The 72,089-nt window shown below is 45.6% G+C and overlaps 1 protein-coding gene and 1 long non-coding RNA gene across 2 annotated transcripts; both read left to right on the plus strand.

Annotated features, from left to right (window-relative positions):
* Positions 1-6,505: 6,505 nt before the first annotated feature.
* On the plus strand, positions 6,506-35,309 carry LOC118401762 (junctional cadherin 5-associated protein-like). Its single transcript, XM_035799351.2, has 4 exons — positions 6,506-6,642; positions 18,763-19,270; positions 30,052-34,493; positions 35,046-35,309. The coding sequence occupies exons 2-4, from the start codon at positions 18,879-18,881 to the stop codon at positions 35,051-35,053; spliced, it is 4,842 nt and encodes a 1,613-aa protein (XP_035655244.1). The 5' UTR covers positions 6,506-6,642; positions 18,763-18,878; the 3' UTR covers positions 35,054-35,309.
* Positions 35,310-44,478: 9,169 nt separating this feature from the next.
* On the plus strand, positions 44,479-45,243 carry LOC127910953 (uncharacterized). The gene is made up of 3 exons (XR_008076989.1): positions 44,479-44,555; positions 44,594-45,125; positions 45,164-45,243. It is a non-coding gene; the product is annotated as an uncharacterized LOC127910953 (long non-coding RNA).
* Positions 45,244-72,089: the final 26,846 nt, after the last annotated feature.

Here is a 72,089-nt window from a genome sequence, read left to right on the forward strand (position 1 = left end):
GCACAGCAGCACAGCAGCATGTAGCACAGCAGCACAGCAGCATGTAGCACAGCAGCATGCAGCACAGCAGCACAGCAGCACAGCAGCATGTAGCACAGCAGCACAGCAGCATGCAGCACAGCAGCACAGCAGCTTGTAGCACAGCAGCACAGCAGCATGCAGCACAGCAGCACAGCAGCATGCAGCACAGCAGCACAGCAGCATGAAGCACAGCAGCACAGCAGCACAGCAGAATGAAGCACAGCAGCACAGCAGAATGTAGCACAGCAGCACAGCAGAATGTAACACAGCAGCACAGCAGCACAGCAGCATGTAGCACAGCAGCATGTAGCACAGTAGCACAGCAGCACAGCAGCACAGCAGCATGTAGCACAGCAACATGCAGCACAGCAGCAGAGCAGCAGAGCAGCACAGCAGCACAGCAGCACAGCAGCATGTAGCACAGCAGCACAGCAGCATGTAGCACAGCAGCATGCAGCACAGCAGCACAGCAGCACAGCAGCACAGCAGCACAGCAGCATGTCGCACAGCAACATGCAGCACAGCAGCAGAGCAGCAGAGCAGCACAGCAGCACAGCAGCACAGCAGCATGTAGCACAGCAGCACAGCAGCATGTAGCACAGCAGCATGCAGCACAGCAGCACAGCAGCACAGCAGCATGTAGCACAGCAGCACAGCAGCATGCAGCACAGCAGCACAGCAGCTTGTAGCACAGCAGCACAGCAGCATGCAGCACAGCAGCACAGCAGCATGCAGCACAGCAGCACAGCAGCATGAAGCACAGCAGCACAGCAGCACAGCAGAATGAAGCACAGCAGCACAGCAGAAAGTAGCACAGCAGCACAGCAGAATGTAACACAGCAGCACAGCAGCACAGCAGCATGTAGCACAGCAGCATGTAGCACAGTAGCACAGCAGCACAGCAGCACAGCAGCATGTAGCAACAGCAGCACAGCAGCATGCAGCACAGCAGCACAGCAGCACAGCAGCATGTAGCACAGCAGCACAGCAGCATGCAGCACAGCAGCACAGCAGCATGTAGCACAGCAGCATGCAGCACAGCAGCAGAGCAGCAGAGCAGCACAGCAGCACAGCAGCACAGCAGCATGTAGCACAGCAGCACAGCAGCATGTAGCACAGCAGCATGCAGCACAGCAGCACAGCAGCACAGCAGCATGTAGCACAGCAGCACAGCAGCATGCAGCACAGCAGCACAGCAGCTTGTAGCACAGCAGCACAGCAGCATGCAGCACAGCAGCACAGCAGCATGCAGCACAGCAGCACAGCAGCATGAAGCACAGCAGCACAGCAGCACAGCAGAATGAAGCACAGCAGCACAGCAGAAAGTAGCACAGCAGCACAGCAGAATGTAACACAGCAGCACAGCAGCACAGCAGCATGTAGCACAGCAGCATGTAGCACAGTAGCACAGCAGCACAGCAGCATGTAGCAACAGCAGCACAGCAGCATGCAGCACAGCAGCACAGCAGCACAGCAGCATGTAGCACAGCAGCACAGCAGCATGCAGCACAGCAGCACAGCAGCATGTAGCACAGCAGCATGCAGCACAGCAGCATGTAGCACAGCAGCACAGCAACATGCACCACAGCAGCATATAGCACAGCAGCACAGCAGCACAGCAGCATGTAGCACAGCAGCATGCAGCACAGCAGCATGTAGCACAGCAGCATGTTCCCTCAGTCGCTGAAACTCGCCCTTGGTGGTGCCTTGCTAACGGCGATGACTTGTCAGTGAGTGTGTCCCTGTCCCATCCAGTGCCAAGACAGTTTGGTTAATTAAATGAACTCTTGCTCAGGCCTTCCTTCCCGTGCCAGCTGTAACATGCTGCGCTTAAAGGGAACCCGCGGGATGCCGTGACCACCACATCCTCACCGAGAAATGTGTTACAGACCACGTGTTAAAGGGGCTCATGTTCTGATGGCAGAGAGAAACAAGAGGTGGCATCCCAAATGGAAACCTATTCCCTTTTGTACAATTATTTTGTCCAGGTAGTCAAAAGTAGTGCATTATATAGGGAATTAGGGCCCCGTTCAAAATGTGTGCATTGTGTAGGGAATAAGGTGCTACGTGGGATGCTCCCTATGACAGCATAGGCCTACAGTGAATAGCAGAGGGAGGAGAACATAAACTAGTACAGTGATGTCAGAGCAGGGAGAGAATGAGCATACCTGCCTACTAAAGCAGGGGGAGAATGAACATACCTGCCTACTAAAGCAGGGGGAGAATGAGCATACCTGCCTACTAAAGCAGGGAGAGAATGAGCATACCTGCCTACTAAAGCAGGGGGAGAATGAGCATACCTGCCTACTAAAGCAGGGAGAGAATGAGCATACCTGCCTACTAAAGCAGGGGGAGATTGAGCATACCTGCCTACTAAAGCAGGGGGAGAATGAGCATACCTGCCTACTAAAGCAGGGAGAGAATGAGCATACCTGCCTACTAAAGCAGGGGAGAATGAGCATACCTGCCTACTAAAGCAGGGGAGAATGAGCATACCTGCCTACTAAAGCAGGGAGAGAATGAGCATACCTGCCTACTAAAGCAGGGGAGAATGAGCATACCTGCCTACTAAAGCAGGGGGAGAATGAGCATACCTGCCTACTAAAGCAGGGGAGAATGAGCATACCTGCCCACTAAAGCAGGGAGAGAATGAGCATACCTGCCTACTAAAGTAGGGGGAGAATGAGCATACCTGCCTACTAAAGCAGGGGAGAATGAGCATACCTGCCTACTAAAGCAGGGGGAGAATGAGCATACCTGCCTACTAAAGCAGGGGGAGAATGAGCATACCTGCCTACTAAAGCAGGGGGAGAATGAGCATACCTGCCTACTAAAGCAGGGAGAGAATGAGCATACCTGCCTACTAAAGCAGGGGGAGAATGAGCATACCTGCCTACTAAAGTAGGGGGAGAATGAGCATACCTGCCTACTAAAGTAGGGGGAGAATGAGCATACCTGCCTACTAAAGCTGGGAGAGAATGAGCATACCTGCCTACTAAAGCAGGGGGAGAATGAGCATACCTGCCTACTAAAGCAGGGAGAGAATGAGCATACCTGCCTACTAAAGCAGGGAGAGAATGAGCATACCTGCCTACTAAAGCAGGGAGAGAATGAGCATACCTGCCTACTAAAGCAGGGAGAGAATGAGCATACCTGCCTACTAAAGCAGGGAGAGAATGAGCATACCTGCCTACTAAAGCAGGGAGAGAATGAGCATACCTGCCTACTAAAGCAGGGAGAGAATGAGCATACCTGCCTACTAAAGCAGGGGGAGAATGAGCATACCTGCCTACTAAAGCAGGGGGAGAATGAGCATACCTGCCTACTAAAGCAGGGGGAGAATGAGCATACCTGCCTACTAAAGCAGGGGGAGAATGAGCATACCTGCCTACTAAAGCAGGGGGAGAATGAGCATACCTGCCTACTAAAGTAGGGGAAGAATGAGCATACCTGCCTACTAAAGCAGGGAGAGAATGAGCATACCTGCCTACTAAAGCAGGGAGAGAATGAGCATACCTGCCTACTAAAGCAGGGGGAGAATGAGCATACCTGCCTACTAAAGCAGGGAGAGAATGAGCATACCTGCCTACTAAAGCAGGGAGAGAATGAGCATACCTGCCTACTAAAGCAGGGGAGAATGAGCATAACTGCCTACTAAAGCAGGGGGAGAATGAGCATACCTGCCTACTAAAGCAGGGGGAGAATGAGCATACCTGCCTACTAAAGTAGGGGGAGAATGAGCATACCTGCCTACTAAAGCAGGGAGAGAATGAGCATACATGCCTACTAAAGCAGGGAGAGAATGAGCATACCTGCCTACTAAAGCAGGGGGAGAATGAGCATACCTGCCTACTAAAGCAGGGGGAGAATGAGCATACCTGCCTACTAAAGCAGGGGGAGAATGAGCATACCTGCCTACTAAAGCAGGGGGAGAATGAGCATACCTGCCTACTAAAGTAGGGGGAGAATGAGCATACCTGCCTACTAAAGCTGGGAGAGAATGAGCATACCTGCCTACTAAAGTAGGGGGAGAATGAGCATACCTGCCTACTAAAGCAGGGAGAGAATGAGCATACCTGCCTACTAAAGCAGGGAGAGAATGAGCATACCTGCCTACTAAAGCAGGGAGAGAATGAGCAGACCTGCCTACTAAAGCAGGGGGAGAATGAGCATACCTGCCTACTAAAGCAGGGGAGAATGAGCATACCTGCCTACTAAAGCAGGGGGAGAATGAGCATACCTGCCTACTAAAGCAGGGGAGAATGAGCATACCTGCCTACTAAAGCAGGGGAGAATGAGCATACCTGCCTACTAAAGCAGGGGGAGAATGAGCATACCTGCCTACTAAAGTAGGGGAAGAATGAGCATACCTGCCTACTAAAGCAGGGAGAGAATGAGCATACCTGCCTACTAAAGCAGGGAGAGAATGAGCATACCTGCCTACTAAAGCAGGGGGAGAATGAGCATACCTGCCTACTAAAGCAGGGAGAGAATGAGCATACCTGCCTACTAAAGCAGGGAGAGAATGAGCATACCTGCCTACTAAAGCAGGGGGAGAATGAGCATACCTGCCTACTAAAGCAGGGGGAGAATGAGCATACCTGCCTACTAAAGCAGGGGGAGAATGAGCATACCTGCCTACTAAAGTAGGGGGAGAATGAGCATACCTGCCTACTAAAGCAGCGAGAGAATGAGCATACATGCCTACTAAAGCAGGGAGAGAATGAGCATACCTGCCTACTAAAGCAGGGGGAGAATGAGCATACCTGCCTACTAAAGCAGGGGAGAATGAGCATACCTGCCTACTAAAGCAGGGGGAGAATGAGCATACCTGCCTACTAAAGCAGGGGAGAATGAGCATACCTGCCTACTAAAGTAGGGGGGAGAATGAGCATACCTGCCTACTAAAGCTGGGAGAGAATGAGCATACCTGCCTACTAAAGTAGGGGGAGAATGAGCATACCTGCCTACTAAAGCAGGGAGAGAATGAGCATACCTGCCTACTAAAGCAGGGAGAGAATGAGCATACCTGCCTACTAAAGCAGGGAGAGAATGAGCAGACCTGCCTACTAAAGCAGGGAGAGAATGAGCATACCTGCCTACTAAAGCAGGGAGAGAATGAGCATACCTGCCTACTAAAGCAGGGAGAGAATGAGCATACCTGCCTACTAAAGCAGGGAGAGAATGAGCATACCTGCCTACTAAAGCAGGGGAGAATGAGCATACCTGCCTACTAAAGCAGGGGGAGAATGAGCATACCTGCCTACTAAAGCAGGGGAGAATGAGCATACCTGCCTACTAAAGCAGGGGAGAATGAGCATACCTGCCTACTAAAGCAGGGGAGAATGAGCATACCTGCCTACTAAAGTAGGGGAAGAATGAGCATACCTGCCTACTAAAGCAGGGAGAGAATGAGCATACCTGCCTACTAAAGCAGGGAGAGAATGAGCATACCTGCCTACTAAAGCAGGGGATAATGAGCATACCTGCCTACTAAAGCAGGGAGAGAATGAGCATACCTGCCTACTAAAGCAGGGAGAGAATGAGCATACCTGCCTACTAAAGCAGGGGAGAATGAGCATACCTGCCTACTAAAGCAGGGGGAGAATGAGCATACCTGCCTACTAAAGCAGGGGGAGAATGAGCATACCTGCCTACTAAAGTAGGGGAGAATGAGCATACCTGCCTACTAAAGCAGGGAGAGAATGAGCATACATGCCTACTAAAGCAGGGAGAGAATGAGCATACCTGCCTACTAAAGCAGGGGGAGAATGAGCATACCTGCCTACTAAAGCAGGGGGAGAATGAGCATACCTGCCTACTAAAGCAGGGGGAGAATGAGCATACCTGCCTACTAAAGTAGGGGGAGAATGAGCATACCTGCATACTAAAGCAGGGAGAGAATGAGCATACCTGCCTATTAAAGCAGGGGGAAAAACTGATTCTGAGGCTGATGAGGTATTCAGAGTGGTCGTTCTGTCACTGTATGTGTGGTGTCTGTCCAAAGGGCTTGTGAATAAAATAAGAACGCAGAAAGAAGGAGTGCAGATGCTATGCTACATCGGCAACATGTGGCCTCATGTGGTTCTTTGTATGAGGGTCTCACCTTGTCAAACCAAGTCTAAGGGTATATAAGATGTATTGTGGGACGGGTGAGCTGCTTTCAGGTATTATAGAGTAATTACACACGTATTACACTGTCTCGAACATTGCGGGGAATTATGGTTTTAATGACGGAATATAATCATCGTGTGTGGTGTGTGTGTGTAGTACGTGTAAACCCATGAATACTCACGTATATATATGAATGTATTCAGAGACATATATTTATGGCATAATGGTATGTATGGATACATGCTTCCATTGAAACACAATCAATAATATGGAAAACATTTATTGACGCCTCTGTCAAGAAAAAAAAAACTTATTACACAGTTTGGAAGAAACCATTTTGAAATCCCTTTTAAAGGAACGACGAACGCACAGCACAGCACAGGCTGATGAGCTGGTGGAGGAAACTCCACTCCGTCCAGGCATGCTCAGCAGAAGGGCTGTGCAGTTCTCTCAGCGACTGAAGCTGGGCGCAGGGGAACTGCAACGGCCGCGCCAGGCATCTTCCAGGTAGGATGCGTATCTCTGTCATTTCGCGTTTCTAATGATCTCGCAAATATTTATGCATGTTTTATACTCTGATAATGCTTTGCCATGCAGATATAATTTTTCAGGGGAGGGGCTGTCTATTTTTGCTTCACGTACACGGTAGCGCAGGGTGGCTGTATGGGTCTTGGTAAACACACACAGTCAGCTAAGACGCATCTGCAAACCTTATAATTAACGGCGCTTTAAACTTGCACACACGGAACATGTTCCGCCTTCGATTGATCAACGTTAAACAGCGATTGATGGCGCGATGTGAATATGTATTTGATGACATGGTGGGGTGTATTTTTTAGGGAGACGTGTACAATTGCAATGGGGTTATAATTTGGCTAACGACCGTTGTTAATGCACTACCGTTCACTACATTTTTAACTTAGTGTGTGTGCACGTATATACCTTTTTTTTCATAGGCGCTCGTATATACCTGCAGTAACCTAGCCTGCTGCGTAAAGCAATGTTTTGTATTGTATGGGAGTGCAAAGCTGACTTGAGAAATCATTCTTAACAGTCAATTATATGTAGGCTGTACCATCTAACACTGCAGTATAGCAAGGCTCTATAGCTAACCATAATGTATCTATCTAGTCTACATAGTAACAGGAATAATCAGTTATTGATAGGCAGTAGCGGCTTCTCTGTTTCAGACGGTTATGCCTTTATAGAGGCAGGTTGAATCATATATGAAAATAAGCGTAATGCATATGATATTTGTTTTTATATATATCCAGGACAAGGTCCAAACGTGGTATTCAACTTATGGTTCAACTTAGATAGCAAAGTTCAGACACTAGCCTAAGTCATGGGTCAAAGTTCAGACACTAGCCTAAGTCATGGGTCAAAGTTCAGACACTAGCTTAAGTCATAGGTCCGAAATACAGGACATTTAAAAAACAACATAGGATAAAGTGTCTGTCTTACTTTCAGGTCTGCAATAAGATGGCATTTTAGATATCCATCATTAGCACAGAGGTAGGCTGCATGGTGTTGCAAAGCCTGCGTTCCTATTTGCATTGGTCAAAAGAAGTGTACTATATTGGGAAAAGGTGTCATTAGGGATGCAGGCTGGTGTTGGTTACATGGTTTTTCTGCATGGTGTTACTGCACGGTGTCACAGTGCACTACTTACTACCTGACTACTCAGGGGAGGGAGGGAGGGGATGGGGGGAGGGAGGGAAATGAAGGGAGGGGTAGAGGGGAAGGGAGGGAAGGATGGGAAGGAGGGAGGGATGGAGGGGGGGAGGGAGGGAGAAGAGAGGGAGAAGAAAGGGAGGGAGAAGAGAGGAGGGGTGGGAGAGGAAGGGAGGGAGGGGAAATTACGGGAGATGAGGGGAGAAGAGGGTAGGAAGAGGTGTGAGCCAGATCAACAGCAGACAGAATCTCTGATGTGGTTTCAACAACCTCAGCATTGCCATTTTTCCTTGCATGCATTGAATCAGGGTATTAGTCGGTGTGTGACTGTTTGTCATTGCAGTTGCTGCTGGAGCCTACAAGGAGGCACATGTGCACATTCCAAATGACACCCCATTCCCTATATAGTGCTCTACATTTGACCAGAGCCCTGTGGGAATAGGGTGCCATTTTGGATACAACCTGGAGACACATGTGCCCAAGTGCTTCTTCTATGGTTTCCACTGGTGACCTTGCTCAAAGATGAACCATATTGGCCCTAGTCAAAAGTGATACACTATATAGGGGATAGGGTGCCATTTCGGATACCGACACTGAATGGTTTCAGTAGCCACCTTCTTCATCTTCTCCAAACTATTTTTCTGTATGTACAGTTTGTTTGGTCTACGGGTTTTCTTCACCGTGGCAACAGAGAGAGTCATAGAGCACGTGCTTTTCATCTACTGTGTCAATTTTAGTTGCCATATTCACTAGCATCCTGTCCGAGGGGTGTGCCTGTACATCAAGCTGCCTCACTACTGGAACAGGAGAAGGGAGTTCTGCCCTTATGGACTATTCTACGCTCGGTCGAGGCTTAGGTTACCTATATTCAGACCTCTACAATGCTCCTGCATGGTGTGCTAGTTTCGAAATGAAACCCTTAAGGAAATATTTTGTAGGTTATTGTAGAGAGGCAGGCAGCAGGTGCTTCAACTGTTTGACACCACACACAAGGAGCCTGGAGTCATCAAAGGGGCTATGGGTTATTCTAGGCGTTACAGGTTCTAAACGTTATTATAAACTGGGTGGTTCGAGCCCTGAATGCTGATTGGCTGACAGCCGTGGTATATCAGACCATATACCACGGGTATGACAAAACATGTATTTTTACTGCTCTAATTACGTTGCTAATCAGTTTATAATAGCAATAAGGTACCTCGTGGGTTTGTGGTATATGTTCAATATACTACGGCTGAGGGCGCGTTGCGTTGTGCCTAAGAGCAGTCATGGCATATTGGCCATTTGCCACACCCCCTCGGGCCATATTGCTTAATTCTAGATGTTAGAAGTTCTACACGTTATTCTAGATGTTAGAGGTTCTAGAAAAATATTCTAGACATTAGAGATTATTTTAAGATGTTTTTTACTCAATGTTACTATCTCAAGTGCCACTTTTGGGTGTTTACTGAGGACTCATAAGGGGAGTGACAAATGCCTTTCTACTTACTATATAGTCCTCTATTGGCCCTGGTCAATGTAGTGCACTATAATAGGGAATGCGGTGCCATTTGTGATGTATACAAGGTTTTAAAATGATGTTTAATGTCCGAAGGTCAAATTGAGGTCAAGAGAATATGCTGGAATATAAATAGAAATTAAGAAAGTGTGAAATGATGTGGATGGACATTTATGTGAAGTATCATTATTCTCTTTACAGTACACTACTTTTGACCAGGGCCCATAGTGGTTAAAAGTAGTGCACCATATGGGGAATAGTGTGCTATTTGGGATGCATACACAGATGTATTCACATAATTGTAAGACCTACTATCAGGAACCGGCCCCCCATAGGCTTACCACAACATTTCAAGGTTAAATGTTTCTCCATACTATGACTATATTATCAAACATTAAACACACATGGCAATAGTAGAATTACCGAACCCTGACTACCCTTTCGCCCCACAAACTATGCCATTTACTTGACTTGTTTATAACGAGCAACTAGACTTTATCCGCGTCCCAAATAGCACCCTATTCCCTGGGGGAATAGTGTCCCTCAAGTACACTACTTTTGACCAGAGCCTCTATAGTACACTACTTTTGACCAGAGCCTCTATAGTACACTACTTTTGACCAGAGCCTCTATAGTACACTACTTTTGACCAGAGCCTCTATAGTACACTACTTTTGACCAGAGCCTCTATAGTACACTACTTTTGACCAGAGCCTCTATAGTACACTACTTTTGACCAGAGCCTCTATAGTACACTACTTTTGACCAGAGCCTCTATAGTACACTACTTTTGACCAGAGCCTCTATAGTACACTACTTTTGACCAGAGCCTCTATAGTACACTACTTTTGACCAGAGCCTCTATAGTACACTACTTTTGACCAGGGCCCATTAGCCTTTGTGTTGATGTTCTACTGAAAGTGCTAAAGTTTCCATGGACATCTGTTACTGACTACCCAACTACATTGAATTTGAAATTGTGTGCATTTGCGTAAGCGAATGAACGATGTACTGTATGTGTCAGCTAGTTTTATGGCAAAGGGACAGCTGTTTTGAACAAGCAGATTAAAGGAGACATCTGGGATTTATACATCCTGTTTTGGACTTTTAAATGAATGATATATAGCCATCGATTCTTTATGAATTTGAGAGGGGTTGCATTTTTTGTCAGCCTCATCCCTCAAGTGGCAGGGTTTCCATTTTGTTTTTGTTTGAATCCCAGATTGTCCCTTTAATGGGTTTGCATTGCAGTGTTGATCTTGTATTGGAACAGGTGTTCCTCAAGCCATTTCTGTGGACACTCATCCAGGGAGGGTTGTTTTTTTTGTTCCAGTCCTGCACTAACATACCTGATACAAGTCATCACCAAACCATATTAGTTGAATCGGCAGGGTAGCCTAGTGGTTAGAGCGTTGGACTAGTAACCGGAAGGTTGCAAGTTCAAACCCCCGAGCTGACAAGGTAGAAATCTGTCATTCTGCCCCTGAACAGGCAGTTAACCCACTGTTCCTAGGCCGTCATTGAAAATAAGAATTTGTGCTTAACTGACTTGCCTAGTTAAATAAAGGAAAAATAAAAAAATCAGGTGTGTTTGTACAAGGTTGGAAGGTAAATGTGCTCCCCTTAAAGGGTGAATGGGTTGAGGGACACAGTGAGAGAGCTACAGTAACCTGGTCCTGTGTCGGCCTGGTTAAGGAGGAGACTTGACGCATCATAAATAACTACTCATTGTTATTTGTAGAGTCAGTCACAATTTACCCATTGTACATCAAGGTTTTTGATTCTCCCAAACATGGCCTCTCTCTCTATAATATCTTATTGTTGTCGTTTTAAAGGGACCTTATTCTGTTAAAGGAATCTTAGTTATTTAATTCTTGGTAACACTTAAAAGGGGTAATCTGTAGTTGCTACATCAATTTGTTGACCTGTAAATAAATTATATGTACCCATGGATTCATATAGAATATAGCTTATAAATGAACTTAGTCTATTTGTTGTACCCCATCAGAACCCAAAACATACATTTTTTTATCTCCAGTGTTTGTAAACAAAGTAAATGTAAACAAACACTATCATTTTGATCATAGATGGTCAGGCCTTGCATCCATTGTCACGCCCTGGTCGAAGTATTTTGTGTTTATCTTTATGTATTGGGTCAGGCCAGGGTGTGGCATGGGGTTTTTGTATTGTGGTGTGTTTTGTCTTGGGGTTTTGGTATATAGTGGGATTGTAGCTAGTGGGGTGATCTAGCAGAGTCTATGGCTGTCTGGAGTGGTTCTCAATCAGAGTCAGGTGTTTATCGTTGTCTCTGATTGGGAACCATATTTAAGCAGCCATATTCTTTGGTTGTGTTGTGGGTGATTGTCCTTAGTGTCCTGATGTCCTTGTTCTGTGTTAGTTGACACAAGTATAGGCTGTTTTCGGTTTTCGTTTCGTTTCGTTTATTGTTTTTGTAGTGTTTTGTATTGATTTGTGTTTTACGTGTGTTTTTTCCATTAAACATGGATCGCAATCTACACGCTGCATTTTGGTCCGACTCTCCTTCACCACACCTAGAAAACCGTTACAGAATCACCCACCGTAAATGGACCAAGCAGCGTGTCAACAGGCAGGAGCAGCCCAAAGAGGAGAAGCGTAATAAGGATTTCTGGACATGGGAGGAAATTCTCGACGGGAGAGGACCCTGGGCTAAACCAGGGGAGTGTAGCCACCCAAAGGTGGAACAGGTGGAGGCAGCGAGGAGAGCAGAGTCAGCCGGAGAGAGGAGCCGGCGATATGAGGGAACACAGTTGGCAAGGAAGCCTGAGAGTCAGCCCCAAAAATGTCTTGGGGGGGGCTCAGGGAGAGTGTGGCAGAGTCAGGAGTCAGACCTGAGCCAACTCTCCCTGTTTATCGTGAGGAGCCAAGGAGGAGACCAGAACCAGAGCCGGTGTTGGAGGTGAGCGAAGCAGAGACCGTGAAGGAGTTAATGGGGAAATTGGAGGAGAGAGAAATGAGGGAGTTGCTGTGTTGGTGCTTTTTGCATGGAATTCGCCCGACGGAACGTGTCGGGGATTTGATGGCACCTGGGTCAGCGCTCCATACTCGTCCTGAGGTGCGTGTTAGTCGGCTGGTGAAGTTGGTGCCAGCCTCACGCATCAGGCCTCCTGTGCACATCCCTAGCCTTGCACGTCCTGTGCCAACACTGCTCTCAAGATCTCCAGTACGCCTTCACGGTCTAGCCCATCCTGTGCCACCTCCACACACCAGCCCTCCGGTAGCAGCTCCCCGCACCAGGCTTCCTGTGCGTGTCCTCGGCCCAGTACCACCAGTGCCAGCACCACGCATCAGGCCTACAGTGCGCCTCGCCTCTCCTGCGCTGCCGGAGCCTCCCACCTGTTCAGCGCTATCAGAGCCTTTCTCCTCTCCTGCGCTACCGGAGTCTCCCGCCTCTTCAGCGCAGCTAGAGCCTTCTTCCTCTACAGCGCTGCTGGAGTCTCCTGTCTGTTCAGCGCAGCCAGAGCTGTCAGTCTGCATGGAGCAGCCAGAGATGTCAGTCTGCATGGAGCAGCCAGAGATGTCAGTCTGCATGGAGCAGCCAGAGATGTCAGTCTGCATGGAGCAGCCAGAGATGTCAGTCTGCATGGAGCAGCCAGAGCTGTCAGTCTGCATGAAGCAGCCAGAGATGTCAGTCTGCATGAAGCAGCCAGAGATGTCAGTCTGCATGAAGCAGCCAGAGCTGTCAGTCTGCAAGGAGCTGTCAGTCTGCAAGGAGCTGCCAGTCTGCAAGGAGCTGCCAGTCTGTATGAAGCCGCCAGAGCTGTCAGCCCACATGGAGCAGCCAGAGATGTCAGTCTGCAAGGAGCTGCCAGTCTGCAAGGAGCTGTCAGTCTGCAAGGAGCTGCCAGTCTGCAAGGAGCTGCCAGTCTGCAAGGAGCTGCCAGTCTGCAAGGAGCTGTCAGTCTGCAAGGAGCTGCCAGTCTGCAAGGAGCTGTCAGTCTGCAAGGAGCTGTCAGTCTGCAAGGAGCTGTCAGTCTGCAAGGAGCTGCCAGTCTGTAAGAAGCCGCCAGAGATGTCAGTCTGCATGGATCAGCCAGAGATGTCAGTCTGCATGGATCAGCCAGAGATGTCAGTCTGCATGGATCAGCCAGAGCTGTCAGTCTGCATGGAGCAGCCAGAGCTGTCAGTCTGCATGAAGCAGCCAGAGCTGTCAGTCTGCATGAAGCAGCCAGAGATGTCAGTCTGCAAGGAGCTGTCAGTCTGCAAGGAGCTGCCAGTCTGTAAGAAGCCGCCAGAGCTGTCAGTCAGCGTGGAGCAGCCAGAGCCGCCAGTCAGCGTGGAGCAGCCAGAGCCGACAGTCAGCATGGAGCAGCCAGATCTTTCAGTCTGCCCAGCGCCGCCAGTCTGCCCAGCGCTGCCAGTCTGCCCAGCACCGCCAGTCTGCCCAGCGCCGCCAGTATGCCCAGCGCTGCCAGTCTGTCCAGCGCCACCAGTGCCGCCAGTCTGCCCAGCGCCGCCAGTCTGCCCAGCACCGCCCGCGCCGCCAGTCTGCCCTGCGCCGCCAGCGCCGCCAGTCTGCCCTGCGCCGCCAGTCTGCACAGCGCCGTCAGTGCCGCCAGTCTGACCAGCTCCGCCTGAACTGCCAGTCGGCCAGGATCTGCCAGTTGGCCAGGATCTGCCAGTCGGCCAGGATCTGCCAGTCAGCCAGAATCCGCCAGATCCGCCAGTCAGCCAGGATCTGCCAGTCAGCCAGGATCTGCCAGTCAGCCAGGATCTGCTGAGACCACCAGCCAGCCAGGATCTGGTAGATCTATCTACCTGCCTGAGCTTCCTCTAACTCCTGAGCTTCCTCTAACTCCTGAGCTTCCTCTCACTCCTGAGCTTCCTCTCACTCCTGAGCTTCCTCTCACTCCTGAGCTTCCTTTCACTCCTGAGCTTCCCCTCAGTCCCGAGCTGCCTCAGTCCCGAGCTGCCCCTCAGTCCCGATCTGCTCCTCAGTCCAGTGGGGTTCTGGGTGAGGACTACTAGGCCATGGTCGGCGGCGAGGGTGGACTATCTAGGGACGCGAGGAGGAGGGATAAAGACAGTGTTTGAGTGGGGTCCGCGTCCCGCGCCAGAGCCGCCACCATGGACAGACGCCCACCCGGACCCTCCCTGTTGTTTTGAGGTGCGTTCGGGAGTCCGCACCTTAGGGGGGGGGGGGTTCTGTCACTCCCTGGTCGAAGTATTTTGTGTTTATCTTTATGTATTGGGTCAGGCCAGGGTGTGGCATGGGTTTTTTTTTATTGTGGTGTGTTTTGTCTTGGGGTTTTGGTATATAGTGGGATTGTAGCTAGTGGGGTGATCTAGCAGAGTCTATGGCTGTCTGGAGTGGTTCTCAATCAGAGTCAGGTGTTTATCGTTGTCTCTGATTGGGAACCATATTTAAGCAGCAATATTCTTTGGTTGTGTTGTGGGTGATTGTCCTTAGTGTCCTGATGTCCTTGTTCTGTGTTAGTTGACACAAGTATAGGCTGTTTTCGGTTTTCGTTTCGTTTATTGTTTTTGTAGTGTTTTGTATTGATTTGTGTTTTACGTGTGTTTTTTCCATTAAACATGGATCGCAATCTACACGCTGCATTTTGGTCCGACTCTCCTTCACCACACCTAGAAAACCGTTACATCCATAGTCAATAGCTTGACGTACAAGTACACCCACTGGACAGGACATTAGTGTATCGCAGGGCCTTACCCCCAATCAATCTCCTCAATGCTGAGTGCCAAGCAGAGAAGCATCGGGGTCCCATTTTTACAGTCTTTGGTATGACTCGGCCAGGGATCGAACTACCAACTTTCCAACCTCAGGGCAAACACACTAACCACAAGGCCACTGATCTGTTTAAAGGGATAGTCCACCCAAATGACACAATAACATGGTTTCCTTGACCTATAAGAAGTCTATGGACCAGGTAAGACAGCAATCAATGCTTTGGTTTTGTTTACTTAGCGCATGTCTCCCAAATGCTATCTTAAACCAACATGTAATTTTGTAATTTAGGGGAACTACCCCTTTAAAATTGCACTTAAACCTGTGTAGCAATAACATAATTACATCAGTAACAATGTTTAGCATCAATGTTGTTAGTAGTAATCACAGCACACAGAGCAATTATTTCTTCTTCATCTTCTGGCTACCTTAAACACCTAGTCTATCTGCCTGGAGAGTCAATGGATAGGAGGTTACATACAGTAGGAGTTTACATACAGTAGGAGTTTACATACAGTAGGAGTTTACATACAGTAGGAGTTTACATATAGTAGGATGTTCCAAAGGGCACCCAAATGCACTTACCTTCCACCAGAGCCCTTTTTGTTTCTATATTTTATTTAACTAGGCAAGTGGGTTAAGAACAAATTCTTATTTGACAATGATAGCCTACCCCGGGCCAAACCCTAACGATGCTGGGCCAATTGTGCGACGCCCTATGGGACTCCCAATTACGGTCGGTTGTGATACAGCCTGGAATTGAACCAGAGTCTGTAGTGATGCCTCTTGCACTGAGATGCAGTGCCTTAGACCGCTGCGCCACTTGGGCTAGATTAAAAGTTTATTCTAACTTAGTATTAGTCTGGCCAGACACTCATATTGCCTATGACTCGACATTTGTCCATTGAATGCCAACTTTTTCATGAAAACTGAATGGCGAGCCACTAATCACGTCCAAACCTGATAATCAGCATGCTAATGTGTGCAAAGCCTTTGATCACAGAATGGATGCTTTATAAGCCCTGCCACTGTCATCTCCAGGCAGGCTGAGTCTGTAATGGGCACTAATTCATACGGTGTATTCAGAAAGTATTCAGACCCCTTCTCTTTTTACACATTTTGTTACGCTATAGCTTTCAATCTACACACAATACCCCATAATGACAAAGCGAAAACAGGTTTTTACACATTTTTGCAAAGTTATTACAAATAAAAACAGAAATACCTTATTTACATAAGTATTCAGACCCTTTGCTATGAGACTGGAAATTTTGCTCAGGTGCATCCTGTTTCCATTGATCATCCTTGAGAAGTTTCTACAATTTAATTGGAGTCCACCTGTGGTAAATTCAATTGATTGGACATTGGAAAGGCACACACCTGTCTATATAAGGTCCCACAGTTGACCTTGCATGTCAGAGCAATTACCAAGCCATGAGGTGGAAGGAATTGGCCGTAGAGCTCCAAGACAGGATTGTGTCGAGGTACAGATCTGGGGAAGGGTACCAAAAAAATGCCTGCAGCATTGAAGGTCCCCAAGAACACAGTGGCCTAGTAGTTAGGAACCACCAAGACTCTTTCAAGAGCTGGCCGCTCGGCCAAACTGAGCAATCGTGGGAGAAGGGCCTTGGTCAGAGAGGTGACCAAGAACCCCATGGTCTCTCTGACAGTGCCCCAGAGTTCCTCTGTGGAGATGGGAGAACCTTCCAGAAGGAATTTAATCTCTACAGCAATCTACCAATCAAGCCTTTATGGTAGAGTGGCTCGGCGGAAGCCACCCCTCAGTAAAAGGCACATGACAGCTGCTTTGAGTTTGCCAAAAGACACCAAAAGGACTCTCAGACCACGAGAAACAAGATTCTCTGGTCTGATGAAACGAAGATTGAACTCTTTGGCCTGAATGCCAAGAGTCACGTCTGGAGGAAACCTGGCACCATCCCTATGTTGAAGCATGGTGGTGGCAGCATCATGCTGTGGGGATGTTTTTCAGCGGCAGGGACTGGGAGACTAGTCAGGATCGAGGGAAATATGAATGGAGCAAAGTACAGAGAGATCCTTGATGAAAACCTGCTCCAGAGCACTCAGGACCTACGACTGGGGCGAAGGTTCACCTTCCAACAGGACAGCGACCCAAAGCACACAGCCAAGACAACGCAGGAGTGGCTTCGGGACAAGTCTCTGAATGTCCTTGAGTGGCACAGCCAGAGCTCTGAGTTGAACATCTCTGGAGAGACCTGAAAATAATTGTGCAGCGACGCTCCCCATCCAACCTGACAGAGCTTGAGAGGATCTGCAGAGAAGAATGGGAGACACTCCCCAAAACACAGGTGTGCCAAGCTCGTAGCGTCATACCCAAGAAGACACAAGGATGTAATAACTGCCAAAGGGGCTTCAATGTACTGAGTAAATGGTCTGAATACTTATGAAAATGGTATATTTCTTAAAACCTGTTTTTGCTTCGTCATTATGGGGCATTGTGTGTAAATTTATGAGGGTAAAAAAACGATTTAATCAATTGTAGAATAACGTTGTTAACGTAACAATATGTGGAAAAAGTCAAGGGGTCTGAATACTTTCCGAATGCAATGTATTTGCAAGCTGGGCTGTTGAGAGAGAAACACACGTACATCACACATGCAGATACAGTACACACACCCAAACCCACAGTATAGCCCAGGAATCCTGCAGTGGAAGGCATTACGAATTATTTCTGCTGGGGGGGGGGGTCATTTAAGATACTATTTGAAGTAGAGTAGGGTTTCAGATGTTTTTATAAGCAACTCTTCTATCCTAGCTTCAGGAAATACATTTATAGGATTTAGGGAAATACATTTTCGCGTAATTAATTATATTTTTTTAGAAGAGATTCCGTGTTTTAGAAAATGATTGACTTCCGTGAGTTTGATCATTGTAACTGGGCTGTAAACAGGAACATCTACAAATACAAATAGTCTACTAACCAAATGGCACCCTATTAGTGCACTACTACTTTCCCTAAATAGTGCACTACTTTGAACCAGGTCCCGTAGGGCTCTGGTCAAAAGTTGTGCACTTAGGGTGCAATTTGGGACGTATCCAGTGACCTCTTATCCTGTGAAGTCGTCCCACAGGAACATTCTGTGTACTGTGTGACTAATGTGAAATCTGCATGTAAACACATGTATTATTGTGGCTGCCGACCAGGGGAGCTTCCTCAGATCTGTGCTGTTTCCCTTTTCTCCAGCAGCCAACATACTGTTGATCATTTCATACACACAGTACTGTGAAGACATGATCACTTAAGTTGCATCCCAAAATGGCATCCCAAAATGGCACGTGCTCCCTCTATAGGGCACTGCTTTTGACCTGAGCCCTGGTCAATAGTAGTGCACTTTATACTGTAGGGAATAGGATACCATTTGGGACATACTGTAGATGGTCAATAGTAGTGCACTTTATACTGTAGGGAATAGGATACCATTGGGGACATACTGTAGATGGTCAATAGTAGTGCACTTTATACTGTAGGGAATAGGATTCCATTTGGGACATACTGTAGATGGTCAATAGTAGTGCACTTTTGGGACAGCGCTGACAGAACGTGATCTTCTTCCTGTTTCACTCTCCCTGTTTGTTCTCGCCTTATTTACAGTATAGTGTACCTACATTAGTGTCCCGTACAAGCACTGGGTATCTGTATTTCTGAAGATGAGATGCTAAAAGCTAAACGTTACCGTTTCTCTTCTCCCCATAGTGATGGCCTCTACTGAACAGCTCTGCTCCAGCTCCCACCAGCAGCACTGAGCATAAGAACAGCAGAAACCCCTTCGCCCTCCTGCTGCCAAGCCAGACAGAGAGACACACAGCACCATGTACAGCGTGGACGACCTCCTCATTTCTCACGGATACAAATTGCCCAAGACAAGCGTCCCCTGCCCCTCTTCAACTTCATCCGCCTCCGCACCTTGCGAGAAACAGCACCACGTCGCCGCCACGACCGACTGCCACCGTGAAATCCCAGAGGCAGAGAACCAGAGGCCTGGTCGTGTTGGCTCACTGAACGGGTATGAACAGGCAGCAGACAGGGGGGCCTGTGTCTTCAGGAGCAGCAGCAGGCAGGCACTACTGGCGAAGGTCTACCCCGGCAGCGGGGACAATGAGAGCGGCGGGGAAAGGAACCAAAGGAGAAAAGAAGCTGGCAGCGGTAACCTAGGTGACAGCCTAGCACAGCCCCTGGGAGATTCTCTCGCCACGGATAGCGGGTGAGTCCCCCCCCCTTATCTCTCTCTCTTTTGAGACCCCCCACTCCATACCTTCCCTCCCTTTTATTTTCTTTCTCTCCGGACCCATCGGCGTTGCATGTAAAGCCGAGCCACTCCGTCTGCACTGCGCAGGAGGGTGTTTTCTTCTGTCTCCTCATTTCCTTCCTTCCAGGGCTGTAAGAACGAACACTGAGGCTTCTGCACCACTGTGATATGATCGAATATGAGGTCTGTGCTCCAAATGGCACCCTATTCTCTACATTCCCTATGGTCCTTAGTCAAAAGTAGTGCACTATATAGGGAATAGGGTGCTTTATGATGTGATATGAGGAATAATGTACAGCTGCCGCCATTCTGCACTGTTGGCTTGTTTACATTGCGATGTGAACCCATGTTTAAAGAGGGCACTCGTCTTTCCATTGGGTCAGTCCACCCCTCCACCACAAGCATCTCTACCAAGACACAGACAGGTACACAGCCTAAAGCCCTATGGGCCCTGGTCAAAAGTAGTGCACTAAATAGGGAATAGGATGCCATTTGAGACGCATTCAGTTTATACACTACCATCCAGTGTGTAATATGTATTATCAACACAGACATTAGTGTAAACAGCTCAGGCTCTGTGCACTGCACACACACACTCTGCAGGGTGTGTGTGCAGTACAGGGCGCCTGAGCTGTTTACAGTGTGGTGGTTGGTTACGCTCTCAAGGCATCACGTACAGTAAGCTTCTCTACCCAGCGTCCTGTGCTGCTGTTTACATGGTCTGGCAATAGGCAATAGGCAGGTCAAGGCAGGCAGAGGTCAGTAATCCAGAGGTGGGGCAAAGGTACAGGTCGGTAGGCAGTCTCAGGGTCAGGGTCAGGCAGTGGTCAGGCAGGCGGGCTCAGAGTCAGGGTCAGGCAGAGTGGTCAGGCAGGCGGGTTCAGAGTCAGGGTCAGGCAGAGTGGTCAGGCAGGTGGGCTCAGAGTCAGGGTCAGGCAGTGGTCAGGCAGGCGGGCTCAGAGTCAGGGTCAGGCAGAGTGGTCAGGCAGGCGGGCTCAGAGTCAGGGTCAGGCAGAGTGGTCAGGCAGGCGGGCTCAGAGTCAGGGTCAGGCAGAGTGGTCAGGCAGGCGGGCTCAGAGTCAAAACCAGGAGGGCGAGAAAAAGAGAGACTGGGAAAAGCAGGAGCTGAGACACACAACCCCTGGTTGACTTGACAAACAGGATGAACTGGCAACAGACAAACAGAGAACACAGGTATAAATACACAGGGGATATAATGGGGAAGATGGGCGACAGCTGGAGGGGGGTGGAGACAAGCAAAAAGAGGTGAAGTTGATCAAGATGTGACTGTATATTGCCGGTTCAGATCATTCACTGAAATAACTCATTGCCAGATAACTGTGATCATTACTTTAGCGTTTGTTTTATTTTTTTTTCATAGACACATGATTGTCTGAGTTTACATCCAGAAACAAGTGAATTTGCTATTATCACCGTACTGAATGTGGGTGAACAGTATCCTTCTACTCTGTCTCCTGTTGAGGTCTAACCTAAATAGCCAGGGTGCAATTTGGGAAGCAACACTTAACTTCATAAAAACAGGCCCAGCCACTCTGCCTGCTGTCCATGGGACTGAGAGCATGTATGAATGTGGCTGACCATGTTACGATAATCAGGTACATCACTCAGCCTGAAGGGACACTCTTTTTTTATTTGATTATATTTTTTTACACAATTAAATTAAATCCTATTTTGGGATCCTCGTAGCATTGGATTAAATGGCTAAGAAATAAGACTAAGGAGTTGTCTGTCCCTGCAAGATAATAAGATAATGTCTTTATTATCCTCGTGGGGTAAATTCTGTGCCAAAACATAGAGACACATACAGACAATAACTACAGGTAGAAACAAAAGTTCATAAGCAATCAATGACCATCTGTACACTATATACACTATACTCATCAGCACAATCTGTCATCTACTATGTCAACTGTACACTATATACACTATACACATCAGCACAATCTGTCATCTACTATGTCAACTGTACACTATAAACACTATACACACTGCCTCTTCACAGCAGAATCTGCAGAGCTGGAAGATTGTATCCCCCATATAATTAACATTTTATTTGTTGCAAGAATTTTGTATAATAATTTAAATTGAAAAATGGGAAGTTTTGAGTTTTGCATCCGGCGTTGTTTTGTATCAATTCATAAACCATGTGTCATGGAATGGGTACATCGAACATCTCTTCACAACTATTTTGCAATTTATATGGCACAGCTGTCAGTTTTTTGGTCCTTAAATGAAATTGGTAAATGTTTTTATTTATCACACTTTTCTTCAACCATTTATGTTCTTTAATACAGGGCCGACATACAAGTTCCTTACTTTTTCCCCCTTCTACTTGCCTCTTTCATTTTTTTTGGTAATGCTGTAATTAATTGGTTGTAATTTTGGGTAGAGCAGACATGTCCATATGTCTGTGTTAGCTGCATGTGTGACATAACTCCACTAGCTGCATGTGTGACATAACTCCACTAGCTGCATGTGTGACATAACTCCACTAGCTGCATGTGTAACATAACTCCACTAGCTGCATGTGTAACATAACTCCACTAGCTGCATGTGTAACATAACTCCACTAGCTGCATGTGTAACATAACTCCACTAGCTGCATGTGTAACATAACTCCACTAGCTGCATGTGTAACATAACTCCACTAGCTGCATGTGTGACATAACTCCACTAGCTGCATGTGTGACATAACTCCACTAGCTGCATGTGTGACATAACTCCACTAGCTGCATGTGTGACATAACTCCACTAGCTGCATGTGTGACATAACTCCACCAGCTGCATGTGTGACATAACTCCACTAGCTGCATGTGTGACATAACTCCACTAGCTGCATGTGTGACATAACTCCACTAGCTGCGTGTGTAACATAACTCCACTAGCTGCGTGTGTAACATAACTCCACTAGCTGCGTGTGTAACATAACTCCACTAGCTGCATGTGTGACATAACTCCACTAGCTGCATGTGTAACATAACTCCACTAGCTGCGTGTGTAACATAACTCCACTAGCTGCATGTGTGACATAACTCCACTAGCTGCATGTGTGACATAACTCCACTAGCTGCATGTGTGACATAACTCCACTAGCTGCATGTGTGACATAACTCCACTAGCTGCATGTGTGACATAACTCCACCAGCTGCATGTGTGACATAACTCCACTAGCTGCATGTGTGACATAACTCCACTAGCTGCATGTGTAACATAACTCCACTAGCTGCATGTGTGACATAACTCCACTAGCTGCATGTGTAACATAACTCCACTAGCTGCATGTGTGACATAACTCCACTAGCTGCATGTGTGACATAACTCCACTAGCTGCATGTGTAACATAACTCCACTAGCTGCGTGTGTAACATAACTCCACTAGCTGCGTGTGTAACATAACTCCACTAGCTGCGTGTGTGACATAACTCCACTAGCTGCATGTGTGACATAACTCCACTAGCTGCGTGTGTAACATAACTCCACTAGCTGCATGTGTGACATAACTCCACCAGCTGCATGTGTGACATAACTCCACTAGCTGCATGTGTAACATAACTCCACTAGCTGCATGTGTGACATAACTCCACTAGCTGCATGTGTGACATAACTCCACTAGCTGCATGTGTAACATAACTCCACTAGCTGCGTGTGTAACATAACTCCACTAGCTGCATGTGTAACATAACTCCACTAGCTGCGTGTGTGACATAACTCCACTAGCTGCATGTGTGACATAACTCCACTAGCTGCGTGTGTAACATAACTCCACTAGCTGCATGTGTGACATAACTCCACCAGCTGCATGTGTGACATAACTCCACTAGCTGCATGTGTGACATAACTCCACTAGCTGCATGTGTAACATAACTCCACTAGCTGCATGTGTGACATAACTCCACTAGCTGCTGACATAACTCCACTAGCTGCATGTGTAACATAACTCCACTAGCTGCGTGTGTAACATAACTCCACTAGCTGCGTGTGTAACATAACTCCACTAGCTGCGTGTGTAACATAACTCCACTAGCTGCATGTGTGACATAACTCCACTAGCTGCGTGTGTAACATAACTCCACTAGCTGCGTGTGTAACATAACTCCACTAGCTGCGTGTGTAACATAACTCCACTAGCTGCGTGTGTAACATAACTCCACTAGCTGCGTGTGTGACATAACTCCACTAGCTGCGTGTGTAACATAACTCCACTAGCTGCATGTGTGACATAACTCCACTAGCTGCGTGTGTAACATAACTCCACTAGCTGCGTGTGTAACATAACTCCACTAGCTGCGTGTGTAACATAACTCCACTAGCTGCATGTGTGACATAACTCCACTAGCTGCATGTGTGACATAACTCCACTAGCTGCATGTGTGACATAACTCCACTAGCTGCATGTGTAACATAACTCCACTAGCTGCATGTGTGACATAACTCCACTAGCTGCATGTGTGACATAACTCCACTAGCTGCATGTGTGACATAACTCCACTAGCTGCATGTGTGACATAACTCCACTAGCTGCATGTGTGACATAACTCCACTAGCTGCATGTGTGACATAACTCCACTAGCTGCGTGTGTAACATAACTCCACTAGCTGCATGTGTAACATAACTCCACTAGCTGCATGTGTGACATAACTCCACTAGCTGCATGTGTGACATAACTCCACTAGCTGCATGTGTGACATAACTCCACCAGCTGCATGTGTGACATAACTCCACCAGCTGCATGTGTAACATAACTCCACTAGCTGCATGTGTAACATAACTCCACTAGCTGCATGTGTGACATAACTCCACTAGCTGCATGTGTGACATAACTCCACTAGCTGCATGTGTGACATAACTCCACTAGCTGCATGTGTGACATAACTCCACCAGCTGCATGTGTGACATAACTCCACTAGCTGCATGTGTGACATAACTCCACTAGCTGCATGTGTGACATAACTCCACTAGCTGCATGTGTGACATAACTCCACTAGCTGCATGTGTGACATAACTCCACTAGCTGCATGTGTGACATAACTCCACTAGCTGCATGTGTGACATAACTCCACTAGCTGCATGTGTGACATAACTCCACTAGCTGCATGTGTAACATAACTCCACTAGCTGCGTGTGTAACATAACTCCACTAGCTGCATGTGTGACATAACTCCACTAGCTGCATGTGTGACATAACTCCACTAGCTGCATGTGTGACATAACTCCACTAGCTGCATGTGTAACATAACTCCACTAGCTGCGTGTGTAACATAACTCCACTAGCTGCGTGTGTAACATAACTCCACTAGCTGCATGTGTGACATAACTCCACTAGCTGCATGTGTGACATAACTCCACTAGCTGCATGTGTAACATAACTCCACTAGCTGCATGTGTGACATAACTCCACTAGCTGCATGTGTGACATAACTCCACCAGCTGCATGTGTGACATAACTCCACTAGCTGCATGTGTAACATAACTCCACTAGCTGCATGTGTGACATAACTCCACTAGCTGCATGTGTGACATAACTCCACTAGCTGCATGTGTGACATAACTCCACTAGCTGCATGTGTGACATAACTCCACTAGCTGCATGTGTAACATAACTCCACTAGCTGCATGTGTAACATAACTCCACTAGCTGCATGTGTAACATAACTCCACTAGCTGCATGTGTAACATAACTCCACTAGCTGCATGTGTGACATAACTCCACTAGCTGCATGTGTGACATAACTCCACTAGCTGCATGTGTGACATAACTCCACTAGCTGCATGTGTGACATAACTCCACTAGCTGCATGTGTGACATAACTCTACTAGCTGCATGTGTGACATAACTCCACTAGCTGCATGTGTGACATAACTCCACTAGCTGCATGTGTGACATAACTCCACTAGCTGCATGTGTGACATAACTCCACTAGCTGCATGTGTGACATAACTCCACTAGCTGCATGTGTAACATAACTCCACTAGCTGCATGTGTGACATAACTCCACTAGCTGCATGTGTGACATAACTCCACTAGCTGCATGTGTGACATAACTCCACTAGCTGCATGTGTGACATAACTCCACTAGCTGCATGTGTGACATAACTCCACTAGCTGCATGTGTGACATAACTCCACTAGCTGCGTGTGGTTTTAAACATTCAGGAGCCGTAGCGCCGCTGGGACAAAGGATCGTTTGGCTTTATTTATTTTGGGCCCTGGTGCCTGCCCGGTAACATTGTCCTGAGGACAATACACCAAACTCCTGGTGAAGAAGATGTCTGGGGGCCAGCGGTACCTTGTTTGTGTTGACATCACATGATCACGTAACTGGCACGTTATATACAAGGAAAGTTACGTTTTTCTGCTCAGCGGCAGGCAGGCAGGCAGGCAGACAGACAGACAGACAGACAGACAGGCAGTGCATCTTACCAGGGCTGCGTTCCAAATGGATCAAATCAAATCCAATTGTATTTATCGCATGTGCCAAATACAACAGGTGTAGATTTAACAGGGAAATGTTTGCTTACAAACCTTTCCCAACGATGCAGAGTTTAAAATTAATAATAAAAAATAAAATAGTAACTAACCCAAGAGGAATAAAATACAATACAAAAGAATGGAGCTATATACAGGAAGTACCAGTACCAGATCAATGTGGAACTATATACAGGAAGTACCAGTACCAGATCAATGTGGAGCTATATACAGGAAGTACCAGTACCAGATCAATGTGGAACTATATACAGGAAGTACTAGTACCAGATCACTGTGGAGCTATATACAGGAAGTACCAGTACCAGATCAATGTGGAACTATATACAGGAAGTACCAGTTCCAGATCAATGTGGAGCTATATACAGGAAATACCAGTACCAGATCAATGTGGAACTATATACAGGAAGTACCAGATCAATGTGGAACTATATACAGGAAGTACCAGATCACTGTGGAGCTACAGTGGGGCAAAAAAGTATTTAGTCAGCCACCAATTGTGCAAGTTCTCCCACTTAAAAAGATGAGAGAGGCCTGTAATTTTCATCATAGGTACACTTCAACTATGACAGACAAAATGAGAAAAAAAATCCAGAAAATCACATTGTAGGATTTTTAATGAATTTATTTGCAAATTATGGTAGAAAATAAGTATTTGGCCAATAACAAAAGTTTATCTCAATAGTTTGTTATATACCCTTTGTTGGCAATGACAGAGGTCAAACGTTTTCTGTAAGTCTTCACAAGGTTTTCACACACTGTTGCTGGTATTTTGGCCCATTCATCCATGCAGATCTCCTCTAGAGCAGTGATGTTTTGGGGCTGTTGCTGGGCAACACAGACTTTCAACTCCCTCCAAAGATGTTCTATGGGGTTGAGATCTGGAGACTGGCTAGGCCACTCCAGGACCTTGAAATGCTTCTTACGAAGCCACTCCTTCGTTGCCCGGGCGGTGTGTTTGGGATCATTGTCATGCTGAAAGACCCAGCCACGTTTCATCTTCAATGCCTTTGCTGATGGAAGGAGGTTTTCACTCAAAATCTCACAATACATGGCCCCATTCATTCTTTCCTTTACACGGATCAGTTGTCCTGGTCCCTTTGCAGAAAAACAGCCCCAAAGCATGATGTTTCCACCCCCATACTTCACAGTAGGTATGGTGTTCTTTGGATGCAACTCAGCATTCTTTGTCCTCCAAACACGACAAGTTGAGTTTTTACCAAAAAGTAATATTTTGGTTTCTGACCATATGACATTCTCCCAATCTTCTTCTGGATCATCCAAATGCTCTCTAGCAAACTTCAGACGGGCCTGGACATGTACTGGCTTAAGCAGGGGGACACGTCTGGCACTGCAGGTTTTGAGTCCCTGGCGGCGTAGTGTGTTACTGATGGTAGGCTTTGTTACTTTGGTCCCAGCTCTCTGCAGGTCATTCACTACGTCCCCCCGTGTGGTTCTGGGATTTTTTTTTTTCACCGTCCTTGTGATCATTTTGACCCCACGGGGTGAGATCTTGCGTGGAGCCCCAGATCGAGGGAGATTATCAGTGGTCTTGTATGTCTTCCATTTCCTAATAATTGCTCCCACAGTTGATTTCTTCAAACCATGCTGCTTACCTATTGCAGATTCAGTCTTCCCAGCCTGGTGCAGGTCTACAATTTTGTTTCTGGTGTCCTGACAGCTCTTTGGTCTTGGCCATAGTGGAGTTTGGAGTGTGACTGTTTGAGGTTGTGGACAGGTGTCTTTTGTACTGACAACAAGTTCAAACAGGTGCCATTGATACAGGTAACGAGTGGAGAACAGAGGAGCCTCTTAAAGAAGAAGTTACAGGTCTGTGAGAGCCAGAAGGTGACCAAATACTTATTTTCCACCATAATTCTACAATGTGATTTTCTGGATTTTTTTCTTCTCATTTATTCTGTCATAGTTGAAGTTTACCTATGATGAAAATTACAGGCCTCTCTCATCTTTTTAAGTGGGAGAACTTGCACAATTGGTGGCTGACTAAATACTTTTTTGCCCCACTGTATATAGTGTGTATATATAGTCTAGTGAGTGTGTATATGATATGTATGTATAGTGAGTGTGCGTAGGGTTAGTGCATATAGTTTGGGTACCATTAATTTACTATTTAGCAGTCTGGCTATTTAGCAGTCTGGCTATGGCTTATGGCCTGGGGGTAGAAGGAGCCTGTTGGTCTGAGAGTGATACGCCAGTACCGTTTGCTGGATGATAACAGAGTGAGCAGTCTATGGCTTGGGTGGTTAGAGTCTTTGGGAATTTTTGGGCCTTCCTCTGACACTGCCGGTATAGAGGTCTTGGATGGCAGGGATTTCGGCCCCAGTGATGTATTGGGCTGTCCGCACCACCCTCTGTAGAGCTTTGCGGTCAAGGACGATGCAATTGCCATACAAAGCGGTGATGCAGCCAGTCAAGATGCTCTCGATGGTGCAGCTGTAAAACCTTTTGAGGATCTGAGGGCTCATGCCAAATCTTTTCAGCCTCTTGAGGGGGAAGAGGCACTGCCGTACACTCTTCACGACTTTGTGGGTGTATGTGGACCAGGTTAACTCCTTAGCGATGTGGACGCCAAAGAACTTGAAGCTCTCAACCCGCTCCACAACAGCCCTGTCGATGTGGATGGGGGTGTGTTCTCCGATCTTTCTCCTATAGTCTACGATCATCAGTCGGGGGTGAACAGGGAGCACAGAAGGGGACTAAGCACACATCCCTGAGGGGCCCCCGTGTTGCGTGGCGGAGGTGGTGTTGCCTACCCTCATCACCTGGGGCCGGCCCGTCAGGAAGTCTAGGATCCAGTTGCAGACGGAAGTGTTCAGTCCCAGGTTTCCCAAAGCTTAGTGATAAGCTTGGAGGGGGCTATGGTGTTGAACGCTGAGCTTTAGTCAATGAACAGCTTTCTCACATAGTTATTTTCCTCTTGTCCATGTGGAAGAGGGCAGTGTGAAGAGCAATTGAGATTGCGTCATCTGTGGATCTGTTGGGGCGGTATGGAAATTGAGTGTGGGTTCGGGGTGTCTGGGATGATGGTGTTGATGTGTGTCATGAACAGCCTTTCAAAGCACTTCAAATGGCACCCTATTCCCTGCATAGTGCACTACTTTTGACCAGAGAGCCCTATGGACCCCGGTGAAAAGTAGGGCACTATATAGGGAACGAACACCCAGCTTTCTGAATTAAGGTCAGCGTGTGTTCTAATATGCAGATCATATTGCAGCAGCCGCACAATTTCACGGCATCTTCAAGGGAGTTGGGAGCCGCTGACTCAAGCACTTCCGTCAGATATATGTGTGTTGCCTGACTCCGCCCTCTTGGATTGGAGATGGAGATATTGATTCCTAGGCTACGTCCCAAATCACACCTTATTCCCTATGTACTGCACTATATAAGGAACAGGATGCCATTTGGGATGTAAAACTCTTCTTCACTCCCAAAGCCAAAACATCAGCTTGGAGGCTAGCCAGACATACCAGCATTTAAAATGTCACAGTTATCAATATCTCTCAGATCGTATAAAAGCATGGCAGGCTGGTCAGCATTGTGTCATCACAGGTAAACAGAGTATGGAACGCTGGTATGGTTCCATAAGAGAGCGTTCCAGATAAAGCTCATTCATGATTTTTTGTTGTTGTTTGATCTTGTTTTGTGGGCGTCAGATGTTGCATCTGAGACTCCGTTTTAGAATGTCTTCCATTTGTCTCCATACTACCTATATAGTGCACTACCTTTGACCAGGGCCTACTGCACTACAGAGGGAGTAAGGTGCCAATTGGGATGCAACTATAGCTTACCAATTGGGATGCAACTATAGGGTGCCAATTGGGATGCAGTTATAGACTGGCAGGTCATGGAAAGGTCAGCAGACTTTATCATTACAAATCTAAGGGAGGTTAACTGAATTATGTTGGTATTACAAGCTTATACATTTACGAACGTAAATGCTTCAAGAGTTTTGTTATTTTTGGTGTTATGTGCAAAAACCAAGTTTATCCTATATCCAGGTTGTATGTATTACAACCAACATGTTCACTGTTTATAATATTTGTAGATTTTCCTATGTAAGACATGGGTTCAAATATAACATTTTTCATATTAATGAAGGTACAGTATTATAACTGCAGAACCTTAACACTTCATGGTTCTTTCTCTTTCTTCTTTTTCTATTCTCATTATATGATGATCACCAACCAATTGTGCTTTGTTGTCTTTCCAGGTTCTATGACGCTCCCAGCTTAACCTATTCTGAGCAGATCGAGAGAAGAGAGCAGTTGGATGAGAGGGATGTCTCCTACTGGAGGAGGAGAGGCCAGGACTTCAGTGTCCTTCTGGATTACGCCGATGGCCGGGAGCTGAGAGCGTCCGCTAGCTTTCTGAAGGCCTCTGAGGTGGCATGGAGGCCACAGGCCCTGATAGCAGAGGACCACAGGGGGGAGAGGGAGAAGCAGCAACAGAAGCAGCTATGGGATGACACCCCCATCTCCTGGCTGAGGGAAGCTGACGCGGCTCCTGGACAGCTGAGGGTATTGACTGGGGTGACTGGGGTGACTGGGGAGCGGAAGTGCCAGAGCCTGGGCACAGAGGAGTGGAAGCCTGCAGTGGGGCTGGGGAGGCAGCTGTCGGATGGGGAGGGCGAGAGGTGGGCTCAGGACCAGCAGCACCGCCTGAGGACTCCAGAGATGGCTGGTTTTATCCTTCCCAGAACCAGAGGAAAGTCCCAGTCCCTCCCCAGAGTGCTGTCGCCTGATGGGACTACTGAACACACAGACACACAGTCCAGCTTGGTCAGTGTCCAGCTTCGACCGGGCCAGGTTGATAGACAGAGAGTGAACAGCACCGTCTTTTCCGGGCCTTATAGTAGGTATTACCACAGCGCCGCAGTCGGCCGGGACCGGTGGGCCAGAAACAGTTGGCAAAGCGGCGGTCATGTTGCACTTTTACCAAAGCCCAGGTTCAGCAGGCCTGTCAAGCCTCCGTCGTACGAGATACACCAGCAGACTAGGGGTAGCCAGGAGATGCTTTCTGTAGCTGTAGTAGATGAGCAGAATGCGTCCAAACAACAGAAGGACAACAGGCCTGTCTATCACCCAAGGGGTGGAGAACTGCAGAGACAAGACTATTTCGCACAACACTCCGCAATCTTTGGCATGGAGCCCCCCGGTTACATCCCGCCCCCGTCTTATAAGAGAGCCCCTCCCCCAATCAGGGGAGGCCCAATCAACCGCAATGAAGTGGTGAACTATAAGTGGAGGGGGGAGATGCAGATACAGATGCAGATGCCTGTGAGCTCAGAGACGGGAAGGTGGTTTTCCAGACAGACAGGAGGGTCGTGGCTGGAACACTATGGGGATCGAGGTATACCCTACAGGAAACAGGTTAACTCTAACCCAAATCTTAACCCTGGATACACCGAGGAACATCTGGGGCATGTTCACTATTTACCCTTTGATGATCCGCGAGTGAGACACATCTCAGGAGGGCCTGGTGGAAATTCTCTCACTGACTCGGACAAGCTTATCCGAAACATCAACAAAGAGATTCCCTGCGCTAAGGTTTTAGGACAATCCACACATGATAGTGCCTTTTCCCCCCCACATGGGCTATCTCTCAATACCGACAGCCGCAAGACATCTGTCAATGACAACGACGGTAGTAGTACTAGATGGTGCCACAGGGGTTTAATAAACAAAGGAAGTGTAGACAGTGTAGCTCCTGACCAGAGCTGTGGTAACTATCCAACTGCTTTTCAGGTTAGACCGCCCCCTCAGCAGATCAGGCTTGTGGACCAAGGTGTGTCAGAAACTGTGACTCAAGTGAAAAAGAAAGAGCCTGACTCCTCAGAGAAAGAGAAACCAAGAAAGCCTGACTCCTCAGAGAAAGAGAAACCAAGAAAGCCTGACTCCTCAGAGAAAGAGAAACCAAGAAAGCCTGACTCCTCAGAGAAAGCAGAGAAAGTAGAGAAAAAGAGCGTAAAAAAGAAACTTAGCGAAACAATATTCTGTTTGGTGTCTGTTCCCATCCCCCCAACGCCGGGCAGTACGTCCCATGATCAAAACAACAATGATGAGAAGCCGCCAAGCCCAGTCCGGCCACCAAGCCCAGTGGACAGTCCGAGCGAGAACAAAACTGGCCACTTAACAAACCAAAGTCTCCAAAGCACATCTTCAGCAGAGGCTGAGCTGCAAGCACTAACCGGTAGCATAGCGAGCAGCAGATCAAGCAGCAAAATAGTGAGAAAACTCCCCATTAAACCCCCCAAAATAAACCATCACAAGGAGCTGAAACTCTCGGGATCCTGGCCTGGGAACCAGTACCGTGACCAGGAGACTCAAACTAGCCCAGAGGCCAGAAAGCGTCAGCCTCCCCCTCCTCCTCCTCCAGGTACTGAAAACAAGGAAGCACAAGACCCTCAAGTCCCTGCCCCAGGATCCCCCGACCCTGGCGTCACCCCAGACCCTAGCAGTGTGGGCAGCACTGCATTCAGCTATCCCATAAAAGGGGTGAAGAGCCTGAAACCATCCAGCAACAGCGCCTTTTCCAGGACGGCCACTTTCTCAATCTCCAGCCAGCTGAACAAGAGCACAGCTCAGCCGCCAACAGCAGCGCCACCACCACCACCACCACCCTCAGGAAACACGATGGAGGTCAAACCAGCAGAGACCTGCAGTGGGCAGGAGGGCTTCGGTCAGTTCCTGCTGAAGCCCGTCAGCAGACGGCCATGGGACGCCATCGAGGAGCTGGAGACTATCAACAAAGAGCTCCAGGATCAACAGCAACAACCACAGCAGCAGAGCAGCAAGAGGCCCAGTGTTGACCAGTGCATCGAGGACCTCAACGAGGCATACAAAGACATCTTAGAGCTAGGCACTGCCAGCAATAACGTTCCCAACAATGGCGGCGCTGTGCAGATCCCTGAGCGGATCAAGATAAGGCTAGCGGGGGAGGCGGGGCTCAGCAAACCCAGCAGCCTTAGGCGCAGTATCGAGAGCTGGACTGTGTCCGTCGACCCAGAGTACAGGGAGGTCAAGAGCGCCTTCTCAAGACCCGCTGAAAGAAAGTCAGTGACATTCAGCAAGCAGCTAAGAGAGGAGCTCCCTGTCCCACCACGCGATCCTACAGGATTCAGAGAATACAGGGTTGTTTCGAATTTGTCACAGAGGAGAAGTAGCTGCAGTGGCAGGTCAGTGAAGCTAGACCTCTCTTCGCCTTCGGAGACACCACCGCCTTGTGACTTTACCGGCCCTAGTGACTTTATTGACTCTCCTAGTGATCCCAGCGATATCAGAGACTTAAGCCCAACGACGCCAACAACGCACACGGCAGCAGAAGTCCCCTGGGCAGATAGGCAGCCGATGCAGGACGCCTCCACACTTACGAGCCCCCCTGATTATGAGGACATATGTCAGTCTTTACAAAAGACCCGAGACTCAACAGAAGTTAACAAAACTTTGACGGCCAAATCTAAACTTGGTGGTGGTAGAGGCAATGCAGTGCCTCCAGGGGGCGCCAGTCTAGACTCTGAAGAGGAATGCCCCATTTGTAAAAAAGAGAGCGAGAGCCAGATGTCCAGACCAAGCCCAATGTCTCCGCTCCATGAGGAGTCAAGCCCAGACTTGTCTGATCAAAGTAGCGCCACGATCGTCGGTGACAGTGATAGTCCACAAGGAGCTGAAACATATGAAGAACCAGCTGAGGACGAAGTAGACACAAAGCTATCTTCCGTCTCTTGCTCGAATCGTTCAGAGACTCAGACTCCGTGTCAAGATTGGAGGGAGCAGCTGTCACTCACAGATGATAAGAATGTGGGTGGGTGCGCTGCTGCTGAGAAGACCAATCCAAACCAAGCAACCAAGGATCTCAACAATCTATACGAAGTGAAATGTGCCGAGGGAATCCCAGAGAACGAATCCATAGAGGAGAGGGCAGCCAGGATATTAGGGATTGATGTGCCTGCAGAGTCCCTAGTTACAGGGGAGCGGAGGGCTAGAGAGCCAGCAACAGATGAGATTGAATTAAGAGAGAGTGAAGCCACTGCTGGAGAAGATCCAGAAAGAAGCAATGCAAACGAACAGACATTACAAACACATGTGAGAGATACAGAGTCTGGGGAACTGCGGTCTACAGCGTCTAAGGTGCCTGACAGTGGGCAGGAGTTACAAGAAAATGAGCCGCCACAGGATACGCCAGAGCGCATCAGGAGTGCCAAATGGACCCAACTGGGTCGAGAAACTCCAGGTATGCTGGAGTTTCCGCCAGACAGACTACCACTTTCGGTCCCCATGAACCCCGACCAGAAGCTGTCTCACAGTCTGGAGGGAGAGAGGTGGGGCAGAGGTGCCTCACAGCACATAGAGGCCCTGCAGGACAAGCTAGCTGCCTCGCCCAGCCACCAGGGGGTGATAGAGCGCCTGGCTCGGATGAAGGTGGTGGACTCGGTGTCCCGCATGAGACTCAGCATCAGGAGCACAGACTCTGGGGAGGTGGACGTGGAGGCGGAGGGGGAGGCCAGCCGTGGCGTTGAACAAGTGGAAGAGAACGCTGTCCTCCCTGCTCCCTCCCAGAGTGACACAGTGGACGATAGAGAGGTCAAGATAGAGGACGATCGAGAGGCCTCTGAAGAAACAGTGTTGCAAGACGAGGAGGTGTCATCTGTCTCGGGTAGCTACTTGATGCATTTATTTTTTGTTCAAGTTTTTTTTCTGTCGAGCTGTGTTACATGTTAATTCTGAATAAGAGAGTGTTTCACCAGGAATGAATAGTTTCATGTTTTGTTTGTTACACATTTGTGATACTTTTGTCACTGCCAACTGTGACTACACAAACATTGTTGGTTGTGACTATAATGAGTTATAATTTATGGTGCATGTATTTCAAGCAGTGAATTGTGGCTGTTATTATGGACTCTTCCCACAAGAGGGGGCTATTTGACCTACAATTCAAATCTACCACCACACACGACTGATATTACATTATTTTCATTAATTTTGAAGACATTTTTTATGTGTGTGAAATACATTTTGGACATGTTATGAGGACTGTCACATGATATAGTCTACGTCCAAAATGGAACCCTATTACTTATTTTGTGTACTAATTTTAAAGGGAAACTCAAATGTAGTACACTTGATAGGGAATAGGGTGCCATTTGGGACACAAATATATTCACTCTAAATGATCTAGTGTATCCCTTCTTTCTGTGTATTCTACCAGAGGCCTGAGACCCAAGCCCAGTGGATTAAAGTGGAGAGAGACTGAGACGCCCGTCATCTTTCTCCATCTGAGGTTTAGCTCCCTCCAACACTGTGACCTGGCTACCCACTAGAATGCCTTCATCTCATCCCAAACACAGAAACGGCCTTCTTCTCCGACAACAGCATTGTGTACACCCTCACCCTCGGCGTCGTTGAGTGCTAAGAGTGTTCCACTGCCAAAAGGGAGGTGTCCCCCACCTAGGGGCAGCTTCCATCTATCCCCCCCATCTCCCCTTTATCTCCCCCCAACCCATCCTAGGAGGGGCCCAAAATGGTACCCTACTCTCTATATAGTGCACTACTGGGCCCTGGTCAAAGGTAGTTTGGGACTCATTTCTAGTGTTATTGTAGCAGCTTGTTCTTTATCCTTTCTTATTCTACCCTCCCGATGCTTTTCATTGGCTTATTCTACCCTCCCGATGCTTTTTATTGGCTTATTCTACCCTCCCGATGCTTTTTATTGGCTTATTCTACCCTCCCAGATGCTTTTCATTGACTTTATTATTCTACTCTCCTAGATGCTTTTCATTGGCAGACATTATGCAATTCTGTCATGTGTATAACAACCTAAAAAAAATGTCCATAGTGAATACAGTTAGCTGACTCATCGTTCACATGCTGTGTGAGTCTGTTTGTTTATGGGCGAGCTGTTTAGATATGAATGTAAACACGTTTTACACAACCAAGTAGACATAGGAGTCATAAGAGCTGTTCTGTTACGTTCAGTCGATTACACCAAAATATTTACATTTGATTGTTATGGACAGAGAGAAGTGAGAAATGTATTATATTGGACATTAATGTCTTTGGCTCGAGAACTGTTTTAATTTTCAGATGAATCGATCGATCAATCCGTCAATCAACCAATCAACCAATCAATCAGTCTATTATTATTTTGTTACATTGTGGCCTGTCTGTCTCATCGCTTTCCCGTACACTGTAATCATAATCCATAGAGCTCTTCAATGAAGAGTGACTCTATTCCTACCAGATGTCAGGGTTAAGGGTCAATTCAAATTCAAGTCATTCGTTTCAGAAAGTAAACTGAAATTCCAATCTATTTTCAATGATTTCTCAAAAAATTGAAAAGGAGAAGCTATTTATTAAAACACGTTTTTCCATTTATGAATGTTCACTTCCTGAATTGAGTAACTTCAATTTGAATTGACCCAAACCCTGATATGGAGAAATGATAAATCAGTTAAATATATTTTGTGAGGCATTGGTTCTACGTTATGGGGGGTGGGGGTTACCTAGGTGACAGTCTGTTTGTGCTGTCATGCCAACTCCTTGTCACTCATTGGCTTGACAATGTGCAATGGTATTGACAAGAGCACAAACAGATCTGGGACCAGGCGTTGCCTTCTGTATACAGATGTGCATTTCATTATCGACTGGATCAGGTTACAAGACCACTGGGCAGTGAAATCAATGTTTTAAAAAGATCTATCTGGGTAGTATATTAGCTCTATTTCCCAGGTAATTTCAGGAAGCAATAATGGTATGGAGTGTGCTAGTTTTGAGTTGTAAACAATAATTATATGGACATAGTAAAAAGATAAGAGCAATATTGTCGTACAAACAGCTTAGTTGCATAGTCAGTGGAGCTGGGAACCATTGTCAGGAATCTAATTATTACCAAGTCAATAATGGCACCCTATTCCCTATATAGTGCACTACATTAGACCAGAGCCCCATGGGCACTGGTTAAAAGTAGTGCACTAAATAGGGAATTGGGTGCCATTTGGGACGTAACATTTTAACGAGTCATCGTTTGAATCATCCTGTAGCTAAATGGAGATGTATGAGGGTATGCTGGTGGGCGGGTGCTTATTTCATAGAAAATATTAGTGGCCATACATGTGTATCGTGTTAAGTGACTACATTTCACTAAATATACATTTTTGTTATCATTGAATTGTTAATCAGTTTGCATAATGTACAAAATAAAGTATATTTTAAGAGATATTTTGTATTTAACCATTCTATTTTATTTCTCCACACTTTGATTACAAGTTGAAAGTATCATATTGTCTGTACAGTATCATATTGTCTGTACAGTATCATATTGTCTGTACAGTATCATATTGTCTGTACAGTATCATATTGTTTATACAGTATCATATTGTCTGTACAGTATCATATTGTCTATACAGTATCATATTGTCTGTACAGTATCATATTGTTTATACAGTATCATATTGTTTATAGAGTATCATATTGTTTATACAGTACCATATTGTCTGTACAGTACCCTATTGTCTGTACAGTATCATATTGTCTATAGAGTATCATATTGTTTATACAGTACCATATTGTCTGTACAGTATCATAGTCTGTACAGTATCATATTGTCTGTACAGTATCATATTGTTTATACAGTACCATATTGTTTATACAGTACCATATTGTCTGTACAGTATCATATTGTCTGTACAGTATCATATTGTCTGTACAGTATCATATTGTTTATACAGTACCATATTGTTTATACAGTATCATATTGTCTGTACAGTATCATATTGTTTATACAGTACCATATTGTTTATACAGTATCATATTGTCTGTACAGTATCATATTGTTTATACAGTATCATATTGTTTATACAGTATCATATTGTCTGTACAGTATCATATTGTCTGTACAGTATCATATTGTTTATACAGTATCATATTGTCTGTACAGTATCATATTGTTTATACAGTATCATATTGTCTGTACAGTATCATATTGTTTATAGAGTATCATATTGTTTATACAGTATCATATTGTCTGTACAGTACCATATTGTCTATAGAGTATGATATTGTTTATACAGTATCATATTGTTTATACAGTATCATATTGTCTGTACAGTATCATATTGTTTATACAGTATCATATTGTCTGTACAGTACCATATTGTCTGTACAGTATCATATTGTTTATACAGTATCATATTGTCTGTACAGTATCATATTGTTTATACAGTATCATATTGTTTATACAGTACCATATTGTCTGTACAGTATCATATTGTCTGTACAGTATCATATTGTCTGTACAGTATCATATTGTCTGTACAGTACCATATTGTCTATAGAGTATCATATTGTTTATACAGTACCATATTGTCTGTACAGTATCATATTGTTTATACAGTATCATATTGTCTGTACAGTATCATATTGTTTATACAGTATCATATTGTTTATACAGTATCATATTGTCTGTACAGTACCATATTGTCTGTACAGTATCATATTGTTTATACAGTATCATATTGTTTATACAGTACCCTATTGTCTGTACAGTATCATATTGTTTATACAGTATCATATTGTCTGTACAGTATCATATTGTTTATACAGTATCATATTGTCTGTACAGTATCATATTGTTTATATAGTACCATATTGTTTATACAGTACCATATTGTCTGTACAGTATCATATTGTTTATATAGTACCATATTGTTTATACAGTATCATATTGTTTATAGAGTATCATATTGTTTATACAGTACCATATTGTCTGTACAGTATCATAATGTCTGTACAGTATCATAATGTCTGTACAGTACTATATTGTCTGTACAGTATCATAATGTCTGTACAGTACTATATTGTCTGTACAGTATCATAATGTCTGTACAGTACTATATTGTCTGTACAGTATCATAATGTCTGTACAGTACTATATTGTCTGTACAGTATCATAATGTCTGTACAGTACTATATTGTCTGTACAGTATCATAATGTCTATACAGTACTATATTGTCTGTACAGTATCATAATGTCTGTACAGTACTATATTGTCTGTACAGTATCATAATGAGAGTATATAATTTTCTAGCGCTTCAAAAAAAAGAAAAAAAGATTGACATAAAGAAGGATTGACCTTACAAGCAAAGCTATGTGCAGTGTGCCTTGATCAAACGGTCATTCTGTTCAGTGACAAGATGAGGGTTTATCTTCTTTGTGAGTCTTGACTTAATGGGAAATTCTGATTGTGCCCTGAGTTCCCATTTGTAGTGCATTTTCACACGCTGTCTGAAAAACAGTTGAACATTTGATGCTGGACGCTCTTACTGATGATCCACCGATCCATCTCAGCTGTGTTCTTATGTTTAGGGTCAGCTGTGACCTGCAGTGTTGGGGTCAATTACATTTCAAACCAGTCAGTTCAGGAAGCTAACTGAAATTTAAATTAACATTTTTCTCAATGCCTCTGTATTGGATTGTTTTTTTGGGGGAGGAGGGGGGGGGGGGTAATAATTACATTTATTTCCTGGAATTAACTGAATTGAAATGGAATTGACCCGAACCCTGGTGACTTGTCTTATGTTTGTCATCGTCTTCCAAGCCAAATCATGTACTGTTGTTTTTGTCGCTGATTCATAGCAACATGTTTAGAAATAAAAAAAAACAAAGAAATAAAAAAAAACAATTTTATTTTATTCATGCAACTTAACATTTCTTTCTTTCTACATTGAGTGAATTTTGTGTTTTAGACTGCTGTCAATGATACAATGGTTAGTGAAGGGTAACGCCTTGCAAAAGGTGCACATCAATGCTGTTTTCCTATTTGTCAAGGGTGAAAACATACTGTTCAATAATCACATCGTTTTATAACATTCACTTTCATGTAGCATTATTGCGGTTGTAGCATTTAATTGACTTAGAACTTTGTCTTAATTTCGCTTAATATTTCTGATATTTATTAAAAAAAAAAAAATGTTTTATCACGTCGCCGCCATAAGGCAATTTCGGGCATTACATTATAATTAAGGCCAAATAATTACTAATTGCACACTGTTTCATAATTGTAGGTTTTACAAACAACTTATTGTTCTGTCATTTCTTAAGCCTGAAAGGTAGCAATGTTGACTGCATACGTACATAGTGACTGCACTTACCTTTCTTCACTGTGGGTCTTTCAATCAATCAGGAGAACAGTGCTGCTACTCAAAAAATACTCAGACTTCCAAAAATACACAGACTTCCAAAAATGCACAAACTCCCATTCGAAACAACAACTATATATAATATAACTATATGAATTGATTCAGAAGTTTATTGATCAATCGAGTCCATTGATCAATATCATTGATTAATATCCCATAAAGAGCAACCAGGTGGATAGATTACTAACAGTTGTTGACGCCCGCATTTCGTCTGAACTTAGTACCATTTTTAAGACTTTTGCTTGACTTACCTGTAGTGAAGTCCTCTGTCCTAAAAGGAAATTTCAAAACATTTTCAACTTCATATTCATCTCCAGCACCACCCCAACATCAACATATGTTAAAATGTTGCGTTTCAATGTGTTGTAGAAAAAAGATAGAGGAAGATACGTAAGTGTTTCTAACGACATCATCGGTGTGCATCGTGGGATTTATAAAATGTTTTAATCGAAAATGTTGTTATTGTAATTTTCATCCCCCACCCCCCTTTTTCTCCCGAATTTCGTGATTACGATCTTGTCTCATTGCTGCAACTCCCCAACGGGCTAGGCAGAGGCGAAGGTCGAGTCATGCGTCTTCTGAAATATGACCCACCAAGCCGCGCTTCTTTAACACCCACCGTCTTAACCCGGAAGCCAGCCGCACCAATGTGTTGGAGGAAACACCACTAAACTGACAACCGAAGTCAGCCTGAAGGCGCCCAGCCCGCCACAAGGAGTCGCTAGAGCGCGATGATCCTTCCCCTAACCCAGACGACGCTGGACCAATTGTGCGCCTTCCTTTGGGACTCCCGGTCACGGCCAGTAATGACACAGTCTGGCTGTAGTGACGCCGCAACACTGCGATGCAGTGCCTTAGACCGCTGCACCAATCGGGAGGCCAGCATCATGTGATTTTAACCAATTATGAGTAGGCATTAACTACTAATTGCCTACTAATTGGATGATGACGTCATTGGAAACACATATCTTCTATCTTTATTTACTACAAAACATAGAAAAACACAACTTTCACATATGTTGATGTTGGGGTGGTGCTGGAGATGATGAATATGAAGTTGAACATTAAAAAAAAAATCCCTTAAGAAGTAAACTGCCCCTTGATCACAACACAAAAATGGCCATTACAGAACATAGCTAGGCTACTGTCCATAAATTCGTATGCCAGAGGAAGCTGGAACTTGGTGTCATTTGACGTTTTTGTACTGCAGGCTATGTGCAACATGAATAATTATGCACACTTGTTGTAATATTTTCTATTTTCATATGAGATTTAATTAATTTTGTCCCTGACATCTTTTTTTCTTCCTTGCATGAAATGCAAGAGAGACGAGGAAGACATGAAAAGAGGGACGAGGGAAAACATGAAATGAGAGAGAGAGAGACGAGAAAAACATGTGTTTTTGCATACAGTCTATTTGCAGTTGGTACTCTCCAGTAGGGGAAACCAATGGGCAACCATTATCTTTCATAATGTTATTTACAAAACTATGCCAAGTATTTAAATGTTTAGAGTCAAATCTAAAGGAAACTCGTTCATATCTTTTGCTTTTGTATTGATGATTATCAGCGTAACACACAGATTGTGCTACTGTTGTATGACACTGCAGTCTGATTCAGAATAAACTCTTTGCATGAAGGTTGTCTTTGTGATCAATTAGATGTATTTTCTTGAGAGTGTTAGTTCAGATAAAGTAGCATGACGTAATTTTGCCAAGCAGAAAAATGTAATCTACATGTTCGGTTTGTATTTTTGTGAGCGTGCACCTGTGTGTGTGTGTGTGTGTGTCTCTGTGTGAGCGTGCACCTGTGTGTGGGTGTGTGTGTCTCTGTGTGAGCGTGCACCTGTGTGTGGGTGTGTGTGTGTCTCTGTGTGTGTCTCTGTGTGAGCGTGCACCTGTGTGTGGGTGTGTGTGTCTCTGTGTGTGTCTCTGTGTGAGCGTGCACCTGTGTGTGGGTGTGTGTGTCTCTGTGTGAGCGTGCACCTGTGTGTGGGTGTGTGTGTGTCTCTGTGTGTGTCTCTGTGTGAGCGTGCACCTGTGTGTGGGTGTGTGTGTCTCTGTGTGAGCGTGCACCTGTGTGTGGGTGTGTGTGTGTGTCTCTGTGTGAGCGTGCACCTGTGTGTGGGTGTGTGTGTCTCTGTGTGAGCATGCACCTGTGTGTGTGTGTGTGTGTCTCTGTGTGTGTCTCTGTGTGAGCGTGCACCTGTGTGTGGGTGTGTGTGTCTCTGTGTGAGCGTGCACCTGTGTGTGTGTGAGCATGCACCTGTGTGTGTGTGTGTGTGTGAGCGTGCACCTGTGTGTGCACCTGTGTGTGTGTGTGAGCGTGCACCTGTGTGTGTGAGCATGCACCTGTGTGTGTGTGAGCGTGCACCTGTGTGTGTGTGAGCGTGCACCTGTGTGTGTGTCAGCGTGCACCTGTGTGTGTGAGAGCATGCACCTGTGTGTGTGTGTGTGTGAGCGTGCACCTGTGTGTGCACCTGTATGTGTGTGTGAGCATGCACCTGTGTGTGTGTGAGCGTGCACCTGTGTGTGTGAGAGCATGCACCTGTGTGTGTGTGTGTGTGTGTGTGTGAGCGTGCACCTGTGTGTGCACCTGTGTGTGTGTGTGAGCGTGCACCTGTGTGTGTGAGCATGCACCTGTGTGTGTGTGTGTGTGCACCTGTGTGTGTGTGTGTGTGTCTCTGTGTGTTCTTGCTAGTAATTTCAGCCCCATTACCCAACCAGACTGTCACACTGAGCTCTGCTTTGTCTGTTGGATCCGAATGTTGGCGCCGCCCTTTGTGAACGGAAACCTCATAGAAACTTCCCAGCATGCTCTCTGTCTTAAGGCTCCTACTTTCCTGCTCAAATGTGCATGAAATCACAATGTGTACAGATGCATGCCAAAAGGCCACCTTATTCCCAACATAGTGCACTACTTTTGACCAGAGCCCTATGCAGAGAATAGGGTGCCATTTGGAATGCGACCCTAAGGTTTCTGTCTTACACAGAGATGGGGAATGACTGGGCCAATCATAGACAGAAACACTACTCTGGAACAAGGAAGTCTATATAGACATATCATTACTAGCATTTTGCACTTTTATATGCGAATACTGTACTATTATGCTTCTTCTTTTTCTTCTTCCTCCGGTTGACATAATAAGGTCAAAGGTGAAGACCAAGGGCATGGGCCGAAGCCTTGACCCCCTGGTAGGGAGGACATGGAGCCCATGTGAGAGTATGATAACCTGTGCCCCAGCACTTTGACTCTGTACAGGTACCCCCTGTATATAGCCTCCACATTGACTCTGTACCGGTACCCCCTGTATATAGCCTCCACATTGACTCTGTACCGGTACCCCCTGTATATAGCCTCCGCATTGACTCTGTACTGGTACCCCCTGTATATAGCCTCCACATTGACTCTGTACCGGTACCCCCTGTATATAGCCTCCACATGGACTCTGTACAGGTACCCCCTGTATATAGCCTCCACATTGACTCTGTACAGGTACCCCCTGTATATAGCCTCCACATTGACTCTGTACAGGTACCCCCTGTATATAGCCTCCACATTGACTCTGTACAGGTACCCCTGTATATAGCCTCCACATGGACTCTGTACAGGTACCCCCTGTATATAGCCTCCACATTGACTCTGTACAGGTACCCCTGTATATAGCCTCCACATTGACTCTGTACAGGTACCCCTGTATATAGCCTCCACATTGACTCTGTACTGGTACCCCCTGTATATAGCCTCCACATTGACTCTGTACAGGTACCCCCTGTATATAGCCTCCACATTGACTCTGTTCTGGTACCCCCTGTATATAGCCTCCACATTGACTCTGTACCGGTACCCCCTGTATATAACCTCCACATTGACTCTGTACAGGTACCCCCTGTATATAGCCTCCACATTGACTCTGTTCTGGTACCCCCTGTATATAACCTCCACATTGACTCTGTACAGGTACCCCCTGTATATAGCCTCGTTACTGTTACTTTATTGTTGCTCTTTCATTTTTAATGTTTTTTTTATTTTTATTTTTAATAAATGTATTGTTTACTTCAGTTTACTTAGTAAATGCTTAAAAAAAAATCTTAAAACTGCCCTTGTTGGTTAAGGGCTTGTAAGTAAGCATTTCACTGTGAGGTCTACTACACCTGTTGTATTCAGCATTTCACTGTGAGGTCTACTACACCTGTTGTATTCAGCATTTCACTGTGAGGTCTACTAGACCTGTTGTATTCAGCATTTCACTGTGAGGTCTACTACACCTGTTGTATTCAGCATTTCACTATAAGGTCTACTACACCTGTTGTATTCAGCATTTCACTGTCAGGTCTACTACACCTGTTGTATTCAGCATTTTACTGTGAGGTCTACTACACCTGTTGTATTCAGCATTTCACTATAAGGTCTACTACACCTGTTGTATTCAGCATTTCACTGTAATGTCTACTACACCTGTTGTATTCAGCATTTCACGGTAAGGTCTACTACACCTGTTGTATTCAGCATTTCACGGTAAGGTCTACTACACCTGTTGTATTCAGCATTTCACTGTAAGGTCTACTACACCTGTTGTATTCAGCATTTCACGGTAAGGTCTACTACACCTGTTGTATTCAGCATTTCACGGTAAGGTCTACTACACCTGTTGTATTCAGCATTTCACTGTAAGGTCTACTACACCTGTTGTATTCAGCATTTCACTGTAAGGTCTACTACACCTGTTGTATTCAGCATTTCACGGTAAGGTCTACTACACCTGTTGTATTCAGCATTTCACGGTAAGGTCTACTACACCTGTTGTATTCAGCATTTCACTGTAAGGTCTACTACACCTGTTGTATTCAGCATTTCACGGTAAGGTCTACTACACCTGTTGTATTCAGCATTTCACGGTAAGGTCTACTACACCTGTTGTATTCAGCATTTCACTGTAAGGTCTACTACACCTGTTGTATTCAGCATTTCACGGTAAGGTCTACTACACCTGTTGTATTCAGCATTTCACTGTAAGGTCTACTACACCTGTTGTATTCAGCATTTCACTGTAAGGTCTACTACACCTGTTGTATTCAGCATTTCACTGTAAGGTCTATTACACCTGTTGTATTCAGCATTTCACGGTAAGGTCTACTACACCTGTTGTATTCAGCATTTCACGGTAAGGTCTACTACACCTGTTGTATTCAGCATTTCACTGTAAGGTCTACTACACCTGTTGTATTCAGCATTTCACTGTGAGGTCTACTACACCTGTTGTATTCAGCATTTCACGGCAAGGTCTACTATACCGGTTGTATTCAGCATTTCACTGTGAGGTCTACTACACCTGTTGTATTCAACGCATGTGACTTGATTTGTTTTGAGAGGGGTTGCAGCCCCCACCTGTCTCATCTCCTGGGCACGTGTCTCAAAATGGCACCCTATTCCCTATATGCACTACCTTTTGCCCAGGACCAATAGGGATATAGGGAATAGGATAGGGTTCCATTTGGGACACAACCTGTTATTTTCTCTCACCTCCCGCCTGACATTGAAGGGCTGTCTGTTCCCCTCCCTGCCAGGGGTCTAGGCTTCAGGCCATGCCCTAAGGTCTTACCCCTTGGCCTTGCTATGACAACCGGAAGAAGGAAGAACGTGGCTCAGGGTCAGACACTAAGTGCATGTCCCAAATGGGACATTAGGACACCCCCCCCCCGCCTCATATCGTAGGGGCATGGACTCTACAAGGAGTCGAAAGCATTTCACAGGGATGCTGTTGACTCCAATGCTTCCCACAGTTGTGTCAAGTTGGCTGGATGTCCTTTGGGTGGTGGAATGTGCCTGGCAGCTACTACCATACTACTACCATACTACTACCATACTACTACCATACTCTGTTCAAAGGCACTGAAATATTTTGTCTTGCCCATTCACCCTCTGAATGGCACACATCCATGTCTCAATTGTCTCAAGGCTTTAAAAATCCTTCTTCAACCTGTCTGCTCCGCTTCATCAACACTGATTGAACTGGATTTAACAGGTGACATCAATAAGGGATCACAGTTTTCCCCTGGATTCACCTGGACAGTCCATAGCTGTGTTCGAATACTCAAACATCCAAGATGGTGTAGCAGTCGGACGTGTGTTTGTATTGTCCCGTCTTGTCCCATATAAATAGTCGGTCTCATCATTTTTTTGTATATATTTTAATCTCACTTTCCACCTACGATCTAAATATACTTTCCTGCAACCCGCCCCACCCAATGTGGTACGGATCTGCTATTTTTATACATCATAACTGGAACCTCCATCAGAGGCTAGCCAGCTAACTAGCTAGTAGTCACTGTTAGCCACGGCAAGCGTTCCTCAACTTTATCTCGGTCACCGGCCAGCTTTAGCTCAGTCAATACCTGCCAGACTGCAGAGCACGATATCGGACTGCTTTCCTCCACCACATCACTGGATTCCTGCCGCAAGCTCTGGGCCATTACACCAGATCATAGCAGCTAGCTAGCTGCAATCGAGTGGCTACCGCTGGCTAACGCCTCTGTTCTGAAGCAAGCACCAGTTAGCCTTGAGCTAGCCTCGAGCTAGGCCCATCTCCCAGCTATCCGAAAAGGTATACCTGGTAATTCGTGGGCAACAATACCTCTTTTGCCAATTGGCCTGGACCCTTTATCGCCGACACGGAGCTCCGCCGATCCATCACGACTGGTCTGCCGACGTAGTCGTCCGATGTGGTTTCAACAGGCTTTTCCGTTGCGTTGTCACCGAAGACCCATCTGCTATTCCCTGTTCCCAACCCTTATCCTCCTCTGTTCCCCTGGTGATGTAGAGGTTAACCCAGGCCCTGTAGCTCCCAGCATCACACCTATTGCCCAGGCGTTCTCATTTGCTGACTTCTGTAACCGTAAAAGCCTTGGTTTCATGCATGTTAACATCAGAAGCCTCCTCCCTAAATTTGTTTTATTCACTGCTTTAGCACACTCCGCCAACCCTGGTGTCCTAGCCGTGTCTGAATCCTAGCTTAGGAAGGCCACCAAAAATTCTGAAATTTCCATCCCCAACTGCAACATTTTCCGTCAAGATAGAACTGCCAAAGGGGGCAGAGTTGCAATCTAATGCAGAGATAGCCTGCAGAGTTCTGTCATACTATCCAGGTCTGTACCCAAACAGTTCGAGCTTCTACTATTAAAAATCCACCTTTCCAGAAATATTTGTGAATTGATTGCCCCCCATCCATCTTCAGAGTTCGTACTGTTAGGTGACCTAAACTGGGATATGTTTAGAACCCCGGCCGTCCTACAATCTAAGCTAGATGTCCTCAATCTCACACAAATTATCAAGGAACTTACCAGGTACAACCCTAAATCCGTAAACATGGGCACCCTCATAGATATCATTCTGACCAACCTGCCCTCTAAATACACGTCTGCTGTCTTCAACCAGGATCTCAGCGATCACTGCCTCATTGCCTGTGTCCGTAAGGGGCCTGCGGTCAAATGCCTACCCCTCATCACTGTCAAACGCTCCGTTAAACACTTCAGCGATCAGGCCTTTCTAATCGACCTGGCCCGGGTATCCTAGAAGGATATTGACCTCATCCCGTCAGTAGAGGATGCCTGGTTGGTCCTTAAAAGTGCTTTCCTCACCGTCTTAAATAAGCATGCCCCATTCAAAAAATGTAGAACTAAGAACAGATATAGCCCTTGGTTCATTCCAGACTTGACTGCCCTTGACCAGCACAAAAACATCCTGTGGTGTACTGCATTAGCATCGAATAGCCTCCGCGATATGCAACTTTTCAGGGAAGTCAGGAACCAATATACACAGTCAGTTAGGAAAGCTAAGGTTAGCTTTTTCAAACAGACATTTGCATCCTGAAGCACCAATTCCAAACAGTTTTGGGACACCCTAAAGTCCATAGAGAATAAGAGCACCTCCTCCCAGCTGCCCACTGCACTGAGGCTAGGAAATACTATCACCACCGATAAATCTAAGATAATCAAGAATTTCAATAAGCATTTTTTTATGGCTGGCCATGCTTTCCACCTGGCTACCCCTACCCCGGCCAACAGCTCTGCACCCCCCCGCAGCAACTTGCCCAAGGCCCCCCTGATGTTCTGAGAGCTGCAAAATCTGGATCCCTACAAATCAGCTGGGCTAGACAATCTGGACTCTCTCTTTCTAAAATGATCCGCTGAAATTGTTGCAACCCCTCTTAGCCTGTTCAACCTCTCGTAATCGTCTGAGATCCCTACAGATTGGAATGCTGCTGTGGTCATCCTTCACTTCAAAGGCCATAGTGGTAATTATTTCACCACTACTCATACATCAAACTTGACAGTATATTAACTATAGGTTATCTAACTACCCAACGTTTATTGACTTGATTATTCCCGTCATTCTTAGCTTAGCTAAATGGTATAGTCGGTGTGTGTTCTTAATGGACATTCGGTTACGAGCTCTCAACACAGTAAATGTTGGCAAAAAAGCGTAATTAAATTGTTGCCAGCAGCACAATTACAGCCACCAACGCTCTGGATAACATGAAAACTGCCTAACCAGCTCTGATAGGGCGAGTAAAATGGTCAGAGTGGTCTCATTTATGTCTGGAAGTAGCTAGCAAGCTAGCCAAAGTTATCTTGGGTGTTTGACTGCCATTGTAAGGTCAGAAAGCGCAAATCAACTCTACTCCTCAGCCCGAGCGTCCAGTGTGCGCTCTGAATTTACAAACTGTAATCTGACAATGCTCTGAATTTACGAGTGCACCCTGGCACTCCACATTGAATTTAAGAACACACCCAAAGTTGTAAAATGTCTAACTAGTCATTTGTTATGCTAACTAGCTAGCAAGAAGTTGCATAGCAACAGCATCAACTTCCGGTAGACAGGCGAAGAGCTAGTACGCTCAACTGAAAGCATACTGTTCCTTTACAGTATACTAAAATGAACTTATTGTATATAGTATGTAGTATATACTCATTAAGTATGTAGTATACACTATGTTAGTATGGGCATTCGAACATAGCTATTGTCATTGAAAGAGCAGGTGTACCTAATGTTTTGAACACTCGGTGTAGCAAACTACTTTTGACCATGGTCCATAGAGTTTTGGCCAATAGCAGTGCACTAGGGTACCATTCGGGACGTAAACAACGAGTTAAATGTTAATGGGAACTGGATTTTCCTTCCCGACACTTTAACCATTCTATGTGTGTATGTTCTGTTCTGTAAGAGTGAGCAGGGAACAAAACATTAAGGGCTTGTTTGGGATTCATGCCAAGGTGATTACAAAATGTATTTTACCTAACAAAATGTAAGCAGCGAGACAGATTATAGGCTTATTATAGAGTAATGTAAAAGTATTTTAAGCACATCAGCTGATATTATACAACCTATGTTACACTACTCTCAAGACAAAAGTTATTGCAAAGTTTTAAATACACAAAATATACACAAAAGTATGTGGACACCTTCAAATTGGTGGATTCGGCTATTTCAGCCACACTCGTTGCGAACAGATGTATAAAATCGAGCACACAGCCATGTAATCTCCATAGACAAACATTGGTAGTAGAATGGGCTTATTGAAGAGCTCAGTGACTTTCAACGTGGTACCGTCATAGGATACCACATTTCCAACAAGTCAGTTTACACATTTTTGCCCTGCTAGAGCTGCCCCGGTAAGCGCTGTTATTGTGAAGTACAAATGTTTAGGAGCAACAACGGCTCAGCTGCAAAGTGGCAGACCACACAAGCTCACAGAACGGGACCGCTGAAGCACGTAACTTGAAAAAATTGTCAGTCCTCGGTTGCAACGCTCACTATCGAGTTCCAAACTGCCTCTGGAAGCAACGTCAGCACAATAACTTATCTTCAGGAGCTTCATGAAATTGGTTTCCATGGCCGAGCAGCCACACACAAGCCTAAGATCACCATGTGGAATGCCATGCGTCTGCTGGAGTGGTGTAAAGCTCACTGCCATTGGACTCTGGAGCAGTGGAAACGTGTTCTCTGGAGTGATGAATCATGCTTCATCAATTGGCAGTCCAACGGACTAATCAGGGTTTGGCGGATGCCAGGAGAACGCTACCTGCCCGAATGCATGGTGCCAACTGTAAAGTTTGGTGGAGAAGGAATAATGGTCTGGGGCTATTTTCGTGGTTCCAGCTAGGTCCCTTAGTTTCAGTGAAGGGAAATCTTAACGCTACAGCAAACAATGACATTCTAGACGATTCTTTGCGGCAACAGTTTGGGGAAGGCCCTTTCCAGTTTCAGCATGACAATACCCCTGTGCACAAAGCGAGGTCCATACAGAAAAGGTTTGTTGAGATCGATGTGGAAGAACTAGTGGAAAGCCTTCCCAGAAGAGTGGAGGCTGTTATTATAGCGAAGGGAGGACCAACTCCATATTAATGCCCATGATTTTGGAATGAGATGTTCGAGGAACTGGTGTCCAGATACATTTGGTCATGTAGTGTAGAAGGACAGCAAATTAAGGCTGTCCTTGGCATTGTGGAATGGCCATGCATTCAATATGTCCCAAATAGGACCCTATTCCCTATGGGCTCTTGTTAAAACTAATGCAGTACATAGGATGCCATTTGAGATTCAGGATACACACCATAAAGATATGCTTGCCCAGAATACAGCTGTTCGGAATATGTAGGCTAATTTGTCTTCCTTGCTTGGCCAAATCAACACTTCACAGCACGTGCTTCATGGTGATTTTGCTTGCCTAGCCTGGGAATCTGAATCTCATTGGCTGCCCAATTATTGTCAAAAGAGGTGATCTGATTGGTGAAAAGTCCAATTAGTGGAACAAATTATCAGAATAAGGCCGCAAGTGAAAACGAAGCCTTTGATAGAAGTCTCCTATAATTATATAAAAAGAAACTTATTTTATTTAACTAGACAAGTCAATTAAGAACAAATTCTTATGACAAATTAGTGTGACTAAACAAATTAACACTATAAGCATACATACGAACATGCTTGATAAATGGCATTCATCCGTCCCTCCATGTTAAGACTGTTGTAATCTCGTCCCCAGACTCAATTGCTACAGTATACAGATTGTTGTGGAGAGACGGCGACGGTTGGTGGACCGCTGTCACGACAAATGCGCGGAGAGATTCAGCGCGTGAATTTGGCACGCAGTCGACGGTGCCAAGTAGAATCAGACCTCTGTCTAGGAGTACAATACGGTACGTTTAGATTTTAGCTACCTTTACGCTTTCTTTTCCTTAATCTTCTTTCGACACATCCCCGTGGTTTTACTCTTGTCAAGAAGAATAGGAGACAGAATGGGCGGAAGCGGCACAAAGTTATCAAAAAAGTTCCATTGAGAGATCCAGGTGAAACACAGGTAGGCTAAATCGTATTTTTTGCTTCATTTTTACAAATGTTTTTTAATTTAATTTACATTTTGAACTAACATTTCGTAGCTAGACTATGCTTTGCAATCACATCCCCAGTCGGCGCTTATATTCCATCAGTAATAATGATCATATTGTTAGACGCATGCAGACGTTACGGTAGACCTAACGAGGACAGGGTGCAAATTGCATGAAATGAAGTAGCACACACCAACCACGTGAATATTGTTGACCTTTTCACTCGTGCAGCCCATCTGAGATGTGTGTTTTCCTCAGACAGCACACAGCAGTAGTGGGAGCACAGAACGCTAGTTGGCACTGGGTCAACCAACTGACTGGAAGGCTGCAGATTCCTCAGACACACCCAGGGAATGATAGTGGTTGTCATGACACTGTCCTATGGCAATGCGATGTCCTGTGAAGCATTCTGTTTGGAAATCCTTCTATGAGGACGACAGTAGATTGTGTGTGTGTGAGAATAGTGTGCATTGAGAGATCTATGAACGATCAATGAATGACCTTATATAGTACATCTGTAGCCCACTAGTAACTGCTGCACACTAGTAAGTAGTAGACTCATGCTGGGCACAGACAGTTCAACATCTAGTTTTGATTTACAGTTGGTTGAGTTGTCAACTAACCTGAATTCAACGTGAAATCAACAAAACATTTCACCCTGTCATTGGATTAAGGTTACAAGTCAGGTGGAAAAAATAAATAATGACTTTACTTTCATGACGTTTTGCAAATCCAATCAGTGTTCTACTTTGATTCAATGTCATCACATTAAAAGATAATTGTTGAAATGACGTGGAATCAACATTGACTCGTGATCACTCTCTCCGTAGCCGATATGAGTAAGACCTTTAAACAGGTCAACATTCACAAGGCCGCAGGGCCAGACGAATTACCAGGACGTGTACTCCGAGCATGCGCTGACCAACTGGCAAGTGTCTTCGCTGAAATGTTCAACCTGTCCCTGACCAAGTCTGTAATACCTACATGTTTCAAGCAGATCACCATAGTGCCTGTGCCCAAGAATGCCAAGGTAACCTGGCTAAATGACTTCTGACCTGTAGCACTCACGTCTGTAGCCATGAAATGCTTTGAAAGGCTGGTATTGGCTCACATCAACACCATCATCCCAGAAACCCTAGACCCACTCCAATTTGCATAGCGCCTCAACAGATCCACAGCTGATGTCATCTCTATTGTACTCCACACTGCCCTCTCCCACCTGGACATAAGGAACACCTACGTGAGAATGCTGTTCATTGACTACAGCTCAGCGTTCCACACCATATTGCCCTCAAAGCTCATCACTAACGTAAGGACACTGGGACTAAACACCTCCCTCTGCAACTGGATCCTGGACTTCCAGACAGGCTGCCCCCCAGGTGGTGAGGGTAGACAACAACACATCTGCCACACAGATCCTCAACACTGGGGCCCCTTGGGGGTGCGTGCTTAGTCCCCTCCTGCATTCTCTGTTCACCCACGACTTCATGGCCAAGCACGACTTCAACACCATCATTAAGTTTGCAGACGACACAACAGTGGTAGGCCTGATCAACGACCACAATGAGACATCCTATAGGGAGGAGGTCAGAGACTGGCAGTGTGGTGCCAGGACAACCTCTCCCTCAACGTGAGCAAGACAAAGGAGATGATCGTGGACTACAGGAAAATGAGGGCCGAGCACGCCCTCATTCTCATCGACGGGGCTGTAGTGGGGCAAGTTGAGAGATTCAAGTTCCTTGGCGTCCACATCACCAACAAACTATCATGGTCCAAACACACCAAGACAGTCATGAAGAGGGCACGACAGTGTTTTATTACCCCTCAGCAGAACGAAAATATTTAGCATGGGGCCTCAGATCAGCCAAGTCTAGGTCCAAAAGGCTTCTTCACAGATTCTGCTCCCAAGCCATAAGAATGCTGAACGGCTAATCGAATAGCCACCTTGACTCTGACTATTTGCTTCACCCCCCCCTTCCCTTTTTACATTGCTGCTACTTGCTGTTTATTATCTATGCATAGTCACTTTACCTCTACCTACATGTACATATTACCTCAACTAACCTGTTTATTATCTATGCATAGTCACTTTACCCCTACCTGCATGTACATATTACCTCAACTAACCTGTTTATTATCTATGCATGTCACATTGACTCTGTACATGTACATATTACCTGTATAACCTTACCCACTGCATTGACACTGTACCGCTACCCCCTGTATATAGCCTCCACATTGACACTGTACCGGTACCTCCTGTATATAGCCTCCACATTGATTCAGTACCGGCACCTCCTGTATATAGCCTCCACATTGATTCAGTACCGCTACCCCCTGTATATAGCCTCCACATTGACACTGTACCGGTACCCCCTGTATATAGCCTCCACATTGATTCAGTACCGGCACCTCCTGTATATAGCTTCCACATTGACACTGTACCGGTACCTCCTGTATATAGCTTCCACATTGACACTGTACCGGTACCCCCTGTATATAGCCTCCACATTGATTCAGTACCGGCACCTCCTGTATATAGCCTCCACGTTGATTCAGTACCGGCACCTCCTGTATATAGCTTCCACATTGACACTGTACCGGTACCCCCTGTATATAGCCTCCACATTGATTCAGTACCGGCACCTCCTGTATATAGCCTCCACATTGATTCAGTACCGGCACCTCCTGTATATAGCCTCCACATTGATTCAGTACCGGCACCTCCTGTATATAGCCTCCACATCGATTCAGTACCGGCACCTCCTGTATATAGCCTCCACATCGATTCAGTACCGGCACCTCCTGTATATAGCCTCCACATCGATTCAGTACCGGCACCTCCTGTATATAGCCTCCACATTGATTCAGTACCGGCACCTCCTGTATATAGCCTCCACATTGATTCAGTACCGGCACCTCCTGTATATATATCCTCGTTACTGTTATTTTATAGTTCCCCTCATTTTTTTACTTTAGTTTATTTATTAAATATTTTCTTAAGAACAATAAGAGTTAAGGGCTTGTAAAGTAAGCGTTTCACCTGTTGTATTCATGTGACCAATAACATTTGATTTTTGATTTGACCGGCACCTCCTGTTTAGCCCAATGGGCTGATTCAGTATCTGCTTTTTCTGCTTTGAATAAGCCTCCACATTGATTCAGTACTGCACCTCCTGAGATTATAGCCATAACTCGATGTAGAAGGTAAACTCCTGATTCAGACTCTTACAAAGTCACCTCCTGTATATAGCCTCCACATTGACTCTGTAAGGCACGGCCTCCTGTATAATAGCCTCCACATTGATTCAGTACCATGGCACCTCCTGTAATAGCCTGAAAATTGATTCAGAACTGGCACATCCTGTATATAGCCTCCACATTGACTTAGTACAGAATGGTACTGAGATTTATATAAACTCCACATTCAATAAACTATGTGCACCTCCCAAATATATATCCTATTCCTGTTATTTTATAGTTCCCCTCATTTTTTTACTTTAGTTTATTTATTAAATATTTTCTTAAGAACAATAAGAGTTAAGGGCTTGTAAAGTAAGCGTTTCACCTGTTGTATTCATGTGACCAATAACATTTGATTTTTGATTTGACTCGAAACAGTTTTTAGCCCAATGGGCTTAATCACAGTATCTGTTTTTTCTGCTTTGAATAAACCTGAAAACAGTTACTGCGCCGTTCAGAGATTATATCCATAACCGATGTAGAAGGTAAACTATGATTCAGACTTACAAAGTCAGGTCATGTAATATGTGGGGTTCGTTTTGAAGGCACGGCCTAGGAAGCGGTATAATAAGGCGTTCTTTGAGGCTTAACTAAATCAGCTTGCATGGACTCCTTGATAATGCTGAAAATCCCCCCTGAGAACTGGCAGACATGTTGTGTAACTCTGTCTCAGCAGAAACTTAGTGACAGAATGGTACTGAGATTTATAGGAGGTAAACTACACATTCAATAAACTGTGTCCCAAATAAGCACCCTATTCCATATATAGTGTACTGTGTCCCAAATAAGCACCCTATTCCATATATAGTGTACTGTGTCCCAAATAAGCACCCTATTCCATATATAGTGTACTAAGGGCCCATGACTCTGGCCAAAAGTAGTACACAATAGAGAATAAGTTATCACTTGGGACACAGACACTGTATCTGAATGAACGGTTGATGGGTTGCAGATGTTTTGTAGCTTCATCGAGCTGTTGACAGCCCAATACACAGCTGCCTCATTCTGCATTCGGTCAGTCTGTAAACAGTGTATTTGTTACGCCCATGAAAACAGGGGAGAAATAATCACCAGAGTGATACGGTGTTGTATTCTCAATTCAACTTTTAGTTCAAATGAGAAAAGACCGCGATTTTCCCCAGGAATATGGGTGGAGACCAGAGCAATCGATCTCCGGCTCATAGCTTAAGAGCATTTTGTAGATCACAGATTAACACTTTTAGGCACTACAAAATAAAGTAATCAATATAACGTTTACACATTACTCTCACATGTCGTACCCTTTGACAGATTTTAACTTTAACACAATTATATGAATGTTATCAATCTCTATCAACTAATACTGAATGCATCTTTTTAACCTTAGATGTTTTAAGATCCTCACATACTATGAATTTACTAATACTTTTTAATGTATAACAGGCTATGAATATTTCCTTTAACCTGTCACATATTATTGTACAGCAATACACCTGTTAATCCAATCTTGATGCTGAGGAATTTCAGAATCTTGTCAGTCCTGTCAGTTGCCCCTTTCCTGGTCCTTCTCCCAGACTCTGCCTTTACCCCAACCCCACAGAGAGAGGCTTGGAATGAGCCATACCCCAGACTCTGCCTTTACCCCAACCCCACAGAGAGAGGCTTGGAATGAGCCACACCCCAGACTCTGAACCCATTCCATATGTGATATACTGACTCCCTGGAACAGCGATCCACTGACTCCCTGGAACAGCGATCCACTGACTCCCTGGAACAGCGATATACAGACTCCCTGGAACAGTGATATACTGACTCCCTGGAACAGTGATATACTGACTCCCTGGAACAGCGATATACTGACTCCCTGGAACAGCGATATACTGACTCCCTGGAACAGTGATATACTGACTCCCTGGAACAGCGATCCACTGACTCCCTGTGAACAGCGATCCACTGACTCCCTGGAACAGCGATCCACTGACTCCCTGTGACAGCGATCCACTGACTCCCTGTGAACAGCGATATACTGACTCCCTGTGAACAGCGATATACTGACTCCCTGGAACAGCGATATACTGACTCCCTGGAACAGCTGATATACTGACTCCCTGGAACAGCGATCCACTGACTCCCTGGAACAGCGATCCACTGACTCCCTGGAACAGCGATCCACTGACTCCCTGGAACAGCGATCCACTGACTCCCTGGAACAGCGATCCACTGACTCCCTGGAACAGCGATATCCACTGACTCCCTGGAACAGCGATCCATACTGACTCCCTGTGAACAGCGATCCACTGACTCCCTGGAACAGCGATATCCACTGACTCCCTGTGAACAGCGATGACTTCCTGGAACTGACTCCCTGGAACAGCGATCCACTGACTCCCTGGAACAGCGATATACTGACTCCCTGGAACAGCGATATACTGACTCCCTGGAACAGCGATATACTGACTCCCTGGAACAGCGATACACTGACTCCCTGGAACAGCGATATACTGACTCCCTGGAACAGCGATATACTGACTCCCTGGAACAGCGATATACTGACTCCCTGGAACAGCGATATACTGACTCCCTGGAACAGCGATATACTGACTCCCTGGAACAGCGATCCACTGTCCCTCTTGAGTCTGTCTCGAAACAAAAACACTAATTTGTCATTTCCGCAGAGATCAGCTTGTATACCACTACATTTGTATCTTATTGTATGAATTCTCTGTAGAAACATTGCTTAGATTGCAGCCTGCTGTTCGCCATCTACAATTTCAGAAATATTAGAGTCAAATAATTAGGGAGGATTTATATGGTCTTGAATTGAACTCGTGTTGCTGTGGGCATGCAATAGCTGTCTTAGTCCACTAGATGGCGACTAACGTTTTTTTCTAAAACACATTGGAGGGACTGCAGGGTTTATACACAGAGTAATTTATTCATCATACTGCCTGGGTGACAGAGGAACTGAGAACCATGACCTGTTGTGTTCTGCTGTGAACCTGACCCTCCTCCTTTTCACCTATCAGCTGACTGAACTATGGAAGGACGAAGTTATCATGCCATGTCATCGATCCGCCTGACTCCTCATGGATCTCTTCCAAACACATGGGAGAGGAGACTGTGGGAACATCCCAAATGGAGACCTATTCCCTATATAGTGTCTCAAGTGGCACCCTATTCCCTATATAGTGGCACCCTATTCCCTATGGGCCCTGGTCAAAACAAGGGCCCTGTCTCAACAAGGGCTGTCTGCCTTCTAGCTCTAACAAGGGCTCTGTCTCAACAAGGGCTGTCTGCCTCCTAGCTCTAACAAGGGCTCTGTCTCAACAAGGGCTGTCTGCCAAGGTAACCTGTCTAAAATGGCTGGGTTGTGGCAGGGACCTCACGATATGATCAGTATTACAACATATATGATAATCATTGCGATTCTTCACGCACCACGATTCTATATGTCTTGAGATGTGATTCCGCTATCGGGTGGAACTCCGGTTTGTTGTAATGCATTACATTTGAACTGCTATGGTATAAGGTACTTTTCTTAATAACCTGTTGGGGATGGCCTGCTCACTGGAGCCGACTCTTCTTGTTTTGAGCTGATAGTGAAACCCGGTGTGGTTGTCTGCTGCAATAGCCCATCCGTGACAAAGATCCACGAGTTGTGTGTTCCGAGATGCCGTTCTGCACACTACTGTTGTACTGCACCGTTATTTGTCTGTTTGTGGCCCACCTTAGCTGGCACGATTCTTGCCGTTCTCCTTCAAACTCTCATCAACGAGCTGTTTTCACCCAGAGGAGTGTTGCTGACTGGATAAAAACAAATTGTCACATCATTCTCGTTAAACCCTAGACACTGTTATATGTGAAAGGTCCAGGAGGTCGTTTCTGAGATACTGGATCCGGTGAGTCTGGTACCGATGATCACACCATGCTCAGAGTGGCTTAGGTCACTCGCTTTGTCCAGTCTAACGTTCAATCAAACAGTAACTGAATGTCTCGTCTGTCTGCCTGCTTTTTATAGCAAGCCATATGACTCAATGTCGTGAATGGGGTGATGTACCTAATAAACTGGCCACTGAGTTTACTGCTCATACCCATATGAACACGGTACATGTGATATGCAGACTATAGACATTGAAACAAAAGTGTCAAACATTGTGTTCAAGCTTCTTCGATCTTGCCATTTCCGGAGAGAAAAACATTTGTGTTGGCCTGAGCTTTTCATAAATATTTACCCTGGGGTATGACCACTCTCCTCACACACGTATGGGTAATGAAAAACCCCTTGCATAAACAACACCGGAGCTAGCTATCCTGTGGGCTCGTACATTCTCACATATCCACTGCCCTCGTAAAATACCACGGGTCAGACGGTCAGGTTCATGGTTAAAGATACACAGAACAGACTATGTCAGGACCAGAGTCATAGATTTAGAGTTGTCAGCTTTTAGAATGTTGAATATTGTTCTAATTCTAGATGTCAAATAGCATTATTCAAATCTTCCCTATGTAATGTTAATGAGGCACTAACATGGCTGCCGTATAATTGATACGTTTAATGTAAATGCATCAGAATGTACAAACCATGGTCCCAGTCATTAGAATTCAACAGGACCTCTGTACAAACCATGGTCCCAGTCATTAGAATTCAACAGGACCTCTGTGCAAACCATGGTCCCAGTCATTAGAATTCAACAGGACCTCTGTTCAAACCATGGTCCCAGTCATTAGAATTCAACAGGACCTCTGTGCAAACCATGGTCCCAGTCATTAGAATTCAACAGGACCTCTGTACAAACCATGGTCCCAGTCATTAGAATTCAACAGGACCTCTGTGCAAACCATGGTCCCAGTCATTAGAATTCAACAGGACCTCTGTGCAAACCATGGTCCCAGTCATTAGAATTCAACAGGACCTCTGTGCAAACCATGGTCCCAGTCATTAGAATTCAACAGGACCTCTGTACAAACCATGGTCCCAGTCATTAGAATTCAACAGGACCTCTGTGCAAACCATGTTCCCAGTCATTAGAATTCAACAGGACCTCTGTTCAAACCATGGTCCCAGTCATTAGAATTCAACAGGACCTCTGTGCAAACCATGGTCCCAGTCATTAGAATTCAACAGGACCTCTGTACAAACCATGGTCCCAGTCATTAGAATTCAACAGGACCTCTGTGCAAACCATGGTCCCAGTCATTAGAATTCAACAGGACCTCTGTGCAAACCATGGTCCCAGTCATTAGAATTCAACAGGACCTCTGTACAAACCATGGTCCCAGTCATTAGAATTCAACAGGACCTCTGTGCAAACCATGGTCCCAGTCATTAGAATTCAACAGGACCTCTGTGCAAACCATGGTCCCAGTCATTAGAATTCAACAGGACCTCTGTACAAACCATGGTCTCAGTCATTAGAATTCAACAGGACCTCTGTACAAACCATGGTCCCAGTCATTAGAATTCAACAGGACCTCTGTACAAACCATGGTCCTAGTCATTAGAATTCAACAGGACCTCTGTACAAACCATGGTCCCAGTCGTTAGAATTCAACAGGACCTCTGTGGTCCTCTACCGACATGGCTCTGATCTTGATCAGTCTGAAGCTTCTAGTTTAGTGCAGTTGTGTCCTGTAAAGGAATGCGCGGTTTGTGGCCAAACCTCGGTGATGCCAAATCATCATTGGCAGTATAGTGTGTCTACAACGTGGTATTAATTGTGCCTTTCTGTTAGTCAGCAGCTCCTGCTTTTTATTGTTCTGTGGAGAAACACTATGTCTGCTGCACTGTAGAGAAACACTCCATATGTCTGCTGCACTGTAGAGAAACATCCATATGTCTGCTGCACTGTAGAGAAACATCCATATGTCTGCTGCACTGTAGACAAACACTCCATATGTCTGCTGCACTGTAGACAAACACTCCCTATGTCTGCTGCACTGTAGACAAACACTCCCTATGTCTGCTGCACTGTAGACAAACACTCCCTATGTCTGCTGCACTGTAGACAAACACTCCCTATGTCTGCTGCACTGTAGACAAACACTCCATATGTCTGCTGCACTGTAGACAAACACTCCCTATGTCTGCTGCACTGTAGACAAACACTCCCTATGTCTGCTGCACTGTAGACAAACACTCCCTATGTCTGCTGCACTGTAGACAAACACTCCATATGTCTGCTGCACTGTAGACAAACACTCCATATGTCTGCTGCACTGTAGACAAACACTCCCTATGTCTGCTGCACTGTAGACAAACACTCCCTATGTCTGCTGCACTGTAGACAAACACTCCATATGTCTGCTGCACTGTAGACAAACACTCCCTATGTCTGCTGCACTGTAGACAAACACTCCCTATGTCTGCTGCACTGTAGACAAACACTCCATATGTCTGCTGCACTGTAGACAAACACTCCATATGTCTGCTGCACTGTAGACAAACACTCCATATGTCTGCTGCACTGTAGACAAACACTCCATATGTCTGCTGCACTGTAGACAAACACTCCATATGTCTGCTGCACTGTAGACAAACACTCCATATGTCTGCACTGACAAACACTCCATATGTCTGCTGCACTGTAGACAAACACTCCATATGTCTGCTGCACTGTAGACAAACACTCCATATGTCTGCTGCATGTCTGCTGTAGACAAACACTCCCTATGTCTGCTGCACTGTAGACAAACACTCCCTATGTCTGCTGCACTGTAGACAAACACTCCATATGTCTGCTGCACTGTAGACAAACACCCTATGTCTGCTGCACTGTAGACAAACACTCCCTATGTCTGCTGCACTGTAGACAAACACTCCTATGTCTGCTATGTCTGCTGCACTGTAGACAAACACTCCATATGTCTGCTGCACTGTAGACAAACACTCCATATGTCTCTGCACTGTAGACAAACACTCCCTATGTCTGCTGCACTGTAGACAAACACTCCCTATGTCTGCTGCACTGTAGACAAACACTCCATATGTCTGCTGCACTGTAGACAAACACTCCATATGTCTGCTGCACTGTAGACAAACACTCCATATGTCTGCTGCACTGTAGACAAACACTCCATATGTCTGCTGCACTGTAGACAAACACTCCATATGTCTGCTGCACTGTAGACAAACACTCCCTATGTCTGCTGCACTGTAGACAAACACTCCATATGTCTGCTGCACTGTAGACAAACACTCCATATGTCTGCTGCACTGTAGACAAACACTCCATATGTCTGCTGCACTCATTTGTTATACTATACACTGAGTGTACAAAACATTAGGAACACCTGCTCTCTCCATGACAGACTGACCAGGTGAATCCAGGTGAAAGATATGATCCCTTATGTCACTAGTTAAATCCACTTCAATTAGTGTAGATGAAGGGGAGGAGACGGGTTAAAGAAGGATTCTTAAGCCTTGAGACATGGATAGTGTCTGTGTGGAATTCAGAGGGTGAATGGGTAAGACAAAACATGTAAGTGCCTTTGAACAGGGTCTGGTAGGTGCCAGGTGCACCGGTCTGTGTCAAGAACTGCAACGCTGCTGAGTTTTTCACACTCAACAGTTTCCCATGTGTATCAAGAATGGTCCACCACCCAAATCACATCCAGCCAACTTGACACAACTGTGGGAAGCGTTTGAGTCAACATGGACCAGCATCCCTGTGGAATGCTTTCGACACCTTGTAGAGTCCATGCCCTGACGAATTGAGGCTGTTCTGAGGGTAAAACAGGGGGGGGTGCGACTCGATAGTAGGAACATGTTCCTAATGTTTGGTCTACTCAGTGTAGATATATGGTGGTGAGTTGGCATTCGATGCCCCCTGCTCTTCCCAGTGTGGTGGAAGTGGGGCCCTGTGGTGTGGACTGCTGCAGTGGTTGCCTGGATTGTTGTTCTAACAGCTGATTTGATCCCTCTGAGCTAGACTTCTCCCTGGTTATTTATGGCAGATTCCCTGCTATCAAAGCTCCTCTCTTCAGCCCGTACATGGTTGCTCCTGTATGAGGTTACCACCACGCTGCTTTTGGCACACAGTCCTCCTCAGCACAGTCACGAAAGCGCGCAAAGCCGGCCTCTCACACTCCGAGACTGTCAGGTGCCTAATGTTAGTGGTTAGTTAGAATGGACTTTTTGAAAATCCGTCAGGCAGGGACAGGTGACTGGATCCTTGGACGATCATGGAGTAGAATCTGAGGAACATAACTTTTGGAATAGTCTGAAGAATACACATATATATATATATATATATATATGAGGGGGGAAACCAGGGAGAGAGAGGTAAGGAGAGGGGGGAAACCAGGGAGAGAGAGGTACGGAGACAGAAAATAAATTGGGATGCTAAAAAGAAGCAGGTGGTTCTATTCTTCAGACTATTCCAAAAGTTATGTTATATATATATATTGCATCATTCATAGGATGTACAGTATGCACACCACTTCATTGAATGTGACCCAAAATGCAAATCCCGGACCGTGATGTTGATATAAGCAGAATTGAAGTGCTCCATCATTTAGTCTCTGTAACATCACTGAAGTATGCAGGGTCTTGAATTAGAGACAACATTGGCATCTGCTCCAGTAGACTAAATATAATTGATTGAATTGTCTTACGTGACATCAGTGGTTTAGCCTAGTTACACAGGAGCGGGGAATCATAAATATAACTAACAAATGTAAAGTTGTCAGCTTATCTCTCTACTGACAACAGGCCATTCGGGCTTGGCTCTACAAGCTCTTAGAATAAGTGGTGACTCGAGGAACCAAAACGGTCATTCTACTAAGCTCAGATTCTACTATGCTGGCAGGGGGCTAAGAATGAGGCATCAACTGTCTACTGCAGCCCATAGATCACACTGCTCTAAAGACCAATACTGTCTGAAAGGAGTCGTATATTAACTCTGTTTTGTGTGTGTGCTCCCTCATAGAAAACCCTACTGTATGTTTTAATATCAGATGAGTTGAATAAGGCTGCTATGGAGCTGATTCTGCAGGAATGGGTTTGGAAAACCTCATAGAAAACCCTACTGTATGTTTTAATATCAGATGAGTTGAATAAGGCTGCTATGGAGCTGATTCTGCAGGAATGGGTTTGGACAGTGTGTTGTTCTGATGCTGTCCAGCAGGTCCAGCCTTCATTTCCCCAAGTCTTTGTTGTTATGGCACCCTATTCCCTATGTAGTGCACAGCTTTTAACCAGGGCCCCAGTATAGGGGTATAGTGTGCCGTTTGGGACGTAGACGGTGAGTACGAGGTCCTGCCGGAAGGATCTGGGGCTGCTTGATGTTGTTTAGAGTCCTGCACTGTCATCTGAATCTCAATAAAGAGGTTTACTGCTGCCCGAATGCTTAACCTTGTCTTCACCCTGTCTCCCTCTGTAGGACACACACACACACACACACACACACACACGGTTGTCTTTGACTGGCCTGGTGAGAGGACATGTAAACAACTTTTGGTTGTAGGGATAAATCTACTGCTTTTAGATTTGTGGCAAGCAGTCACAGAATGCACACTTAAGGACAAAAGAGAGATTATTGGGATGATCACTGAACATGTTTCAGGCTTTGACCTACTGTGGTCGGGTACTAAACCTGGGCTGTGGTCGGGTACTAAACCTGGGCTGTGGTCGGGTACTAAACCTGGGCTGTGGTCGGGTACTAAACCTGGGCTGTGGTCGGGTACTAAACCTGGGCTGTGGTCGGGTACTAAACCTGGGCTGTGGTCGGGTACTAAACCTGGGCTGTGGTCGGGCACTATGCTTCCTACTGGTTGTCTTCTCTACAATCACATACTAGGGCCGTACTCTTCTAAAGATCAAATTACAATAGTTACCAGTAAACACATGCCTGTTTATCTGCTCATACAGGAGTGTTGTCCTCTGCTCATACAGGAGTAATTAAAGGCCTAGTTAACACCTAAAATGTTAGATTTTTTTTATTTATCAGGGGGTGCTACAGCACCCTCGGCACCCCTACTTCCTGCAGCACCCTCGGCACCCCTACTTCCTGCAGCACCCTCGGCACCCCTACTTCCTGCAGCACCCTCGGCACCCCTACTTCCTGCGGCCATGTTGTAGGTATTTTCCAACAGCTATGGAAACCGATGGTGAAGAATAGGGCACTTTGTTCCACCCGGTCCTGTGGTCACAACTAAAGCTCTGCAGTGGAATTACTCACAGAAACACCATAGACAACTATCAATTGATGTCAGTGGTGGCTGGTGGGCGGTGATACGACTCATTTTAATGGCTGGTATGGAATAAATGCAATGGTATCAAACACATGGAAACCTTTCCATCTATTCAATTGCAGGCATTACAATGAGCCTGTCCTTCTATATCTCTGACCACCAGCCTCCTCTGATCGAGGACATTCACATGTCAACTCCATTATACGGATTTCTTGAGCACCGTTACCTTAATCTCCACATGATGAAGAGCTGTTATAGATGTGCGCTACAAAATTGCCATGGCGTCTTGATGTACTGTACAGTATACTCTGAGTGTACAAAACATCAACACCTGCTCTTTCCATGACCGACTGACCGGGTGAATCTAGTGGAATGCTATGATCTCTTACTGATATCATTTGTTAAATCCACTTCAGATGAAAGGGGACGAGACCGGTTAAATAAGGATTTTTAAGCCTTGAGACAATTGAGACATGGCTTGTGTATGTGTGTCATTGAGGGTGACTGGGCAAGACAAAATATTGAAGTGCCTTTGAATGGTATGGTAGTAGGTTCCAGGCGCACTGGTTTGAGTGTCATGAACTGCAACACCACTGGGTGCTCAACAGTTTCCTATGTGTATCAAGAATGGTCCACCACGCCTCCCGAGTTGCGCAGCTGCCTAAGACACTGCATTGCAGTGTTGCAGCGTCACTTCAGCCTGGGGTTCGATGCCGGTTCGATGCCTTGTTGTGGGCTTACCCAAGCTGAGTAACGTTGAACAGTGTTTTTGGTGCGGCTGACCCCTACCCCCTTAGTGACGTTACTTTACCCCTACCCCCTTAGTAATGTTACTTTACCCCTACCCCCTTAGTAACGTCACTTTACCCCTACCCCCTTAGTAACGTCACTTTACCCCTACCCCCTTAGTAACGTTACTTTACCCCTACCCCCGTAGTAGCGTTACCTACCCCCTTAGTAACGTTACTTTACCTGTACCCCCTCTTCCCCTTAGGGCTGTCTCTCCATTCTGCCTTTATTAGGAGACTGTGGCAGCCAGCCAGGCAGGTAGGCAGCCAGCCAGGCAGGTAGGCAGCCAGCCAAGCAGGCAGGGAGGCTCTGGCCCAAGATGTGTGTCTAGAGTAGCATTGTTCTGCTGCTCTGAGCTGAGCCTGTCCTGGACAGCTCCACACAGCCAGCCAGAGGACCATCCTACTCCTTCAGAATGTTTACTCTGGTACCCGAAGGAGAACCACGTTCCTGCTCTCTCTCTGGCTTGCATCACTGGAGCTGACAGTTTGGGGGCCGTCGGGGCAGGATTCTCCCTGGTCTTATATGGTACAGATTAGTGGAGGACTGAGTGGTGGAGAGGAGAGACGCTCTGTGGAGCATCAACAGAGCGGGAACAGGCTTTCGGAGCAGAGGGGGGTGATATGTTCAGAGAAGCTGCTGTTCTTCAAATGTGCTTCTCCATGATGGATGATTCAGCATTGTCACACACACACACACACACACACACAACCACAGCGTAATGACAATCTGACTAAGTTCATACTGACCATATGTCTTTAAGTATTGCACAAAGATGCATAATATTGCATTCCTTAGACACGTACACAGCTTAGCAACAAGTCCTTCCAAGTGCTACAGACAGAATGTGAAACATGCAGGCACAGCTGTCTGGCTGACGGTTGTCTTAAACTAGCCTGACATTAACACCAACTAGGCCTAGACCAGTCAATACTGTCATCTGACCATGGTTCTTTAGGGTAACACTGACTGACCCGGTCTCTCATTTAGCACAGCATCAGTTTACATAACAAGGGGAACTCTATCAATAATATTGGTTGTAACTTTTACAACCCGTTTGAGACCTACAAAGGTTACATTTTATTGTGAATGTGCAATAACGAGCTCCGAGCCAACTCATGAGGCAGCATGTGAGCATGATCAGCTGTCATCTAACTTCGTACACTATTATAAACACCATCGACACCAGTAAAGAAAATACCTTTGTCCCTGTGTAATGTTTCCGATTAATTTTATTTGTATTTTATTTAACTAGGCAAGTCGGTTAAGAACAACTTCTTTACAATGACGTCTTATGGTACACTGTTCTGTTCAGAGAGAGAGAGAGAGAGAGAGAGGGTGGTGGGGAGCAGAGCACAAGACCATGTGGGTTAATTAGACAATATGGATGAGATGTGAGATCAGACTGAACAGCTGTGGTTTATGAGGTGAAAGTTCGGGTCTGGAGACGCAGTCAGAGAGAGTGGCTGTAGTGTGGGGCTAACCACACACTGCGGATAGACTGGGGCCAGAAATCCCTGTATTTCGGACATGTTTTTTTTCCTTGAGGCCCCAACACCAGACCCCCCTTAAGGCCCCTCACTAGCCAATTAATGATAGTTTTGCATAAAAGCACCCAATTTAGTTTGTCTCTGCTGGCCTGGTCCTGGCTTTAGGTCTGAAAACCCACTTAACCTGGCCATACCCACACTATTCATGTGCTGTTCACACACCAGCCTGTCCCATCACGCGTATCCTTGTTTATTTAGGTAACTAAGCAGCGTTGTGGTCTGGTGAGACGACACACAGCCTATGCTAGAGGTTAAGGAGCCCCCGGGTGCATTGGCACTGACGTCTGTTTTGAAATTGTACATCTTGTGTGGGAGGCTGTTGCAGACGTCCAGGCAGAGGTGCTTTATGGAGGAAGGATCGTGTTTGTTGCTGTGAGGGAGTGGGAGGAAGAGCGCGCACACACACACACACACACACGGACTCCTGCCGTCAGGCAGCCAATCAGCTAACACTTTGCCTTATTAGGGATGTCTACTGGGGGTGGAGAGGGGGGGATGGGCGAGGCGTGAGGTGTGTGTTAAATGGTTTCTCTGACTGTTAATTGGGAAGGCCAGTTAAATGTTATTTAATGTTTTTAGTGTCAACTGTGTAAAGTAGTGTTCTGCAGTGAGTCTCCATGAACTCTCCTGGTGTGGACAACAGTAAGCTAGGTCTAATATGCCTAGAATCGACACTGCCCTGCTGTTAATCCCTGCTGATTATGGAACCTAGGCTGTACACCAAATGGCACTCTATTCCCTACATAGTGCACTACTTTTGACCAGGGACCGTAGGGTACCATTTTGGTTTTCTACTCGGTGGTGATCTTCTTAATTCACTATGTTTCCAAAGCAGTTAGATTCTGGGGTGTTGACTACTAGCACTATAATGGACACGGACACACATGGGTAGCAGCACCAAACAGGAGGACTACATCCCACATGTCATCATAGGGCTCTGGTCAAAGTAGTGCACTATAAAGGGAATAGGGTGTCATTTGGGATGTAGTTTGTCATTATGACACCACTGTGGGAGGGAACTTAGCTGTCCCCATAGGAGAACCCTTTTTGGTTCCAGGAATAACTTATTTTTTTGTGTGTATGTTAGACTTCCTGTATTAACATGTGATAACGCTGATAACACCCAAACAGTACATCAGCAAACATGATGCTCCTAAAGAACAGTTTTCCTGTTTGATAGTAGTGCAGTATTTGTGCCCAGTAATGTAACTCATTAACATAATTAATCAAGAGGAATCTTCTCTTGCTCGCTCTGTTCTCGCTCTCGCTCTGTTCTCGCTCTGTTCTCGCTCTGTTCTCGCTCTGTTCTCGCTCTGTTCTCGCTCTGTTCTCGCTCTGTTCTCGCTCTGTTCTCGCTCTGTGCTCGCTCTCCTCTCTTGCTCTCGCTCTGTGCTCGCTCTGTGCTCGCTCTGTGCTCGCTCTCCTCTCTCGCTCTCCTCTCTCGCTCTCTCTCGCTCTCCTCTCCTCTCTCGCTCTCCTCTCCTCTCTCGCTCTCCTCTCTCGCTCTCTCTCTCTGTGTTCTCGCTCGCTCTCTCTCTCGAATTTACAGTTAACATTACACTCCAAGTTCCAAAAGCATAAAGATATATCAAATGTCATGTCTATACACTGCATTTGGAAAGTTCAGACCCCTTCACTTTTTGCATATTTTGTTACGTTACAGCTTTATTCTAAAATGTATTACATTATATATTTTTCCTCATCTATCTACAAATTAATGACAAAGCACATTTATTAAAAATAAAATGCAGAAATACCTTATTTACATAAGTATTCAGACCATATGATATAAGACTCTAAATTAAGCTCAGGTGCATCCTATTTCCATTAAGTGGCCAGACGGAAGCCACTCCTCAGTAAAAGGCACATGACAGCCCGCTTGGAGTTTGCCAAAAGGCACCTAAAAGACTCTGACCATGAGAAACCAGATGCTCTGGTCTGTTGAAACCAAGATTGAACTCTTCAGCCTGAAAGCCAAGCGTCATGTCTGGAGGAAACCTGGCACCATCCCTATGGTGGTGCCAGCATAGGCGGCAGGGACTGGGAAACTAGTCAGTATAGAGGGAAAGATGAATGGAGCAAAGTACGGAGATCCTTGATGAAAACCTGCTCAGGACCTCAGACTGAGTTGAAGGTCCACCTTCCAACAGGACAACGACCCTAAGCACACACCCAAGACAACGCAGGAGTGGCTTCGGGACAAGTCTCTGAATGTCCTTGAGTGGCCCAGCCAGTGCCCGGACTTGAACCCGATCGAACATCTCTGGAGAGACCTGAAAATAGCTGTGCAGCCACGCTCCCCATCCAACTGGACAGAGCTTGAGAGGACCTGCAGAGAAGAATGGGTGAAACTCCCCAAATACAGGTGTTCCCAGCTTGTAGCATTAAACCCAAGAAGACTCAAGCCTGTAATCGCTGTCAAAGGTGCTTCAACAATGTACTGAGTAAAGGGTCTGCATACTAATGTAAATGTGATATTTCAGTTTTTTATTTTTTTTATACATTTGCAAACATTTCTATAAACTGGTTTTTGCTTTGTTATTATGGGATATTGTGTGTAGATTAAGGGGGGGGGGTGATTTAATCCATTTGAGAATAAGGCTGTTGCGTATCAAAATGTGGGAAAAGCCAAGGGGTCTGAATACTTTCCAGGTTGTAATGATGTGCAAATAGTTACAGTAAAAAAGGAAAATAAGTAAACATATTGTTCTTCACTGGTTGCCCTTGTGACAACCGGTCACAAATCTTGCTGCTGTGATGGCATACTGTGGTATTTCATTCAATAGATATGGGAGTTTCAAACTTTTGTAGGTTTGTAATTGGAGGGAAATATGTCTGTAATATGGTCATACATTGGGCAGGAGGTTGGGAAGTGCTGCTCAGTTTCCACCTTATTTTGTGGGCAGTGAGCACATAGCCTGTCTTCTCGAGAGCCAGGTCTGCCTACGACGGCCTCTCTCAATAGCAAGGCTATGCTCACTGAATCTGTAGATAGTCAAAGCTCTCCTTAAGTTTGGGTCAGTCACAGTGGTCAGGTATTCTGTTTAGGGCCAAGTAGCATTCTAGTTTGCGCAGTTTATTTGTTAATTACTTGACACATTGGAAATAATAACCTTCTTTTTGTTTTCTCATGATTTGGTTGGGTCTAATTGTGTTGCTGTCCTGGGGCTCTGTGGGGTCTGCTTAAGGGACTCTTCTCCAGGTTAATTTCGCTGTAGTTGATGGCTTTGTCATGGGAGGTCATGGGAATCGCTTCCTTTTGGGTGATTTTAGAATTTAACTGCTCTTTTCTGGATTTGGATAATTGGCGGGTATCGGCCTAATTCTGCTCTGCATTATTTGGTGTTTTACATTGTACACTGAGGATAATTTTGCAGAATTTCAATTGGTTGTTTTTTCCCCATTCAGTGAATTGTTGGTTGGTGAGCAGACCCCAGACCTCACAACCATAAAGGGCAATGGGTTCTTTAACTGATTCAAGTATTTTTAGCCAGATCCTAATTGGTATGTCGAATTAGATGTTCCTTCTGATGGAATAGAAGGCCCTTCTTGTCTTGTCTCAGATCGTTCACAGCTTTGTGGAAGTTACCCGTGGAGCTGATGTTTAAGCCGAGGTATGTGTCGTTTTTTTTTTGTGCTCTTGGGCAAAAGTGTGTAGATGGAATTTGTATTTGTTGTCCTGGCAACATGACCTTCTTTTGGAATATTTTTGTCTTTCTGAGATTTACTGTCGGGGCCAAGATCTGACAATCTGTGCAGAAAATCTAGGTGCTGCTGCAGGCCCTCTGTGGTTGGGGACAGATGCATCAGACCTCAGGACAAGACCCAGAAGCAGACAGTTTGACATAACAAAAGTTCATTACAAAAACTGGGCAGGCAAACGACAGGTCAAGAGCAGGCAGAGGTGGATAATCCAGGGCAGTGTCACAAGGTACAGAACGGCAGGCAGAGGCAGGCAGGGTCAGGGCAGGCAGGGTCAGGTCAGGGCAGGCAGGGTCAGGGGGCAGGCAGGCAGGGGCAGGCAGGCAGGGTCAGGGCAGGCAGGCAGGGTCAGGGCAGGCAGGGTCAGGGCAGGCAGAATGGTCAAAACCAGGAAAACTAGAGCGTAAAACAGGAGTACGGGGGAAAAACGCTGGTAGGCTTGACGAGACAAGACGAACTGGCAACAGACAAACCGAAATCACAGGTATAAATGCACAGGGGAAAATGGGCAACACCTGGAGGGGGGTGGAGACGAGCACAAGACAGGTGAAACCTTTCAGGGTGTGACAAGATTATCAGCAAACTGTAGATGTTTTACTTTAGATTCTAGACTGTTCGAGTGCTCTCGCTAATTCGTTTATATATACATATATATACAGTTGAAGTCGGAAGTTTACATGCACTTAGTTTGGAGTCATTAACTCGTTTTTAACAAACTAGTTTTGGCAAGTCGGTTAGGACATCTACTTTGTGCATGACACAAGTAATTTTTCAAGACCTCAGAAAAAAATTGTAGACCTCCAAGTCTGGTTCATCCTTGGGAGCAATTTCCAACACCTGAAGGTACCACATTCATCTGTACAAACAATAGTACGCAAGTATAAACACCATGGGACAACACCACCGTCATACTGCTCAGGAAGGAGACGCCTTCTGTCTCCTAGAGATGAACGTACTTTGGTGTTGAAAGTGCAAATCAATCCCAGAGCAACAGCAAATAACCTTGTGAAGATGCTGGAGGAAACCGGTACAAAAGTATCTATATCCACAGTAAAGGCTTTTCAGGTTATGTCGATATAGGACTTGTTTTACTGTGGATATAGATACTTTTGTACGGGGGATTATTCTGACATGAGACATTCTTAAAATAATAAATGATCCAAACTGACCTTAGACAGGGAATTTTTACAAGGATTAAATGTCAGGAATTGTGAAACTG

This window comes from Oncorhynchus keta, chromosome 23 (assembly GCF_023373465.1).
Source record: "Oncorhynchus keta strain PuntledgeMale-10-30-2019 chromosome 23, Oket_V2, whole genome shotgun sequence".
In the NCBI taxonomy this organism is placed as follows: domain Eukaryota; kingdom Metazoa; phylum Chordata; class Actinopteri; order Salmoniformes; family Salmonidae; genus Oncorhynchus; species Oncorhynchus keta.

Excerpts from the sequence above, each read along its gene's own strand:
- LOC118401762 (XM_035799351.2), top strand. The coding sequence starts at position 18,879 with ATGTACAGCGTGGACGACCTCCTCATTTCTCACGGATACAAATTGCCC. Across the intron at positions 19,271-30,051 it reads TCTCTCGCCACGGATAGCGG|GTTCTATGACGCTCCCAGCT; the intron begins GTGAGTCCCCCC and ends TTGTCTTTCCAG.